Genomic DNA, 72,089 nt, shown 5'->3' on the forward strand with positions numbered 1-72,089 from the left:
TTGGCCACACCCCAGGGCAGAGACAATGACCACAAAATAAATAATTTTTGTTTCCTTCATCCATAGATTCTATTTGCCAAAATTTGGTTGAAAATGAATAAGTGGTTTCAGAGAAGAAGCTGAAAATGTTTAAATTTTCAAAAACGGATGATGCATAACCACGTCATTTTTAAAACTCCATATCAGGAAACTCTGAAGAGATTATCCAAATTTAAAAGAAATGCAAACAAGAAATGAAATGAAAAATAGGTATTTCCCCATGTACTAATATCTGTTTAATTTTCTTTAAGCAATTTATCTATTTATCAATTTTCAAAATACAATGTAATATAGTTCTCTCACCTTCTGCATGCAATTTTGAAAAATAAACTATTCTTGAAACTGGGTTTGAAGAAAGCATTTTTAGATTTCATTGAATCTGCAGCAGGGTTTTGTCTTAAGGAAATGGAAGCAAAGCAGGCAGGTTTTACCTGTACCCAATTAAAAAGTATAGTCCAAAACATATAGTCCGATGACGTGATGAGAAGAGATGCTGCCCAAGGAGCGAACAGGAATAAAGAAAGTAAGTCAAGTTGTCTTTTTAAACATGCCTCTTACATTTTATCGAATTGGGGACAAAAGAAGGAGTATCTTTCATCTTTTTCGTGTGTGTGAGCGGAGTTAGCGGATTGATGGCCTGTGTCTTTAATATTACAGAGACTTAAATGGTTTTGTGCAAGTGTAAATGCAGGTAACTTATAAATAAATCAGAATGAAAAAAACTGCAATATCAACAATATCTCAACTTTCATTTATTTGAATCCAGGACTTTGGGAGAACACAATATAATAAATGTAATTGGCCTAAATTGTAACAAAAGGTCAGCTTTTTTTAACTTAGTTAAGCAAGATTACTTTTGTTGGGTTGATTAATCCATGTGACACAATAAGGATATGGAAATAACGAACAATATTCAATCTCAACGTCCATTAAACAAATATACAAAATAAGAGCAGAGCAAACACGGACCTCCGAAACATCAGAGGTGGGATCAGGTGCCATGGAGGAGTGAGCATCCCCTGCTGACCGGTCACACCCGCCGTGTGCTCATTGTCATAATCAGGAAATAACGGAAAAAAATCCGTAGTCAATTCAGTGTATAAATAATGGACTAACAATTGGTATGAAAAACGTCAGTCAGCATTTCATTCAATGATAAATTGTATTTGCTGACAAGGTCATTGTATCGACCATAGAATTTACGAAATGATGACTTTAAACGAGACTGTTGATATTCTTGTTTCATCAACTTGCTTGTCAATAATTTACCTCGTTTAAGAAATTGTTCATACGTAGAGCATGCTCTTGCGTATCGAATCAACTGAGATATAAATACTCCGTATGCAGGTGATGAAGCGCAGTACAGTTAAGGCAACATTTTCTATAAAATGTCACGGAATCCGATACATATAATGTTTCACAGTTTTATTTTTGAGAAAGACACTCTAGTTAAAATAGCTATTTCTTATCTTGAAGAGTATGTCCATCGCTTTTCACATCGGTATTTTTTGACATCATGTGACCCCCTGAAGTCACGTGGGCTCCGATTTTAGGTCAAGAAATAAAATGTCAAATTTAACTCAAAAGTGCAAGGGCAAGGCAAACAAAAAATTAACTGCAAAATGTTTTATGTTATCACTATGTATCTATACTTTCTCAAAAGAAATGCTCATTCAGTTAGTTTTTCAATAAAATTAAGTTATTCAGCTTAAACAGACAGTAATGTATGAAAAATAGGATATTTTCGTAATTTTATCGTGAATTATAAATTAACTAAAGGATTACAAAGAAATGAGCATCACTTTTTGAAAACTATACAATAAAATAAATAATTTAAAATAAAAACATACTTTTTAGATTTTCGCCTTGCCCTTGCACTTTTTGATTAAAAATTGAAATCTTGGAAGAGTCAATCTAATTTTAGTTTTCAAACGCATCATTGACCCAGCATGGGAGATAACTCTTGAGCACTTAATATAGTTTGTTTACCTCGTATATTTTAAATAAAAATACATGCGGACAGGGCTGGCCTCTTTTTTTACTTAATCAAACGGTATGCATAAAAATCGTTGACCTTTCTTTTCTTTGTATCCGTTCTCCATATATTGTATACATTTAATGTCTTTCAAACCTCCCGCATTTCCTCAAAGATGTGTATATATACATGCACATGTAGTATTACATACAAACAGGTCTAATTGTTGCCGATATTTTTATATAGAACACAAATGGTAAATCAAAATATAGCCTTCATTAATAATTAATTATATATCTATTCCCCTCTCACACTACTGTGCGCATAGGCGTCGGAACCGGGTTGGGGTTGGGGGGGGGGGGGGGGGGTAGGGATTAGACTCCATACTTATTTGCAAATTATATACGTAATGTAAGCATTGGAATTTACCTTTTTCTTTAGGTTAAGCCCCCTCCCCCTTTCATTTAGCCCCCTTTCATTTGCTTCCGACGCCTATCGTACACAAACTTGTGTTAATATATATTCTTTCTGCCTATGTTCCCCTATCGCTTTCAATCAGACCGTTTAATGTTAATTAGGCGATATTAACTAGGTTTTAAGTTTTAGGAACTAATTAGAAAGGATTGGATTATACTCCTGTATTTGTTAAGGAGACAGCCATTTAATTTCGAGGGGGGGGGGGGAAGCGGATTTTAGAAATAAATACTTGCAGATCAGTGCAGTGATCTCCGAGTTTTAAACATTTTTTTTCATGTTAGACTTTTCAATGAAGGGGAAAATTAATCTGTCCTTCATTTCATTAATCGGAAATAAATATTAATCTGTCCTTCATTGACATGAAAATAAAAAAAATCTGATTTGGAAAAACTCGCCCCCCTTTCCCTCAGAATCAAACGGTGGTCCCCTATCTTATTTTTAATCAATTAGGGGGATATCTAGTCTTCTGGGTTTTTTTTAAATTTTATTAAAAAATAATAAACACAAAGCACATGCTGGACTTGTATAAGATCTTTATGGACATTAGTACCCTCCACACAAAAATGTATGCAAGTTAAGATTTTCAAATCTTAATGACCTTTTTCAACACATGAACAGTAAATAAATTAAAAAGTCAAATTATTTTATTTATCTAGAAAATTTATTAAATAAACATTTCTTTTCAAATCCAATGATAGACTGTAGGCCTAGGAATGCTGGACAGGTGCAAATTATTTCCATCACTTCATGTTCTTGGGGATAAAATGAATTCTGAAAATATGAGAAAATCAGGAAATACCATTATTGAAAAAATTTGTGTTATAAAAAATGAAATTGAAAAATGCATTGGAACATTTAACATAGAATGCATATACATGTTTTCAATTCTTCTGTTATTTTTATTATCAAAACTTTGTATGATTTATAGCTATTATTGAGCATACCATTTTCCTTAAATTAACTTCCCGCCTCGGTGAATCCATTAGTCCAAGGGAAAAGCTATGCCTACAACACAATATAATATGAAGTTATTTGCTATGAAGTTACTAAATATACATTGTAGAATAAAATGGCATTACATTTTACAAAAAAATGCTACATTGTATACTGTAGTTAATTTAAATTTGAAATTAGAAGGCCCCGGGGAAGAATAGTACCTTGTACTAATCGGGTAACCTTCTTTAAATAAAGCATTATTATTATTATTATTATTATAATTATTATTATTATTATTATTATTATTATTATTATTATTATTATTATTATTATTATTATTATTATTATTATTATTATGTAATTCATATAAATGGGAAAAAATGTGTTACAAAACTTCTCTGGGAAAGTGAAACTTTTGACATTTACAATTGTTATTGATAGAATATTTTCTTTAAAAAAAAAATTGAGTTTCTCCTTTTCCAAAGTGAAAAAAAAATGTAAAGTACATGCAAACTTTAAAAATGTGAATTGCTTTAGAAGTATACATACCCTGTGGAGAAATGATGCATTTTTCATTTATTCATTCTTTAAGTCTGATACCCTTGACAGCTGCAATGATAAAAATATTATATAAATATTTTAATGTACATGTAATCTAAAAAAAAAAATGAATATTTTTTTTCATTACTTTAGAAATTCTAGAAAATTACAACCATAGATCAGAAGTGGGGCTTCTATGTTTACAACACAATGATACTGATAATTTTTTTTTTATTGTGTATATTTGTCTGTCAAAAGACATCATTACAGCTTGTATAGACCTAGTCACTAGTGAATCATTGACTGAAACAATGAACACATATCATTTAATTTAGTTTAAATTTGTGTTACTGATGACCTCCATTATTACACATATTGTTTCAAAGAAAATGAGGTTATTGACAGGACCTCAGTACATATTTAGTGCAATTAATTTTTAATAATTCTAAAAAGTGTGCAACATAGTAGGGGGGGGGGGGTTACACACAAGGCACTGCATTACAGTTTTTCAATTACTTTGATATGATGTGAAATTAACATGAGCACACTTGGGTTTTTATGTTAACAAAAGCATGTCTACATATTGTAGATCTACACATGTAACTACATATGCGTATACATCTGTACATACCTGGCCTGGAATTTCAGTGCAGTGATCGATCTACGGAGCTGGTGCATATCGTCTCAGTTTTCTGCTATTTTCCGAAATAATGTCCTCATATTCTCGTAAAAGGAAGAAGCAATGCTGTGTCTCTTATTTCATCCCTATTTTCTTTTAAGATTGTGTGGTTATTGCATTTAAATCCACTGCAAATCTCAGCTGATGTCGCCACGGTTTTAGATGTAAACAACATTCCGTGTCACCGAGTGCAAGCGCTTGGCTGAAGCCGAATGCAGACAAACGACACATTAAAAAGAGAATTATTTTAAATACATGGTATTATATATACGAGAAAATCACTAAGTATTTTTTATTTCAACATGAACATATTGCTGTTTATTACAAATTCTTGCAAATATCGGTGAATTGTTATTTTTAGCACCATTTCCTTATATGGATCAATCAGGGCGGAGCAACTGTCATGACGTCAGACCTCATTATGACTTCATTACCATATTATTTTCATGTGTTGCCTTAACTGTACTGCGAGGTATATTGCTGCATAAGTAAGGGAAGTTGACGATAGAAAAGTTAAAGTCATCACGTTTATCATATAGCTTGGTTGTTAGATTACCATTTGTGTCTTTTTCAAGTAAAATATCCAAGTATGAAGCAGAGGTGTTGGACTCTGTGGTATCTTTTATCTCAAGCTCACCAGGATATATCGTGTCGACGTAGGAATGGAAATTATCATTATTAATTGACAATACGTCGTCGATATATCTAAATGTCGAGTTGAAGGCCACAGCAAGTGTTTTTTTCTTTTCACGCAAAAGATTTTGCATAAATTCTGCTTCATATGAATATAAAAATAAGTCTGCTAATAACAATTAAATCCATTAACCAGATATATTAATGTAGCCAGGTGTTGGATGTTGGATCCACCTATCGGTATTTGTGGTTTGTTCATTGTTTGTCTGTCTTCGTTGTCATTCGCTGTCAGTGTCACGTGATCTAGTAGGATAGAGAGAAAGGGGTGTATGAGAGAGAGAGTGAGTTGTATTCACTAACAAAACCTGTTTTTACTACCTGTCCGCCCATACCCATGCACACCGTCAAGGTAGCAGCACGACTTATTTAATGTATAGCATATAGGGTGACGTAGACTGGTTTATTATCCATATAAAATATCAAAAACCCAAGACTACAGTTCTGATCTCTACCGACGGGTTACAATGGCGCCCACGCTTATAATATTATTTTCGAGCCAGTCTACATTTTGACATCGTAAATCAACATACGATCGAGTGCTGAATACCCTATCATCTATACTTTATCTCTACCCCACAAAAGATTGATCTTCACTGCAGTGAACTGAAAATTACAAATCATCTTGTGATTTTGTGTATTGTGAAATTGTATCTTAATCTTTGTGATCCTGCCTTATCAGCTGTGTGATTCAGTTAAATTCTGGGATCCGCCATTTCATTCATTCGGGGCCCGGACTTGTATATTGCGCATGCGCTTCGTACCACCATTGTTTGACTCGACCACCCGACTTATGCCGAGTGATCATCGACTTTCTTCGTTACATGACGTCACGTCACGACTTTAGCTCGAGCTAGTTCGAATCAAACCGAACTCAATCGCGTACGAACTATCCAGATCCGATATTCCGGAAGTGTACCTGTGAACACGAGGATTGACAATTCACTTGGAATAACATTATTTCTAGGTACTGGTAATTAAATTTTTGCATTTATTTGATTATTTATTTATTTATTTACATGTTTATTTGTGTTTCCTGTGTTGTCATTGTGTCTTGTCATTGTTTTGTTCATATCATGTCATTTGTTTACATTGTCCATTCCATGTCTTTTGTTTACATTGTTCATGTGATGTCATTGTAAGCATGTACAGTATTTATGTGACAATTTGATTTATGTTTCATTTTCTGTGTTTGTTCTAGGATTAGGAATATTTTGCTAGGGTATACATTTGCACATTAGGTTAAGAGATAGCTCACAGTTACCTGCATGTTTGTAACAACACAGACTCTTACTAGAAATTCTGTTCCATTCTAATTGCACTGCATTTAACAGAATCTTAACAACCATTTAAGAGAAATGTGAGGAAGTTCAGTTCATCTCAGGAGTGGTAAGTTTGAGTTTGTTGTATCAAATTTGGTGGTTATCTTTGTGTAATAGTCAGAAACAAGTTCAATAGTGTTCTATATCAGGAGAAAAGCAGGGAATTATACTCCATATTATATTGCCCAACCGTCCTGTCCGTTTAGTTTACATGGGTTATTTTATTAGATATTTGACGTAGACAGTCCAGTCCATTTAGTTTACATAGGTTATTTATATTTGAATTAGATAAAAAAGAGATCTCAGAGTTTCCATTTTACACAATTACTTTTCATTTCTTTTTGAAAGAATTTATTGTAAATTTCTGTTGAACATATCAAACGTCACTTATTTGTTTTTTTTCAGTTTGTGTGAGTGTGTGAGAAATATTTGTTTGTAAATGTTTGCATGTATATTGACACCGAGTAGAATTCTGTCGAGTACTCAGACTCGCGGCGCTGTACGACCGTTCGTGATTTTTGCTGTGTTTTGCTTTTGCCTTCTGCAAGTGGAAGTAAGTATGTCGGATAAAGAAAATAAGGTTGAAGGTGCAGAAGGGGGAGAGGAGTTAGGTTCAGAAGAAGCTATGATCAAAAAGTTGATTGCAAGTGGTAAGTATGACATACTGCCAAAGATAAGCACGCCCAAAGTTGTTTCTGGAGCATTTCCTAAAACATATTCTGTTGGAAGAGGTAGAGCTAAACTGTCAGATAATTTCAGTTTGAATCAAACAAAGGATGATCAGGTAGTAGGACATAGTATGGGACATTCTCAGATTATTTCAACAGAAGTAATTCCCAATATCATATAGGCTAATAATTTAAGAGACAGGACAGGCGTTTAGATAATACATTTTCTCTAAAATGTGATATGATGTATTATTTTGGAAATAATTGCTGAAATTATTGCCATGTTTCCAAAAAACTTTTAAAAATTCAATCCGAATTTCCTCTGTTATAAAATATACTGGTTTCATTATTTACAAAAAAAGTAAAGGTTTGCGAACGAAATGCATGTATATTTTTGCTGAGTTAAAGGCAAAATCTTTATGTTATATCATAGAATCTTTATATGTTTTATACATGAACTATATGACCTGTATATAAATATTTATCAGTGCCAACACAATTACAATAATTGTCAAGGGTGTAACATACTAGTATAAGAATCACCAATTGTTCATACAATTTTATACAATACACTGCATCTAGATTTTGCGGCTATACAATGTACATAAACCACACTATAATATAATTTACACAATAATACACAATGAATATGTATTACAATGATTTCTAAATATATGGTATTTCTTAATAAATAAGTGTTATTTTCAATATTTCTGTACATCGACTATCAAAGGTATATGAGACAAATTTGATACTTTTCCTTTCAAGAAAAAAATACATCAACTTCCTTTCAAATATTAACTTATAATTATTGTATTTTTGGTAGCTAAATAAAAATGAAATACATCTTAAATCTCTCCTGTGTAACAAATAATTTACAAAATTTTTCATTAGGGAGTGCTTATAGGTAAATCCCCTTTTCTGTGGCAAGGTTATGTGCACCAAGTCTCAAGCTGTTAATGATTGGTCTCTCTGTTCTTTTTTTTTTTGGGGGGGGGGGATATCAGTTTAATTCACAGCATCTGAAATCATCAAAAACAACAATAACTTGATAACATTTTAATTTGGTGAATTATGAACCTTTTCTCTTTTGAATATTGATCTGATATTGTTTGTTTAAATGCTTCTCAGATATGATTTTAATGAATTTGAGGAAAAATCTTAACTTGCTGAAAAATGAGAAAATCTTTTAATTTCACCACTCACTTGATGTGCGAATTTCTTGCTGAACATCTGTTCACCTCCTGAGAGTCCAATTTTTTTGCTTACAATTATAAAAAAAGGATTAAATATATGCATAGCAGTAAAAATGCTGCATTACATGTTACAGTGTATTATACTTTCAAGTTAAATACTAAAATCTGATTAGTTTAGATGCATCTAACAATCCTTATTGTTATACTTTTAAAATTTTGTTCCTATACAAATCTATACATTTCTAATGTTTTGCTGAGCGGGCATAAAACAATTGATATTAATTAAACCACTGAGTGAGATGTTGGACCGGTCGATGAAATGTTAGACCGCTTACATGTACTGTACATCACACAATTGGTGGAGCTAAATAAATATTGAAATGAAAGGTATCACAAAACATTTACTGACTGTGTTCTCAAGCAAATAAATTTTGTCGATCCTCAAACCAAAATGTCTGGCTTTGGCCTATCTCTCTCAGGCAGACACTTTGGATCTTGGGTCTGATAAGACGCAAGTTGCCCTTGAACTCAGTAATATTTAAAATTGACATCCCTTGTATCAGTTGACAATGGTTTTCCTCGGGGTGTCAATTTAGATTGTAGCCCTCAAAAACATGCACTATTTATAGTTTACTTAGATACAGTTGTGTTCATATTTCTTGTATTTATGTACCTCAGTAGTCCATCTGCAAGCAGATTTTGTTCAATCATCCTGCCTAAGTCTGGCCTTCAGTCTACCTTCATCTACAAGTAGTCTACTCCTGGGTAAATTAAGTACTGTAGGGCTGTTTGCTCGAGCTCCTAAGAATTAAATATGAACAGTTCTTAGACAATTGTTATTAAATGAACAAAAACTTGTTGTAAGATTAAACATTCAATCTTATATGTATTTCATTTATTGATTTATAAAAAAAATGAATGAAGTTTTTTAAATAAATATATTTTATTTCATACACCACGTTGTATAACAGTGTATAATGTCTTATCTAAATTTGTACTATAAAAACTTTTAAACCTAAAAACACAGAAAAAATACAATAATATAAATAATTTCAGGACCATTGTGTTTCATTTTGCTCCATAAATTAGACAACTGTTTGTCTCAATGTTATTGATTTTTCCACACAATATATACTCATTTTTCACTTTGATTTGTACCCCAACGGAACACCTTACTTTTCTAACAACTTGATGATTGCTGTGTCTTTAACAAATAAGGCTAGTTAGTAATGTAACTTGTTGTAATTATATACAAAAAAATGCTATTTTTGTGAATAAATATTTGTCATAAAACTGACGAACACATGGAAATGATAAATTTTAATCCTCAAATGTTGAACAGTCGCGGGAACATCATACGAACTTACGAAGTACATCATGCATCAATATATAATATCCTTGCGAATTCCCATTTATCAGTAAAAACCACGTAATTCAATTTCAAAATTATGAACTAAATTGTCAGATATACATAACTAACTTACATGTACAATCTCACTGCACAGTGACCCGACATGACATCAGGCGATCGAGGCAACGTGGGTCTGCAATCTCGCATGTTTGTGACCTTCGACAGTTCAAGTTTCCTTTGGTTGATCGGGTGTCCCGGGCATAAAGAAATGGGTGACTTAAAATTGTTTAAATCATCCCTGGGCTTCTACAATGCTTCAATAATGTTTACGGCTTGTATATTTTACAAAACAATCCTCTCGGGGTTATCTACGGGAAACGACCTGGACATGTTGAGATTCGCTACGGAACTGCACATTTTATGGCAATTGTCGCAAATCAAAGAAAAAATCACGAACAACTTAATTTCTTTAATAGAAATAGACTCAACAATACATAAACTATTAAATAAAACAATAATTCTTTATTCAGATTGATTAAATATGTATTTTGCATTTTACGACTTCCAAAATCTATGGAGACCCATTGACGATGTAAAATGCTGACAAGAATCCATCCTTAAGGACGCGATTGCACGGCGTCACGTGATCACGTCATATGGTGAGTAAAAAAAGAATGTTTGCTGTAACTATTTCCGGAATAAGGAGCGTCATATGTTTGCGCTTGACAAAAGGGATTTATTTTTCTAAAGTAGAGAAAGTATAAGATATTAAAGATTGTTACGATGCACTGAGAGTGTTGGTGAGCGTTGATCATATTTTTTATCTTCGTGCATGTTTTACGATTTGACACGTCTATCTATTGTTTATCTCTGAACATTGAAATCTATTTCATTAAAAATAAATTTGATTTATATCTTGAGGTTTATATCTTCATTTTAAAATTAGAATTTTATTTAAGATTGTTGTTTATCATAGGATCCACATCTATGTATAGATAATTTCCAATAAGAGATTCAGACGGCGTGATTTACTAGATACACATATGTATAAATATTGATGAACGAAGGCGATTTTGATAAACGTATTACGGCGAAGACCACTTATGCCTAGAAGACATATCTTTTTAAAAAAGAGGATTTTGTTTTCTCCTATAAGATCTTTAGCATTTTCAGCAGTAACATCGACCGCGTAAACATTCAATCATCGTCGCACATATATATTGTAAACGATTGTTGTAAAATGTTTTATGCGTCGTATTGAAACACAACACACTTCTGAAAGAATACCAGGGAAGATGTGAACATAAATAAATAAAAGAAACATGTGAACTCATCATGCTTATGGGAATACATTTGAAAACTGTTTGTTTTTTTAATCACATGGACATGAACATAGATGTTTCACTCCAGCATATATCATAAAGCGACGGAAAGTTATTTCAATCAATGATTATTTTTGAATCAAAACAGTAGATCTATAGTTTTGACGTCAATTGTATCATTATGACGTCACAATGGAGATAGCGCTCATCCATGTACAGCTAGGAGAAAATGAAGTGTACTTACTTGAAAAGAATCGGAAGGAAAACTATTTGTAAATGACTAAATGTGAATATTTAGAATAATCAGAATTACTATAATTTGGCCAGTAAGATTATTTATGGATGAATACATTTATTTAAAAAATATATATATAATGCAGTTACAAGTTTTAGAAAATAACCTCTATTCATTCAATGTGTTTAAATGTCTGAACCCCACCCCCCACCCCGATTCCAGGTCACTAAGAAGAAACATCGCTGAGTGTTCAAAGCATGAAGAATGAGGCCTTTGAGGACTGTGCACTGGTTTATAATATATTATTTATTTATATTGATTATAGTAACAAAATGAATGTTTTGGAAATGAAAAACTGAGTTTGAAAAAAAAATAAAAGTTATTTTCGTGACCACTGTCGGTGATAAGTAAATCATTGTGCTTCACATATACATGTAAAATGAGCATCAGCTGCCAGATTTTCAGAGAAAAAGTATTTATTTATCTATACATATGGCCTTTATTGTCTTTAAACAGATTATGCATATTTAATGTCCAACAACAAACCATCATATGAAAATCAGTGAAATCTTTTAATATTCTAGGAAAGGGGGGGGGGGTACTGAAATGCATGTACCTTCAAAATTAATCTGATTACACCACTTCGTATTTTAACCATAAGTCACTTATAATGACTAGTACAGCATATATAAGTTTTGGGAAAATTCATTGGGTAATTTTTTGTCTAGACGTTAAAAACTGCTTTTGAGGTGAAAATATTACTGCAAATTTACAATTAATACTTCCCCAAAAAACAATGGCATTACTACATTTATCAATAGTTTCCGAAACAATTTTTATTTTCAATAAAAGTAAAGCATATTATTAAATATCTGCAAAAAAATATTTAATTTGCTTCAATTTTGTTGCATGTATGGCATTATAAAACATTCACCTCATAAATATCAAAAGATTAAAAAATGGTGGTTACCATGGCAACCATAACTTCCTTATAAGCCTGATGACCATGCTGGATACTTTGATATAATGGTATTATTGACATTAGGAACGTTATATGTAAAAATGAGAAAAATTAATTGGGCAGAATTTTTCACGGACCCGTGCAATCCTTTCCTTAAATACATGTATTTCATTAATTGCATTGATTAAAATGAAGTATTAAAACCTGCATACCAGACTACTGACCTGAACCTATTCTTAGAGTAAATCCATTCATAAAATGACACAAATGCTAATATTATAAATTAAGTATAGAATATCAAATTCTCTTTGTAAAAATAGAGTTAAACATGCTTAAATGGCAAACATCCTTGTAATGAATTGATGTCTTTTAGTGATGTGATTTTTATTCAACCTGGGTTATAAGAACATGTACATGTATATAAAGAAGCTAACAGATATAACCAATTGTGTTTCTTAAAGTTCCAGCTTTGTTATAACTGAGGATATTAGCTTACCCTTCTATGTTGTGGTAGTGATTCTTTGAAAAACATAAGAACAAAAATGACATCTATGATGGCTAAAGCAAGTGCAAAAAGGGCAGGGGCTGTGTAGAAGACTTCCTGTTGTTCTCGGGCAAATCTGGAGAAAACGGCTCCAATGATTGGTCCAAACACAAAACCAACTGAGAAGGCCACACCCATAAAGGCCTGAAACATGATCAAATTAGCTTGTTATTTCCAGTCCTACTTTTTCAAAAACTTGAATATTCACATCATTCTAATTAGTATACCGTAAATCTGGAAATTTTTGCTGCAGCTAAATTTTTAGCAAATTTTCAAGTTCATTGCATTTTCAAAAATATTTTTCATAAAAATAAATTACCAATAAAAAATGTAAACAAAGCAGTGGTCATTTGCAAAATTTTGAAACGTAAAAATTAATCAACAGCATTTTGACCCGAATTCGCAAAATAAAATCGACGTAAAAATTTCCAGATTTGCAGTACATACATTGTATGTAATAAAATAAAAACATTTTAAAAGAATTACAGTCATTTAGGGTATTTCGGGTCACTTTTTACATTTCTACTGCAATTAATTAAACAAACAAGATTATTAATGGTTCCTGGGCATTATTAAGAAGTTTATTGTTTGATTGAAAAGACTTACGAACCACATTGCGATTATCTTTGTTAAAACGACCGCAGTGGGAGCTTTTTCTAGACCTCCAATTTAAGGAATTGCGGGTCACTTCCGGTTATTTCGAGTCACTTTATAAACGTGTGCAAAACAGAACAAAAATTATATTTAATGTTGTTTTATGACCAAAATTAGTTAGTTTTGCTAATATCCAATTGTTATTTAAGCAGAAATGATTTTTTTTGTGGGGAAAATCGCTCACGGTGAAAGTTGATATCAACACACTATATTGACCGTGTGTAATGTGGGGCGGATCTAGCTTGAAGACCATGAAATTATGACCTTTAGATTGTTAAATTCTCTCGTAACATACAGAGACAAATATTTTATGTCATTATTTATTTGAATAAAATGACTTTTTAACAAAGAAAAAAAAGTAACAATGGAAACACCTGGTTTTAAATAACGGGAAAATGACTAGGAATGTAAACATGGTAAAAGGCTATAAAAAAATTATACAGTTACAAAAAAAAGTAAATTCGTCCTACTTGGAATCATATAAAATATAAACATATAAAAAATCTATAGATCTACAAAATAAACATAATAATAATATAGTACCTTGATACTACAATATAAAACACCCCCTCACTTTCTAGTGGAAATGTGCATCTCTCTCTCTCTCTCTCTCTCTCCCTCTCTGCAAAATCTCTGGATGCAAATTTATGTGCATCCTTTTCTCTCTCTCTCTCTCATAGCAGTCTGGCAAATTCCTGCTCTCTCTCTCTCTCTCTCTCTCTCTCTCTCTCTCTCTCTCTCTCTCTCTCTCTCTCTCTCTCTCTCTTATTGCAAATTCTATAGTAAAATGTGCATCTTAAAATGATATAAAGTATGTCAAACTTAGTATGTAAACTGTTATATTAAAAAAAAAACAAAAGTCCTACTTTAGACATATAAAACAACTTCACATTCTATGAAATGAACTTTGATACAAAGAATCATATGTGATGCATGTACACTTTATGATATGGAGACATCAATGACCGACTTTTCAGGCATATTTTCAATATGCTGCTCTATAACAATCAATGCTGCATGGAAGTTTTTGGGACACACTTTGTACATGTTGTATTGGCAGGGTATAACAACACCTCCTCCTTTTTCCAGCACATGGGGCCACATTTTCTACATAAAAAAAAGCTATAATCATGATAATATTGAAAAAGCACAATGTAAACATTGAAATGTGACGTACCAAAACACGAAGCTGTAGAAACACACGTGACCCGAAATACACTAAACCGAAGGGGGGTAGGAATACACCACTACCTCAATAGATTTTATTGCAACCAGAATTTGTTTAGTTGCATTGGAAAGCGTATAAATTTTCCTTTCCAGCAGTATATAACATGTATTGTTTTATCAGACGTAAACTTCACATCATCGAAGAAAAAAAGATGTCTCCCTTTTTGACATGCAAAATTCTCTGATCGGGAAACATACGCCAATTAATCAACGTATTAATTAAGACATCTATTTTCAATATTTTCCTTTGTAACTGTGTGAATGCATATAACATACCTTGCTGGACATGACTGCAATAGCTTCTTTTTTTTCTTTTACGTTTTGCGCGAACTGTGTCAAGAAAACCCCGATGACTCCCGAAAATCGGGGTGACCCGAAATACCCTAAATGACTGTACTTTGCATTTACATTATTTTGTATTTTAAAAAGAGAATGTGAATTTGAGTGCATTTCTCAGTGAATGATTGCTTTTCTTACCATGCCTTTCCCTCTTTTTTCTGGGGGGAATATGTCAGCTATGACTGCTGTAGATATACTGACGTTTCCCTTACTGAGCCCCCGATGATGCGAGTGATGACAAAGAGCGTAAAGTTGTGTGAGACAGCCCAAAGGGCATAGGATGCTGCCACGCCCACCTGTAGAATGAAAATTCAAGAACATTTAGTACCATTCTTATGAAAGGATCTTCTCAAAAGAATAGTATATTTATTTATGGAGAATTGATTTTGCTAGTTCTAAGGTTCTCACTTCAATGTCCATGTTATGAAATTCATGTGTAAATTATTCTTTCTCAGAGAAATTACAGATTTAGCAGAAAGTCTGCATTTCTGATTTGTATAATAATTATCATTCATTCAATTGCAATAGAACCAAATTCAGTGAGTGAAGTATTACACTATACTGTATAAAATATTTTCCATTCCACAGTCTTCTTTTATCTAATTCAATCATTTTGTGGTTAAAATATAGGTACTGAATAAATATACCAGTAAGAATAAAATGTTACCATGGAGACAACAAGAACTGGTTTTCTGCCATAGACATCTGAGGCTGCACCCATGATGGGTGAGGCTAAAAACTGCAACATTGAGAAAAGGGACCCAATAACACCTACAAAAACATAATGGTCAAATATAATAAATAAATTAATTTCTTTCATGATTTAGCATATTATAGTACAGTGAAACCTGTGAGATATATGTACTGGAATAGACAGTCATATCAGAACACGGAAAATGGTCAAATGGGAATGTTAATAAAGGTCCAAATTCACAGTGAAATAGACTGTACAGGTGTCAAATTAGACAGTTTTCACTGTATTCTTTTAAAACATATACAATCTTAGCTCAATTGCAATATAACCCCCTCCACTATGAAATGCTTATGTATTGCCCTATTGACTGATCATTGATATTGTTGATAGCTGAGATTTTTTAAATGCATCCTGTCAAAAAGATAGATATCAGAAAGATATATAGTCTTTTTAAACACATATTTTCCACTAAAAGACCACTAAGTATATTAAAACATTCCATGCAAAGCATTGTTAACCTGTTATCATTTTGTTTACTGAACATATGAGCTAGTACTTGCATATGACTGAGCCATTCAGCTAAGCTTAGATGCCTAAAGTTCTTTTAGTTAACTTTTTCATTGATCTCTCTCAAAATCAGAAAACTAGCTGGCATAAAATTAGACCATGCACATGCATTTACATGTATGTAGTTAGCATATGTATCTGCATAAATGTTCTGTATTGTATCTTGTTTTATACACAACATATTGAAGGTAAAGCACCATTTAAAACATCAGATGTTCAACTGACCCCCAAACAGTACAGAGTTCCACCTGGGTGTGTCTGGGGCCCCTACCATCTCCCTAAACCCTGTCACCGAATCCTTGATCATTTTATATAAAGTGTCCTATAAAATAAATTAAAATATGACTATAAAATCAAACATTACTGCAAAAGTGAAACATGATCAGAGAGCAAAGTGCACTCAAAGTGGTGCATTCAAAGGCTTACATCAAAACCTTAAATAGTTCTTTTTAAAGGAGTGGGTTTCTCCACCCTTTATGCTTCTTGATCGCTTTGCTCTTATTTTTCATTTTTTGAATGGGAAAAGGGGTGTTTTTGTAATCAAAGCAACAATCTCAGATTAAAACTTATTAAAAATCTCTTCCGTAGAACAATCACTAACATTTCGCATCTTCTGACAAAGATTTACATATCTCCATGATGACAGCTGTACTTCCTTTTCGTTGGTCCCGTAGTAGTCCAGTATGGAGGGGAGGAGTGGGAGGATCAGGGTGAAGCCCAGCAGGTCGATCACGAGGGACAGGAAGACCACGTACAGGGTCCGGTTAGCTCCCTTGTCTTAGTCTGAGGACCCACTCTTACCATTCTGTGTCTTTTCTGCTGCCATGGCTACTGCTTACTGCTTTCTCTACAAAAATTTAACAAAGCTGTTAAATGCTTATAAGCATGATAAGAGAAAAAATTCATTAAAATAGCTTAGAAGAATCCATTAATCCACTATAAAGAGAAAGTTTGATCAATTTGAAATTACTGTATAAGTTGAATTTTTAGCAATTTAGCAGTTTATACCAAAAACAGTATATATACTAGTAACTATAATAATCAATCAAAAACCCTCTGTTCCTAGTACTTGTTTAAAAGCTTGTCTTACTGTTACAATACCAGTATATCCAATTGTCATCTTCTCAAGCAAGAAGTAATTCTAGCATTTTATAATGATCAAAAATCAAAAAACTGTAATCATCGATAAAGAATGCATTGTTAAAGCAATATTCATTTTTTTTGCGATATCAAAACCCAGCTAGCTTGTTAATAATGCCAAAATTAAATCCTCGCTAAAATCTCTGCTTATACGTTATATGTAAAAAATGTGAATAAATAAATAAAAATACAATTTACATAAATCTCTAGATGCTTGATAAATCAGAAATACTGTAAAGTTATGTAATCTCTTTCTCTCTTTTTTCTTTTTCTCTCTTTTTAAATACATTAAACATACATGTACAAGTAACCTCATAAAATCCAACGCCTTTTCACAACAAACTTATGACTTGCCTTTCCTGATGATGAAAACCTTAAGTGGACTTAGGTATACGTCACTAATAGCAGATAGAAGACTTTCTTTCCACTCAATTTGTTTTACATTTCCTTAAACAAGCAAACAGATGGTGATCAGAGATTGAAACTTTAAAAGCAAATCAGTTGATGGTTGCGCAGACATGTATTTTATGAATGCCCTAAAGCTGATTTGTAACGCATGAGTTCACCATATAGAAATGTCTTAAATAGCATAAATATTGACAAAAACCTAAATATCAATATTTTCATATTCTGATTATGATCATGATGATTGATCTGAGTGCATGAAATTGATTTTTTGATATTTAAACACTGACATGTTTTTTTTTAACCGTATAATCCCTATTACCCACCCTGGACGCTTAGAAAATTGCAAAAAGGGGGCAGTTATTTTGGTATTCTCTATATAATATTTATTAATGTCATATTTTAACCTCAAAAAGTCTTTCAAAAAAAATAAATTCAAAGAACCACTAAAATAAAGTCTAACTTTACTTTAAGTGAAGATTAAACGCACCTAAATTAAGCTAAATAATTCATTTTCCACCGAGAAATTGGATTACAGACAAGTTACATTATCACTCTCTTCAAATTTTGGAAGACTTTTGATACCATTCCAGATGATTTTAATCACTGCATGTACAGGGGGCCTTATTTTCTGACAATTGAAAAAGACCTAAGGGGGCGTTTATAGGGACAGGGGCAGTTTAAATAGGGATTATATGGTATTGATCCTGGAGGTGCTTTTGTATTTAGTAGGGATGGCAATTTGTAACCGGTTAACCGATTACTCGGTCGGAACGATGGCAATCGTTTAGACAATCTGTAATCGGTTAGTCGGAAAAAATAAAAATTTATATACATTTGAACATAATTTTGTCAGAATTAATTCATTTTTGAAGAAAAAAAATATTTGCATAAACGTTGGTAACTCGCCGTTTTCACATATCCAATCTGGATGTAATTATCGTTCTCCGGATTGAGATTGTAGAGTAATTGGTCATATTGTTTCTGAAGTGTTAATTACTGTTTAAACACAATGTCGTTACCCTGACTGTCCTGTATTTCTTTAATGATGATTAAATCACCGTTGAGAACTGCGAATTAAGTATGTTTGTTTTTGCAGTTTTCTGTAGAATAAATTACTAAAGAAACTTTGTAAATTAAGTGATGTATTTCACATTTAAAACTTTTTAATTATGGTGGATTAAATCTCAATTTAGAAGGGGAAACTTGTTTATTTATGTATAACAAGAGCACCATGCACAGATTGGAGCATGCTTCCCCTCACTAGGAGCATATCTATGAATCAAGGCAGCATGGATCCTGACATGATATGGATCCTGATGTACATTTCCTCACTTTTGTTTTGCATAAAGGAAAAACCCAACTCACACATACAAACAAGCGCACAAATATACTGGCCACATCCCCATCCAACTCAAATAATGAGAAAAATCTATGACTGTATTATTTATCTTAAAGCTATCTAAATATTGAAAAGGGAAAGAAATTATTACAGTGTTTATAAATTTGAAAGAGCTAAAGCCACGAACCATCGAAATACGCCTTAACTTAAAAATCAATGAGAATTTCAATAAATATAGTGTAGACTTGTAGCTTTTCATAACTGTTTTCCTTTTTCTAGATATCTATAATACTTTTTCAAGAAGAGATTTGATAGTATGGCATTGTTTTGAATGAAATTTACATGAGGAAAGTCATTATTTGTAACGTAACGTCATAAAATCGTAAAAAGTCCTTTGCTAAAGAACATTCTACAGTAACTGCTCACCCGAGCGTTACAATAGTTCTTTATCTAAACATGTAATTTTATAACTTAAAGTATTTATAATACTCTAGACATATGTCACTGTATTATATGACATAATTATTATCTGATATACATGTAATAAATTCTGAAAAGTTTTCAAATTTTGTGACTGGATAAAAATAAAGTGAAGCCCGGCGCAGTAATCGTTAAATTTTCTTCTAAACAAGAATCTGGGCCTATTATAAAGAAATAGAATTATCAAAGTGGGTACGTATGTTTTTGTCTATGTGACGACCCCCTAGTATTCGTGCATTTTGACAATGAAATATGTCCCTTGGGGGTGGGGGTGGCGGGGGGGGGGTGACGTAAGACATGCGTTTTAATCTTAAATTATATTATTGTGTCACTATATTGCCACAGTTTTTTTTTTATATTTGAAGTGAAACCAATCTAACTACCAGTCATAGTGGAGGGGCATCCTAAGTAACAAAATTATATGTCGCAATTCGCGTTCACTGTACTGAGATATATAGGTGATATGTATATAACACATTATATCTGTAATTTATCAAAACTAGATGATAAAATTATTCTCCTCTCTAACAAAACTTCTACAAAACACCCGCAAAGATGACAATACATGTTCAATATGGCCTTTTAAAACTTTCTCTTATAGATAAGAGACGGGACCCACAGGGGCAGAATATTTTGAAATGAAATAATTTTCCCCGCTGATAACTTTTCATTAAAACCTCCGATGGCATTTGATAACAAAGGCCTTAAAATCCAGTCTTCCTAAAGACGACATACAGCTTATAAATCCCCGATATTATTCTCAGAGTTAAATGTAAACTTTGAAACAATCCCGGGGATGAGAAATAATTGACTTCGTAGGCGGTAGTCTTTATTCCACTGATCTAAGTAAACATTCTTAAAAATTAAGTTTTATTGAAGTTAAGTGACGTTTAAAAAAATCTTAGCATGTAAACGTTTTCAAGAGAATATATTAGTTAAAGTAGTTCAAGTACCCAGGTTTTATCATCTTGTTTTCACGAGATCGAAAGTTCATGTTTTGCCAGTTTTAAAACGGACAAACATTTTTATAAGAGGAAAGGAGAAGTATGTCAAAAGGCGCGTGCATAACTGTAGAAGGGGTCTGGACAGTACTCCATATTATTCCCCTTCCTTAATTTCTTAAAAACTAAACTACAATTACTTTTGTCACAGTACTGAAACATACACTAGACGTTTTAAAAAACAGTATACATGCATGATGTCTGTTAAAATTAAGATGTAAGGTTTTAGTAAATGAAATAAAGTTTAATGTGGGGTAGATATATTTCCCAAAATAAGAATTTGAATGCCCCATGAATCGAAGAATTGGGATATAAAGGATTTGTCCTGTCCGTTTGTCCGTTGTCCGCAAAACTTTTAACCTTGGCCTTAACTTTTGAGTGGGTGAGACTATAGCTTTCATATTTCATAGGTATATTTCTAGTAATTCTTCAAATGTGACTTGATCTTTTAATGGAAGTAAACAAGAGATGTTTGTAATACACTTATGCCCCCTCCCCCAAATAATTGGAAATTTTCTAAGTCTAAGGGGCATAACTCTTTCATAAATTGCTTGATAGCTAACCTAGATACATGTATTCTTATGATAATATGTTTACCAAATTTCACCCCAGTATATCACACCCTATAACCGGCAACTGTGACAACCGATGCAACTGTGACAACAGACGGCAAAGTAATCAATCGCTATGACAGAGACCTCATTGATATCATAATTTTGACTATTTATATTTATAACATTCATTTACTTTCTTTTTGTGGCTTACCGTTTTGATCTAACCTTAAACTATTTTTCTGTTAAATATAAAACTTTGATTCCTTATTGAAACAAAATAAGAACAAAATAAAGCTAAATTTCAATCGCTGTGCAGGAAAAATTAGTCAAATTGAGCTTATATGATAAAAACTACTATTCTTTGCTCACATTTCTTGTTGGATATAATAAATTAAGACTTTTTGAGGCATAACTTCAAAATATAGATAATTTTTGTTGCTCAATAAAAGCGCCACAAGCGTTTAATTTTGTTTGGTGAAATCATTTTGGCTATCGTGTACAACAGACGAGGCAAACAATGACAGCAGATTTAAAACGAAATACGTCAATCAGAAACAGTGGATACAAACTTGAATAAAGTATAAATTTGCTGTATCCTGGTAAGCATCAAATCTCTAAAATTCTAAAGAACTTTTGGACAATTTGAAATCACAAGACTTTACAAAAATCAACAACATAAAAACTTACGACTTTTCAACTTTATACACAACAATTCCCCACGACAAATTGAAATCCAGGCTTTTTGATATCATTGACAGCTGCTTCTTCAACAAAAATGGAACTCGTAAGTTTACTTACCTCGTCATTGGTCATTTGCAAAATTACTAAATATACTTTATTCAACTTTGTATCCACTGTTTCTGATTGACGTATTTCGTTTTAAATCTGCTGTCATTGTTTGCCTCGTCTGTTGTACACGATAGCCAAAATGATTTCACCACACAAAATTAAACGCATGTCGCGCTTTTATTAAGCAACAAAAATTATCTATATTTTGAAGTTATGCCTCAAAAAGTCTTAATTTATTATATCCAACAAGAAATGTGAGCAAAGAGTAGCAGTTTTTATCATATAAGCTCAATTTGTCCAATTTATCCTGCACAGCGATTGAAATTTAGCTTTATTTTGTTCTTATTTTGTTTCAATAAGGAATCAAAGTTTTATATTTAACAGAAAAATAGGTTTAGGTTAGACCAAAACGGTAAACCACATAAAGAAAGTAAATGAATGAAATAAATAGTCAAAATTATGATATCAATGAGGTCTCTGTCATAGCGATTGATTACTTTGCCGTCTGTTATTTATGTTAGACTGATTTGAATATTTGTTGTTTCTTCTGGAACTTGAAAGTCTGAAAGTACGTTGTCACAGTTGCATCGGTTGTCACAGTTGCCGGTAATAGGGTGTGTATATATTTGCAACCTCTTCGAAGAAAATGAAAGAAACTGCAAATTTTCCTAATTATAAGTGGCATAACTCTGTCCAAAATGGCCTAGTCGTACCCAAAACAGAACTTAAACCAGATATTCTTATGATAAATCTGAATACCAAATTTCATTTCAGTATGTGCAATCTCCTCTAAGAAATGAACAGAAACTGTTAGTGGACCGTCAGACAGACAAACCACCAGACAGCATCAAAGCAAAATGCCCTCTCTTCTTCGAAGTGTGCATCAATACTGAACATGTACATAATTAAGCACGGGCAATTGGTATGGAGTTGATGACATAATAATAAATTAGAAATACACGTTTGTACCGTATACTCCATTTATTGATGAATTCTTGGCGGTATTCATAAATTACCGCATCCTCGTCTGCGCCAAAACCGCTAAAATATGAAGCCCGCTCCTTTAAGTATACATACAGTATTTGAGCTTTTGATCTTCACCTTCGACTTTGACCCATTTTACTTACAAAATAGAAGCAGACACAAATCACAGCTTTAAATAAAATGAAATATGCTATTTATTCTGAAACTATAAATAAAATTCTTAAATCTTTCTCTTCATTGGTCACCAACAATTCATTTTGAATTTTGTAACTCTTTTCTTTATGTTTGCCATTAATTTTATGAATGAATATACAAGGTATTTTAAATATTCAACAGAAATAAGAAAAGAAACAATTAGTCATTAAATTTATTTTTTTAAATATCACTCTTATTATTCATCATTATTCAACATTTCCTCCTTTTTAAACTAATTTATGAGGAAAATAATTAAAATGAAGAAGCTTAGACTAGATTTTAACATAATATGTAATTTCATAGGTAGGTACAGTTAATTAATAATTTTTAGTTAATCATTAATTTTTTTTACATTATTGAAAAGAAAATTTCCCTGAACATAAAATAAATATATATAAATATGTATATATCTACACATTTAATTTTCTTTTGATTTCTTTCTTTATAGAAGTCACCTCAACAAAATCAAAATCAAAACTTTTTGGTATATATAAACATATTTTTAGCATTGGTAAATCCCTTGTGTGAGGAAAGTTGAATCAAAACTACTACATTATATTGTTAAATATATCAATTCATGGAAGCAAAAAATAAGATTGAAAATAAACCAAACGCCCCAAAGCCCTATATAGAATTAAAAATACGCCTTAAAACATTTCATGTACAAATTTTTAGTACTTAAATGTATAAAAAAAAAAACAAAGATTTGAAAAAAAGAAATATCATAACATTTTAAAAAAAATTAATGGTTTTGATACTATTAGTGTTAAACTTAAAAAAATTAATAAATTTAAACAAGGTTTTAAAATTTACACTCAACAAAATCCCTTGTGTGAGGAAAGTTGAATCAAAACTACTATATTCTATTGTTAAATATATCAATTCATGGAAGCAAAAAATAAGATTGAAAATAAACCAAACGCCCCAAAGCCCTATATAGAATTAAAAATACGCCTTAAAACATTTCATGTACAAATTTTTAGTACTTAAATGTATAAAAAAAAAACAAAGATTTGAAAAAAAGAAATATCATAACATTTTAAAAAAAATTAATGGTTTTGATACTATTAGTGTTAAACTTAAAAAAATTAATAAATTTAAACAAGGTTTTAAAATTTACACTCAACAATCATGACAAATTAGAAAAATCTTTCCATTTTTAGTAACATATTTATAAACAAACACACTTGACACCTCTTTCCATATATTCTTAGCACCTTTCATAGAAACAGGAAATATCATAAATACATTAAAAGTTGTAATGTTCAACACTACAGCATATGTCCTTGTAACTCATTAATGTCAGCTGTCGAATCACTTCAAGATTTCTAGGAAAATTAAGGGGAATATTTTTTTTTCATTTTAAGGATTTTAAAACTTCCAATGATTCTCCATTGCTAAATGCATGTTATAGCTCAGACAAGAATTTACTGGACTTGCATATCTTTTTCTGCCCTTGACCTTGAACTTGCAAGAAGAGCCTGAGGTGAAATTGAGACAAACACTTATGTCCAAAGCAATCTTTCTACAGATGGAGCTTGTCATGATTATTCTTAATATGATTACATAGAAAAGAAATGTCTGAGTTTTTTTTCTGTCAGTATCCTTGAACTTTCTTTGAAGAATGACTTTGAAACAAAATTATACCAAACAATTCTGTGAATAAATCCTCAAGAGCAGACAACTGTATATTCTTACAAAAAGATACATTGGAAGACGAAAACTTTATCACATACAAGTTTACAGAACATTAATATTTCACAATTGCACAAAAAATTACTCTGAAACATAAATATATTTTATCCTGCAAACAATGTTCGTTTAATCATACGCATATATGTATTCAATATACAATATGAAGATATTGTAAATAAATCAATCAGCACATTAAATGATTAGCAAACAAAACCCCTAACCCCAAAACATTTCACTGATTCTTTGTGTAAGTGCTGTATAAATTAAGTAACTATTATACATGTACATGTACAATGTAAGTACCTGGTATATCCTGCAAGAAAATAGAATGGCACATGTAAACAAGATTTCTTATTTTTGTCATGGACTAGATATATTATCGTCATCGTAGTAATCAGCAGTAATGCTATGTTTTACAAATACCCCAAAACAAGGTGAATAATCAGCAGCCTCCTGGCTCCATACCAACATGGAAAACGAATCACTTTAAAAAATACATGTGCATTTTAAAGTTCACAACTTACTTTATCATGTAACCAGTAGTAATGGGAATAACTGATATGAACAGAAAATGATTAATAAAACTTAACAGACTTTTCATCAGTAATTCAGGAATAAAAGATGTTGGAAATAATCAGTTCTATATGAACATTGGTATGATATACTCACAAAAGCACCATGATTAATGCTATCTGTAAGTTAAAAAAAATGTTTATTTAAGTCAGGAATGCAGCAATGCTACTTTAACAACAAAGATAAAGACCAATGGTAATGCTTGAGATCTCTCTTTGCTGTGGACCAATCACGGATGCTGTAACAAATAAAATTGAGGGTAGTGACCAATCAGAGAGCTTGTTAGGCTGTGTGGGATGAACCTTTGATCTTTCTGAGCATGATGTAAGGAATGATAAGTAGAACTGCCCCTGATATGAAACAGACTTTGTCTCCACAGCTCCAGTACACTAAAATGAAACCAAACAGTCAAAAACCATTTTAATAAACTTCCAATTTAACTTTCGAAAACTTGATAGAAATTGTGTCCAGAGATAAGAAATTAATTATTTTCTTTTTGGTAACTTGGTTATTCATACTGGCTTTTGCTTAAGAACGAATGCCACACCGACATTTTTGAACAATATGGTTTCAGCATTGAGAGACCGCCATTAGCTCTTGATTTTTTTTATATGAATTTTTTTGTATTTTTTCAAAGAATTTAGAAAATTTCAAAAATTTATTAACATCCAAATTAGATGCTTTCTTGTAAAAATTTTGCTGTAAATGAATGCATCACATTAAAACCTTATAAAATTTGGAATGAAAAGCCGTATATAGAATATTTATGAAAATAAAACACAGAATTTGTGAATATTTTTGAACTTGTTAAAATCTTCTTAAAACCAGTCACACCTGGCGAGAACATGTTCATTTATCATATTTATAAAAGACACTGAAATGAAAAAGACAAATTTTACAGAAATTATTTTTTGTAATTTGATCTATCCCAATCAAAATTAAACGATCCCAACCATAATTGAACAATTATTGAAAATAAATAAAATTTTCCCAAGAAAACTTATAAGTCTGATTAGGTGTTATAATATAAGATTTAAAGATAATCGAACCTGACAATGAAATAGCTTTCTTCATTGTAAATACATGAAGAGGCAACAAATGTGTTCATTTTGTGTTTTTGATCAAGATGAGTTTAATTTTAATCGGGTACGGTTCAAATATTTAAAAAAAACAATAATTTCTCTAAAATTTTTCAATTTCTTTTCAATAAATTTCTTTTAAAAATATGATTGACAAACATGTTGTCCTTAGTTGCTACAAGTTTTATGGTGTTTTCAACCACAGGTTTAAAAAATATTCACAAATAATGTGTTTTATTTTCATAAATAATTTTTATAAAAATAATTAAGTCTACCCAACCTTTTTATACATATTTTATAAGATATTCATATGATGCATTCATTTACTGTTACAGCAAACTTTTAACTCCCAAACAACTTATATGGATATCAATATTTTTTTCATTTTATGTGAAAAAATCCAAAAACTTTATATAAAATAATTAAGAGCTAATATCGGCCTTTCAATCCTAAACCATGGTTAACAAGAGGCCCATGGGTCTTAAAGGTCACCTGAGCATTATGCAACAACCTTCAAATGATTGAATTTGGTTCATGTTTTAAGCTAGATGCTATGATTACAAGTTTGAAAGAGGCACATGATTGCTGATCATAATTTAAAACACTTAGCTATTGCTTAGTTTGGTTACTTAATACCCATAGGCAGGGTTGGGGAACAACAACTTCATTTCAACTTATCAGTAATATTCAGCAATAATCAGTAGTGCCCCTACTACACATGAACCCCGACCCCAGGTTCAAGCATTGCGCAGTTTTTGAAAAGGCACCCTTGCTTATCAAAAATGTTTGATTAATACCAAGGAGCAGATTTCAAACAATTAATTCATTTTCAGTATATAAGTAGAGCCCCCCCCCCCTCGTACCCCTGGGTTTGTGACATACAATGAAAGATGAAAACGGATAGCAACAGGTCACCTGAGTGACTCTCATCAAGACCTAACAGCATCATAATGAATTGTGATGAAAATATCTTTAAAACTGAGCTTTGAACAGAGATAAATGGAAAGTGTGACAAAAGGACAGAAGACAGACATAACAAACACTAAATATGCCCCAGCCATAATCACAGTGGGACATAAAAACCATTCTATCCTATTATTCTACAGTTTTGCTTTATATTTAAGGACAAAACTAATCCCATAGCTGGAAATATTTAATCAAAATTTTAAGTGTTATTAATTTCAAGTCTGTATTAGAAAATTACATCGGAAACAACAAGAGTCCAAAATATGGATACAGGAAATGACATTGATGACTTGAGTTATATTGGGTGATAAGGAAATTCAACATTTTGATGAAATTTGATTCAGTAAGAAAGTTTCCATATTCCTAAGCAGAGTTAACTAAGATATGTCTACGATATTATATTCACCTGTCATATTAAAATTGTAGATGTCTGAGCTTGACCCCCAATACCTCCTTGTCTACCCAAACTTTGCTCCTCAGGTTAAATCTGAGACTTGAATCATACTAGCCTACAGATCAGCAGAAAGGATTGTGACTTCATACTAGCCTAAACATTTAGCAGAAAGGAATATCCGCCTACACATTTAGCAGGAAGGAATATCCGCCACCAAAAATGGACACAATTAGAAGCTCACAAATGTAAGTTTTAATGACAAGAATTTATTAAACTAAAAATAATTCCTTAATCATCTGAATCAGTGTAATTTGTTGACAGTAAAATTGGTTTTAACTTTTTACACCACTGAATTTAAAATATATACCATTGACAATTGACAATTGACAATATCTATGTGGTTTTTGGAGACCAGGTATTCCAACAATCTATTGGAATTCCCATGGGTAAAAAATTGCGCTCCATTATTAGCTCAACTTATTTTTATATTCATATGAAGCAGAATTTATACAAAATCTGTTACGTGAAAATGGTGTGAAGAAAACACTTGCTGTGGCCTTCAACTCGACATTTAGATATATCGAACGACGTTTTGTCAATTAATAATGATAATTTCCATACCTACGTCTACACGATATATCCTGATGAGCTTGAGATAAAAGATACCACAGAATCCGATACTTCTGCTTCATACTTGGATATTTTACTTGAAAAAGACACCAATGGTTATCTAACAACCAAGCTATATGATAAACGCGATGACTTTAACTTTTCTGGTGTGACAACTTAACTTTACTTATGCAGCAATATACCTTCATCACCTGCATACGGAGTATTTATATCTCATTCTGTTTTCGATACGCAAGAGCATGCTCTTTTTATGAACAATTTCTTAAACGAGGTAAATTATTGACAAGCAAGTTGATGAATCAAGAATATCAAAAGTCTCGTTTAAAGTCATCATTTCGTAAATTCTATGCAGTTTTTTCGATACAATGACCTTGAGAGTCAGCAAATACAATTTATCGTTGAATGAAATGCTGAATGACGTTTTTCATACCAATTGTTAGTCCATTATTTATACACTGAATTGACCACGGATTTTTCCGTTATTTCCTGATTATGACAACGAGCACACGGCGGGTGGGACCGGTCGGCAGGGGATGCTCACTCCTCCATGGCACCTGATCCCACCTCTGATGTTTCGGGGGTCCGTGTTTGCTCTGCTCTAATTTTGTATATTTGTTTAATGGACGTTGAGATTGAATACTGTTCGTTATTTCCATATCCTACCTTAGACAATTTCAGTTATAAATTTCACTATTTAAAATAAATGAATGATTTAGTTGAGGAAGTTTTTTTATTTTAGGATTTACATGTATGAAGGTAAAAAAAAATATTTTTTAATCAAGATATAAATAAAAATACACTGTCAACATTACTTTTTGATAAAACATAATAGTTTATTAAGCTTATCAATTACTGTATATCTGGAAAATTTTACGTCATTTTTTCAGTGAATTCGTGTCAAAATGGTGTTGATTAATTTTTACATTTCAAAATTTTGCGATGTATCACTGCTTCGTTTATATTTTCTTATCGCTATTTATTTTTAAGAAAAATATTTTGTGACTGCGATGAACTCACAAATTTGCTAAAAATTTATCTACAGCAAAAACTTCCAGATTTTCGATATGATAATTATATTATAGATTTACAAAAGTGAAACATTAATTATACAAGATTATAAATTCCACTTTAATCATTCTCAGTACTAAAGCCATACAATGCATATCAGAGTCAGTGTTTGTGGGACTGTGTCGTAAACTGGGGACCTCACAACTGGTGACCATGAGGAGAGATGTGGTGGACATCATGGAGAAGGTGAGAAATCAAGTGACGACAAGTGATGAGGACAGATTGATAGTGAGTGGAAGTCGCAGTGAAGGATTCAGACTGCAAGGATCTGATATGGACATTATGAAGTGGTCAAATAATCAATGTGTGGTCTGGGAATTATATCAGTCTCAGTATTACAACACACACAGACAAACACTGATCCTCTGTGACTGTTCTGATAGTCCACCAGGATTTACTTTGTTATATTTACTGTCACCAAGCATGGACAGATACATCCAGAGAGTGTGTGTTAGAATGAATAACAGATATTATGTATCTAGTTCTAAATACAGACAGTTCTCTTTATCTGAATCATCACTAACTACACCTTATAACCCTACTCCACATGGACCCTGTGCCAGTAGAACACTTGGACCAATAGAATTTGATAATGCTCCCTGTTTTGTCAGTGACTTTTGGCCTCCATCTGCCTCCTCATGGATAGACAGATGTCACTTATGGCCCCAGCCTCATGTTGTTGATGATATAGTGAAAAATGGATGTCACTTTGTAGCAATTGGACATAAGCTAGGACATCATGAAGATCACGAATGGAGAATTTCTTTCTCCCAAGCTGAACAAAAACTTGTGTTTGTGATGAATCACTGTCAATTCTTAACTTACGGCTTACTTAAATTGATCTTAACAGAAATAATTAACAATGGAGTAGGTGATGATGATAAATTACTGTGTTCCTATCACATGAAGACGGCAATTTTCTGGGTGATTCAACAAAATACAATACCTCACTGGTGTCCACAAAATCTTCTGGGGGGTTTCTGGGTCTGTTTTAAACTCATCCTCAAATGGGTGTATGAGGGGGTCTGTCCTAACTTTTTTATTCCAGAAAACAACATGTTTCTGAGTAAAATTTGTGGCATCAAACAACATCAATTAATTATAAGACTGTCAGAGTTGTATGAAAAGGGTTTAGCATTCCTGCTACACAGTCCCTCTATTAGGTCTTATATTATAAATGTTTTACATAACCCCAGAAACTCCATCTGTACAGATGATCATACTCTGATTTCTGAGGCTGAATTTGATAGAAATCTATTTGGTGAAATACTACCTCATAACATATCAGCCAAATTGGACATACAAAGCTGCAGTAGATATCTACATACAATAGAACAGATGATAGGTTCACCCCTCCTGACACAATATCAAGTCCTCAAGTTACAGAACATTACTGCCAGGGTCCTTCAGTACACTGCTTTTAAATTACACATGGAAACCTACACACCTGACAACAAACTGAGTTATAGAGCTGACAAAATGTCCTGTCACATGCTGAAATTAGCAGCCAAGTTTGGTTGTATCACAGACATGCTGTACATAGCCATGTATTACTACAAGACACATAGATACATGGAAGCTTTATCTTTTGTAGAGATGACAAAGGTCAAGTTAGCACAGCCTTATGTGATGCATGACTTTATTATAGATACAGAGATGTATACAGCGGCTGTAGGGGGACAGTCCTGGTCTACAAAGATGAGACAGGCTGTAGCAAGGTATGTCAGACTTTACAATAGCATCCATTACATCAATGAACTGATACCAGAACTACAGTCTGCTCTACAGAACCACTGGACATTTTTATTTGTACCATCCTTGGTACTGTTATACATGCTAGAGATCTTGTGCTACAGACATGTAGACACAATGCGAGTACAAACAGCTCTAGATGATCTACAGACCCTAGTTCACTATGATCAGGGACAGTTTATACCTTTACATCTCAGAGACATAGCGTGGCAGATTCTGGGGATCTGTCAACAGGTGACAGGGAACCTCCAGGCTGCTCTGTACTCATACCAACAATCTCTTAGACAAAAACCATACAACAAAGTACACACAGCTACAGAAATGAGAATACAGAGTTTACCAATGAATTCCCTTAATTAATTAAATGTCAGATGATATTTGTAGGAGTTCACGGATAGAGATTCTCATTTACATAACCATCTTCTGATTTCATATTTTCTTTTCTGTCTGTTTTATTACATGTATTATAAAGCTAATAACTAGTCTAGTATAATAAAATGAAAGAGGCACCATTACTTATCATAATTATACACTTAGCAAGCATACTCTACTAAGTTACTTAATACCCAGAGTTAGATCAGAGTAACAAAGAGAAAATGCATTTCAACTTTATAACCATTTAATTATGCAGCCCATCCCACAGGAACCACTGAACTTGGGGCCACATATTTAAAAATCATTTTTATCACAAATTTCATTTGACTAATACCACAGAGCAGATTTCATACATGTAACCATTAATTTATTTTCAGACTATACCCCTGACCCAGGGGGCATGGAATTAACCATTTTAATTGATGCACCTTTCTTCGTCATAAATATTTAATACTAAGATCATTTGCATATTACCCAGGAGCAATGGAAAAGATTTTCGAAGAAGTAATGGAAAAGAGCTACAGCTCACCATGTCTTCCTTTATATAGTACCTAATTTAAATGTCTCCGCCCATTTGTATGTAATAGAGAAACCACACTCTGTTTGAAAGAAAATGTTCCGGAATTTTTTTGCGGTAGGTGTTGAAAATTGGCTTGTATTTCTTGATACTCAAAGTCATTAATAATGATTGTACAAAATTTTAATTAGAAATACTATATTATACACCATGAAAATAAAAATAATACCATATCCTCATGTATATTGTGTAAAATAAGGGGGCCCTAAAAAAGGGAATGAGCTACTATACTTAAGTGGAAAACTTTTTACATGAAGAAAATATTACTTGAATCCAAGGCATCACGAAAAGAAAGTCAAAGTAAGTTTGTTTAATTAATGATTTATTAATTAGGATCAATTAATTAAATTGATTAATTTAACAAGAGGCCCATGGGCCTTATAGGTCATCTGAGCATTATGCAACAACTTTCCAGTGATTGAATTTGATTCATGTTATAAGCCAGATGCTATGGCATTTACAATTTTGAAAGAGGCTCCATTGATCATCAATGATCAAAACTATACACTTATCAGTTGCTTAGTTTGGTTACTTAATACCCATCGGCAGAGTAGGGGAAAAATGCATTTCAACGAATCAGTAATAATCAGCAATAATCAGTAGTGCCCTTACCACACATGAACCCCTGACACTTAGGCCTAGATCCACATATTGCACAATTTTTGAAAAGGCATCCTTCCTTTTTAAGAATATTTGATTAATACCAAGGAGCAGATTTCAAACAAAATTCATTTTCATTTTCATGGTATATAAGAACAGCTCAATGGCCCTGAGTTATAGGTCAAAATTTACCCCATATTGACCCATATGTCAAGAGAGACATTAAACAACATACAATCAATCAATCATTATATAAGTATAGCCCCCTTTATGGTATCCCTGACCCCCTGGCCTTGACATTTATAATTCTGGAAGATTAGAGCCCTTGCTCATCATAGTAATATAGAGAGTTATATATATAGTTAGTATTATAGGTATCTGCATAATACCCAGGAGCAGAGAAGAAAATTTTCAAAGAATTCATGTATTTTCACTATACAATCAATAGAGCCATGCCATAACCCTGACCTGTGGACCATAAAATCAACAATTTTGGTAGAGGCACTCTTTATCATTATAACTATGCACTTAGATAGTTTAATTATGCCCTGTTCACACTGAGAGTTTAATTCGAATTACCCGGTAAACATAAAGTTACTGCAAATTAGCTTCGTTAAGTGTTCTCATGGAGAATTAAATGCAAATTAATTTAATTTGAATAAGTTAACAGTTCATTAAATTACTTTGCATTAGCTCCGTGTGAATGCTAAGTGAAGCTAATTCGGATTGAATTCTAAAGCATGTGTAATGGTAAAAATTAGTCAAATACCAATTGTCAATGGTCAGTTATAGGTACTTGTATTTTCGAGTGAAAAACTTAGGAAAGTTTTGTTAATCAAGAAAATGTATATACAGACACTTTGCCATTATTTTAAATGGATCTGCTTCTGCAGAAGGTGATGTGTTTTGCATAATTGCCGTGCTGACGCCGGTCAGCAGACGTAAAATTTTAATTCACATTACTTTATTTTGCATAAGCTGTCCTGTTGACGAAATTTTATTCATATGAGTTTGATTCGCATTTGTTTACTTTGCATTAATTTACTATGAATTAAACTCTCCGTGTGAACAGGGCATTAATACCTAGGAGCATAGAGGATTTTCAAAGAATTCATGTATTTTCACTAAATAATCAATATAGCCCCACCCTAACACCAGAATCCCTGACCCTGGGGCCATAAAATTCATAATTTTTGTACATGCAGTCACTCTTGATCATCACATTGATGCACTCAGTTTATCTAATACTTAGGAGCAGAGAAGAAGATTTTCAAAGAATTCATGTATTTTCACTATACAATCAATAGAGCCCCACCCTAACACCAGAACCTCTGAACCTTGGGCCCTTAAATTCACAATTTTGATAGAGGAACTTGCTCGTCATAACTATGTTCTTAATTAGTCTATTTAATACCCAGGAGCAGAGAAGAAGATTTTCAAAGAATTCATGTATTTTCACAATATAATCAGATAGAGCCCACATTAACACCAGAACCCATGACCCTTGGGCCATAAAATTCACAATTATGGTAGAGGCACCTTTGGTCATCATAACTATGCACTTAGTTTATCTAATACCTAGGAGCAGAGAAGAAGATTTTCAAAGAATACCTGAGTTACTCAGGTGACCTAAAAAGTTGGCGTTGCATTCCAACTTTTATGTACTCAATAATTTAATTTTAAATGAAGCATAAGATTAACGGTTGCATTTCATTTCATTTCATTTCATTAATTTTTGGTAATTATCAACTTCTCATTTCCGACATTTTTTTTAGTTTTCATTTTCGACATTTTTTTGTTTTCATTTCCGACATTTTTCAAATACATATGTAGTACCTATAGTAACAGATTTGATAACTTTACTTATGAAAAATTTGAAAGAATAATAATAAATCATAATGAATAATTGAAATCCAACTTTGTAAATCTCAATGTAAAAATCAGTAACTTGGACACAAGAATGGTGCTGTCACTGACATTTAATTAAGTGCACATCAAATGTGTGGGAAAAGTTTTATGCATTACCTAGACTTAGTGCTACATGCATGCATATATGTATAGATGTTTTTGTTTTTATTCATATTTTGGTATAAATACTTTTAAAATTTCATTTTTTCTTTTACTTAAAAAGATGATGAATTGCTGCACAGGTAAATTCTGGAAATGAAAAAAAAAATTATGTCGGAATTTAATGAAAAAAAAAGTAGGAAATGATAACAAAAAAATGTCAGAAATGCTAGGCATATTTCCAGAAATGAAATGCAGCAAGATTAACAGCAAAGACTTTAAAGCCGCTTGGTCCGATTCTAATCGCTAAAAATATATATTCGTTTTTCTTCTTGAAAAATAATTGTCCATAAATTGTTTGAACTTTTGTCAAATTATATCCCCAAAGCTATTTCTTTTAAAAGATATCGAAATTCAAAAGTTAAAAAAATACTTTTTGTTAGGTCAGACAAAAAATAATCCTATGTTGATCATTGTTGATATCGCGTGAAATCACCTTCGAAAAAATAAATTTATCGCTTGCATGTTTATATCATGAAGAACGAACCCGAGTATTTTTTTGTCACAACAAAGTACATTTATTACATGTACATGGGCAATAGTTTAGCTCCTTTATAAAAATCATTTTAAATATCTGATTTTTCATTTATTCTTAAAATATGCATTTTTAATATAAAAGTTACTATGTATCATATTTAATAAATATCTTAATTTTGAAAAGATGTATTATGACTAAGGCTTCTACTATATAGAGGAAAAAAATACTCGGGTTTGAATTATCTTCATTATTAGATATATCCGATAAACTTATTATTTTCAAAATCGACTTTACAACAGATCTTAACTTCCGTCAGGAACTACTGTTTGTCAATAATGTTTTTGATCTGCATGTTCCATGTAAGCATTGTTGTTATAAACTATTGAATTAATCTTATAATTTATTTTTATATATTATCTATGTAATGAGGTACTTTTATTGTGTAAGATAATATGCGCCTGTTTCGGGTTAAGCGGCTTTAATTAGATGAAAATCAATTAACTTAAGCTTAACCAATATTGTGATCATATGACCATACCTATACTGGATAAGACAGGACCAAAAGCTCTGGCTAGAGCCCCTAGAGATCTGAACACTCCCATCACCACCCCTTTCTGATCCGTGCCTCCAAATCCTGAGATCAGTGTTGTCAGACATGGAACAACTGTGGCTGAAGCTATATAAAAATGCCGTAATTTCAAATAATGTCTCAATTTCCTAGTCCAAATTTAGCAATATTTGATATAGTTGGGAAGAATTTTCTACATAGCTCCTAATACATCATGTATTATAAAGCCAGTATGTCGCTTTCATTTGTGTGAGCAAGTATATACCTGTTTGTACAGGATTTTCTGATATATTCAATGAATATAAAGCAGAAAAAATTGAAAATTTAGAAGTTACGCACCAAAGGCAAAAAATGTCAGTCCTATGTACATCAGGCTAGCACTGTAGGCAAAGGCCATACACACAAAGTTTGGGATAAGCATCGTCATTCCCTGAAATTGCAAATATAAGTCTTAATTGCATAGTAAAATTAAGAAATGCTTCAAATTTAAAATACATGTATATTTTTAGCATTATATCTGGCTAGAATATGCAACCAGTGCAGTCTTGACCCAAAATTACTGCAGAAATAGAGGCAGTTTCCCCTTGGAAATGTAGTACATGTACTCAGTATTTTCTCCCCAAAATTAAATTATATAAAATTGCTTATTTTCGAAGATAAAAAAGCTGCTTTTAAAATATGGATGGATAAAATTTATAAATCGGGCCTAAATTCTTACCAGAGTTGCTATCTTCACTTCTTTCCCTGCAGGTATCTTTCTAACATAACCACCTGTATTTTTATGCAAAAAACGTATCAACTAATTGCTTTCAATAAATTCTGACGATTCCATGATTTTATTTTACTACTTGCTTCAAGGTTTGTGAGGAACATAAAAACAATTAACACAGCAGAAACTCTGTAAAAAATTTGTACAGCCAAATGACTTACCCTGCACTAAAGCCATGATGGTCCCCAAAAAGAAAAACATCTTCCCTTGTTGCATACTGATGAAAAACAAGAAAGCTTAATATACTGAAAGGAAAAAGAAACGCAGGGTAGCATAATTGTCGATAAAAATTTGACCACATGACCGAAAATTACGAAAATTGGTCAGATGAGAAGTTTAGTTACTATGCATCAAAATCAGTACTCAGAATTACTCAACCGTAAAATTTATGACGTCACGTAGTGAAAACGCTAAAATGCACAAAACACGTGCAATTTGATAACGACGTGTTTGTTCACAAATCTTGTTGCATTATTTGATGCAGATGAGGCATGTACATTGTTTTTCAATATTAAGAGACATTATGAATTTATTGCAATCTTGGCACAGTTTACGGAAGTTCAATGGTGTCTTGTTTTCGAATTGCCGAATTAATGAAAAAGGCAACAACGGTTTTCTAGGCAGTCTCTTGTAAATTTCCCCCCATAAAACTTTTTAGCCGTTGTCAGAGATGGTCTGGAGTTGATTTCAATCAACCGTGACGATGACGTTAACGCAAATCAGAACCATGTTACGAGCGGGTTATTCATCCTGCCATCTCTTAAATCGCTACATTTCTACACAAAAATAGCCATTTATAGTGCACACGATTATAATCATTACATTCATAAGAAATTTGAAAGAAAACAATTCCGCAATTTGGTTTTTTGAGCCAGTCAACTTACTGTTGTATTCCTCTCACTGGCGCATGCGCGCGACGTTTGACTTATTTTTTTGTGTGGTTACCCATGCTAAATATAGCCAAAGTTTAAAAGATAAACACTCTGATGAAATTCCATGCAAAGAAGAAATAAGACTCTGACAGATGCACGAGATGAACATTGAAGATAATAAGAGTTTTCAATTTTCCCTTTGGGGGGTATCGTCCTTTGAGCTTCAATAACTCGTGAATAATTACACTAAATTATACGAGAATTTGGTTATATCTTTTTGAAAGATGATTTTAAAAGTTAGGTAGGAAAACTAAAAAGCATTATAAGAAAAACAAATTTAATTCACCTCAAAAGTTTACCCTGCGTTTCTTTTTCCCTTCAGTATATTAGAACAACTGATTTAAAACATTGTCCTGGTAACAAAAAATACAGAAAATCCATTTTTTAAATTCTAGCTGAATTTATGATGAAAGAAAGAAGATGATCAATAAGAAACAAACATAAAAGAAAGAGTCTATGATGATGATGATGATGCAGTGAGGAGGAGATGAAAATCTGATGAAGACTTTTTGATAAGATACCTGTCGTAGTTGAGCCTGTTGTGAGTAAGGAAAGCGAATGTGAACTCGAGTCCTGAGTACATCAGAAGATACACAAAAAATACACAGCACCTATCTTCTCCATCGCAGACACATCTGTCAAAAGAGAAACATACAAAAATCATGATATTACACATCTTGAGTTCAGCAGATTATTTGGAGAAATACTTTTCCTATGACACATTTTGATATATTTCAAAGACATGGGGTAGGAGTGGTTATCATATTTCACACTTTTCAGTCATTAAAAAAAGAGTTGTACAGTAAGATGACCTTTTATTTACCCCCTTCCTGATTCCCAGATACCTCTTTTGTTTCCTGTCTATCGTATGTGGTTACCTGGTTTCCTTGAGATTCCTGCTGATTTTCTTCTACTGCAGTCTGATTTCCTTCTGTTACCTCTGTACTTCCCTTTCCTTCTTCCGTTGTTTCCTCTTTCACTTCCTCATTTTTTGCTGCTTTTTCCTCAGTTTCCTCTTTTGTTTCTTGAGTTTCTTCTGTAACCTCATGACTTTCATCTGTCACTTCCTGACTTTCCTATGCCACTTCCTGACTTTCCTCTGTCATCTCCTGCTTTTCCTGTTTCCTCCTGCTTTTCTTCCACAACTTCCTGGTTTTCTTCTGCTTTTTCTTCAGGTTCTTCTTTCACCTCCTGGACCTCCTCTGTCACCTCCTGAGTTTCCTCTATCACTTCCTGCGTTTCCTCTGTCACTTCCTCTTTTTCCTCTGTCTCTCTCTTCTTCCACCTCTTGATTTTCCTCTGTCACTTCCTGTGTTTCCTCTTCTGCTGTTTCCTGGTTTCCATCCTTTTCATTTGTTTCTTCTACTTCCTGGTTGGCATCCTCAATTTGTTCGTCATCAGAGTAGAAACAGGTACTAAATTCTACAATAGTTATTTATATTTAACAATGAATTTACATTGCAGAGAATTGTTGTACCTCATCAATTTTCTTTCAGAAAACTAAATTTGTATGTAAAGTTACTAAAAAAAATTAACTTGGACCCCCTCCCCCTCTTTCGCTGTGCATCTTAAGAAAATTGACCTAAGCTTGTCATATCCCATATAACACACACATGCAAGCCAGAAAAAAGTTCTGAACTTTAGATTTTTAAAGTATTTCTTTTTTACTAGCTTGTCACAAAATGTCCGTAAAAAATTAGTTTTCATTTTTATCAACCTATCCCCCCCCCTCCCCAATCAAAATAATATCTAAACAAAAACAGCAAGGCGCTATTTTCTACAGGAAAAATTTCTTTTAATAATATGTTTATGTTATTTTTTATTTAATAATTTTCATTTGATAAATAACATGTTTTTAAGCATCTTGGCACTTTAAAAATTATTTTTTTTTAATTTGTCAAAAACAAAAACTAAAAGAACATAATCTTTAACGTTGAGAAATAAACTAAATTCTTAAGGGGCAATATCCCTCTGCTCCAAATTTCGCGACTTTTTTTTAAACAATTAAGATGTATGGTTTTAGTAAATGTAAATGAAACAAAGATTAACTATTTATTGTGGTGTAGATACATTTCCCTAAATAAGAATTTGTATGCCCAATGAATATAAGATTTGGAGTATATAGGATTTGCCCTGGCCATAACTTTTGAGTGGGTTAGACTATAGCTTTCTTATTTCAAAGGTATAAACTTTGTGACCTTAACTTTCAATGGAAATGAACAAGAGATATTTGTAATACAGTTATGCTCCCTCCCCCAAATAATTGGATTTTTTCCATATTTAATGGGCATGACTCTTTCGTAAATGGCTTGATAGGTAACCTAGATACATGTATTCTTATGATAAATCTGCATACCAAATTTCATTTTAACTAAGTATATGCAATCTCCTTAAAAAAATGAAGGAAACTTCAAATTTTTCCAAGTATAAGGGGCATAACTCTGTCTAAAATGGCCTAATCGTACCCAAAACAGAACTTCAACTAGATATTCTAATGATAAATCTGTATACCAAATTTCATTTCAGTATGTGCAATCTCTTGAAAGAAAATGAACAGAAACTGTTGGTGGACCGTCAGACACAGACAGACCATCAGACATCAGCAAAGCAACATGCCCTCTCTTCTTCGAAGGGGCATCAATACTGAACATATCCATAATTTGGCGCATTCAAAATTTATCACGAGCAATGGGTATGGAGTTGTTGGTGTAATCATGAATTAGAAATACACGTTTGTACTGTATACTCTATTTATTGATGAATTCTTGGTGGTATTCATGAATTTGCGCATCCTCGTCTGCGCCAAAACCGCTAAAATATGAAGCCCGCTTTTTTTAAGTACACATACAGTATTTGAGCTTTTGATCTTCAGTTTGACCCACTTTCACTTACAAAAGAGAAGCAGACACAAATCACAGCTTTCAATAAAATGAAATATGGTATTTATTCTGAAAATATAGATAAAATTCTAATATCTTTCTCTTCATTGTTCACCAACAATTCATTTTGATTTTTATAACTCTTTTCTTTATGTTTGCCTTTAATTTTATGAATGAATACAAGGTAACAATATTCAACAGAAATAGAATAAAGAAACAACATAATTTTAATTAGTCATTGAGTGAATTTTTTAAAATATCAATCTTATTATTTATCATTCAACATTTCCTCCTTTTTAAACCAATTTATGAGGAAAATAATTATAATGAAGAAGCTTAGACTAGATTTAAACTTAATATGTAATTCCATAGGTAGGTACAATTAATTTTTATTTTTTTTTTTCATTATTGAAAAGAAAATTTACATGACCAGAAAATAAAATTTCTTTTAATAATATGTTTATGTTATTTTTTATTTAATTATTTTCATTTAATAAACAACATGTTTTTAAGCATCTTGGCACTTTAAAAATTATTTTTTTTTAAATTTGTCAAAAACTAAAAGAACATAATCTTTAATGTTGAGAAATAAACTAAATTCTTAAGGGGCAATATCCCTCTGCTCCAAATTTCGCGACTTTTTTTAAATCCAGACATTGATTTTCAGCAACAACTATAGCATTAAATTCAAATGGAAAATAGTTTGAAGTATGAAGCGTTGCTTACTTTTTCAGAAATGAATAATATGTCAAATTATGATGTGAAGAAAATTTGATATGGTAAATAGAAAGATAATTTTTTTTAATCTTACAATTAAATTAGAAATATGAGGTATATATAAAAATAATTTTTACTTTCATACCTATCTAATTCCCATTAGAAAACATACTGAAGCGCTGCTTTTTAAACAACAATTACAAATTGTTTTCTGTGCATTTAAAATAATACGCATCCATAAACAAGAGTTGTCTTTCTATTATTGCCCTTGAAAATATTTTTTAATGAAACAAAATATTAATTAAGTGTTTATAAACAAAACTGCATCTGAAATTTCTTTACAATTAAAAGAATTATTCTTTAAGAGGTAGAGATTTCTCAATTTACACTGTTTTAAGGAACTGAGTATAAATGTTTTAAGTAAATCATTATAAATCATTAATTTACATACAAGCAATAGCAACTATAAATCAACATTTGTACCTAAGATTAAGGTTGATAGAGTTGACTATGAAATTGTTGGCATGAATGAAACTTGTAATCTCTGACATGACAATTCACTGATTTTCATGGATATCTGATTTACCAGTTAAACAAGACAAAATAATGTTAAAAAAATCTTTTCCGATGAAAAGTCGTCCAGATACTGAAGCATCCAGATATCTGGCGTCCGGATATCTGAAGGTCCATTGTATACCCCTGACCCAAGTGGCATGAAATTAACCATTTTGCTTGATGCACCTTTCTTCATCATAAATTCTTCATTATAAATATATATACTAAGATCATTGGCATATTACCCAGGAGCAATGGAAAAGATTTTCGAAGGAGTAATGGAAAAGAGCTACAGCTCACCATGTCTTCCTTAATATACAATGTAGTACCTAATTTAAATGTCTCGTCTTATATTTGTCTGTAATAGAGAAACCGCACTCTGTTCGAAAGAAAATGTTACAGAATTTGTTTTTGCGGTAGGTGTTGAAAATTTGCTTGTGTTTCTTGATACTCAAAGTCGTTAATAATGATTGTACAAAATTTTAATAAGAAATACTATATTATACACCATGAAAATAAAATTAATACCATATCCTCATGTATATTGTGTTAAATAAGGGGACTCTAATAAGGGAACAATGTACTATACTTAATTGGAATACTTTTTAAAGGTCATACAAAACAATGTCCTAAACATTTTAGGTTGTGTACGGAAAAGAGTTCATTTGAGCAACATTTATCAGCTTGAGATATTATTTTGGATTTTTAACATAAGTTGGAGGTAGCAGAGTTGATCAAAGATACTTGATTGTGAAGATGAACTTCAACTAGCGCGGCTTATCTCCCTTTGCTTATGACGTCAATAAAACCCAGTCGCTACATTCATTACTAATATTTGTATAGCCGATCATGTCTTATGCAGCGTAATTTTTAAAAAATAACATTGTCCTGACTAAAACTTCGCTTGAATATATGATTTTCAAACTAGATAGTGTTTGACAATGTCTTTTAACATCCTGTTGCATGTTTGCAAGATTTTAGCACGTTTTTTTTTTACTCGTGTAGTATATTGTCATTCTTCTACATTCTAATATAATGAGAGAGAGGGAGAAAAAAAACGATGTTCAAAGTTCTGTGCTCGAGTTATATATAAATAAAAAGGCTGTCAAATAGCATTACAGTTGAATAAAGTTTTAGCACAAAAATTAATTTGTTAATTTTCAAATAATTTTTTTAAAAGAACGATCAGAACATGAACTCTATCGATTACATGTACCGGGGGGGGGGGGGTATATATGTACTCGATCAGTAGCACGCGCATATAAGTAAAGCTAGATTCGATTGACAGCGGTGTGTGAAAGTGAAACTTAACCTAAGGATAAATCATTTCATTAATTTTATTTACGCAAATGGAATGATTATATGATATCGCTTCTTCGCCTTCTCCTCTCTCAGTTATTCCTTACTCTTTCTTGGGCTTTCCCTTTCTCATTCGCTCTTTCTCGTTCCGTATTTTTTTTTACCAAAGTTGGTACATTTACACATAACATTGTACTATGCGCTTATTAAAGAATCATAATAATTTTAAAAAGTCAGCCTCGGACTTAAAACGCAATTCTATCTATGTAATCCTACGTTTCTGTGTGTATGTACAAATCAAATTTTCTAAATTTGTATCAGTTTATTTCAACAAAGATTGAATTCTGCTTTTAAAAAAAAAATTTAACTGTAAAAATATTTGATTTTTAAAATTGTTTAGGTTCAGTCTCGCAAACAATGGGCATTGGGGGCATGGGTTTCTTTTTAACTCATCATCTTATCATCAACGCTCTCAGTATGTATGAGCATTTTCAAACTGCAGATACTCAATCAAACTGTTATAGAAGTATCAGTACAGTAACATTTCAGTACATGTATATTCACGTGCATAGTTGTAATGCTGGTAAGTTTTTAAAAATCACGTTTCTTGTGACAGCACAATTACGATGATGGCGTCATAAACCTCCTATATAATTATTTTCATGAGCTCTTGTGTTTCAGATTTCAGAAGTATGCATTCAAATACGCCGACTTTTTATAGATCAATGTTTATGATAAACTTCAATATCCCCGTGTTTATTTAGGGAAAGGGGGGTACATAATGTATCATATACGTATAAATAAAACAAGGAGATTGTTGTTTCTAAGGTTTTAATTAAAATAATTAATCTTGGTTGGAGTGAAAAATCTTGGTTTCATCAGGATCATCTTACTATGAATATAGCTCTCGTTTTCAGTTGCTGTGCCTAATTAACGATAAGTTTCAATAGAGTAAAATTTTCTTTAAAATCATATAGCGCATTTAAAAACATGATCACATTTATATCCACAAAGATGACTAAAATTAACTCAATAAAATACAGTAAAATCTAACGTGTTGTTTACATCAATGGGTCGTTGTGACGTCATGCAAACACAAAATCAAGAACGATAAGCGGGTAACAAATTTATCGAGCGGACAAGTTTAGGCCTTTTTCTGTTAAGCAAAAGCAATTTTTTTTACCAAACGTAATTTAACATTCTTTCATACCAATCTTTATGTTTAAAAAGTAAAATCCTAGTGTTATGAACTGTTTCGTATGAACTTTAACTGAAGAAAATATTACTTGAATCCAAGGCATCACAGAAAGTCAAAGTAAGTTTGTTTAATTAGTGATTTATTAATAATTTAGGATCAATTTATTTAATTAAATTAATTAATTTAACAAGAGGCCCATGGGCCTTATTGGTCATCTGAGCATTATGCAACAACTTTCCAGTGAATACAATTTGATTCATGTTATAAGCCAGATGGTATGGCATTTACAATTTTGAAAGAGGCACCATTGATCATCATAACTATACACCTAGCAGTTGCTTAGTTTGGTTACTTAATACCCATAGGTTGGGTAGGGGAAAAATGCAATTTCAACTAATCAGTAATTCAGCAATAATCAGTAGTGCCCTTACCACACATGAACCCTTGACCCTTAGGCCTATAGATCCAGCCATTGTACAATTTTTGAAAAGGCATCATTGCTTTTCAAGAATATAAGATTAATACCAAGGAGCAGATTTCAAACAAATCATTCATTTTCAGTAGGTCCCGTGTCATGGTAGGCGCTGGCACAATAAAAAACCCTCACTGCTCAATGGCCCTGAGTGCCGAGTATAGGTCAAAATTTGAAGCCCTTCACCAGCATATGGTGACGTATCCATAAGAGTAAAATATTCTCAAGAGAGACGTTAAACAAAATACAATCAATCAATCAGTATACAAGTACAGCCCCCTTTATGGTACCCCTGACCCTCTGGCCTTCAAATTCATAATTCTGGAAGATTAGAGCCCTTGCTCATCATATGATATAGATAGTGATATATTTTGTTAGCATTGTAGGTATCTGCTTAATACCCAGGAGCAGAGAAGAAAATTTCAAAGAATTCATGTATTTTCACTATACAATCAATAGAGCCCCGCCATAACACCAGAAGAAAAATTTCAAAGAATTCATGTATTTTCACTATACAATCAATAGAGCCCCGCCATAACACCAGAACCCCTGACCCTTGGGTCATAAAATCCACAATTTTGGTAGAGGCACTCTTCATCATTATAACTATGCACTAAGATAGTTTATTTATGCCCTGTTCACACTGAGAGTTTAATTCGAATTACCAGGTAAACATAAAGTTACTGCAAATTAGCTTCGTTAAGTGTTCACATGGAGAATTAAATGCAAATCAATTTAATTTGAATTAGTTAACTGTTCATTAAATTACTTCGCATTTTCTCCGTGTGAATGCTAAGCGAAGCTACTGTAGACGTACTTTTTTCCACGGGGTCATAATTCCGTGGAATCTCAATTTCTGTTTAATCCGCGGGTAGAAAATATCGCGGATTTTCTAGATTCTCGCTATATATGCTTTACATTTATTTTAAGTACGCTTGGACAAATTTCCCCGGAAAATTTGTGACCGCGTACATAGCGTAAATTAATACCACGCGGAAAAAAGTACTTCTACAGTAATTCGGATTGAATTCTAAAGCATGTGTAATGGTAAAAATTAGTTAAATACCAATTGTCAATGGTCAGCTATAGGTACTTGTATTTTTGAGTGAAAAACTTAAGAAAATTTTGTTAATCATGAAAATGTATATAGAGACACTTTGCCATTATGTCAAATGGATATGCTTCTGCAGAAGGTGATATGTTTTGCATAATTGCTGTGCTGATGCCGGGCAGCAGACGTAAAATTTTAATTCCCATTACTTTATTTTGCATTAGCTGTCCTGTTGACGCAATTTAATTCATATGAGTTTGATTCGCATTAGTTAACTTTGCATTAATTTACTATGAATTAAACTCTCCGTGTGAACACAGGGCATTAATACCTAGGAGCAGAGAAGATTTTTAAAGAATTCATGTATTTTCACTAAATAATCAATATAGGCTCACCCTAACACCAGAATCCCTGACCCTGGGGCCATAAAATTCACAATTTTTGTACATGCAGGCACTCTTGATCATCATATTGATGCACTTAGTTTATTTAATACCTAGGAGCAGAGAAGAAGATTTTCAAAGAATTCATGTATTTTCACTATACAATCAATTGAGCCCCACCCTTACACCAGAACATCTGACCCTGGGGCCCTAAAATTCACAACTTTGATAGAGGCACTTGCTCATCATAACTATGTTCTTAGTTAGATTATTTAATACCAAGGAGCAGAGAAGAAGATTTTCAAAGAATTCATGTATTTTCACTATATGATCAGATAGAGCCCCACATTAACACCAGAACCCCTGACCCTTGGGCCATAAAGTTCACAATTTTGGTAGAGGCACTCTTGGTCATCATAACTATGCACTTAGTTCATCTAATACCTAGGAGCAGAGAAGAAGATTTTCAAAGAACACCTGAGTTACTCAGGTGACCTAAAAAGTTGGCGTTGCATTTCACCTTTAATGTCCTCAATAATTTAATTTTAGATGAAGCATAAGATTAACGGCTGCATTTCATTTCATTAATTTTTGGTAATTATCCACTTTTCATTTGCGGGTTTTTTTACTTTTCATTTTAAATATTTTTTAGTTTTCATTTCCGACATTTTTTAAATACATATTTAGTACCTATAGTAGCAGATTTGATAACTTTACTTATGAAAAATTTGAAAGATTAAAGAATAATTGAAATTCAACTTTGTAAAATCTCAATGACTTGTAAAAATCATTGACTTGGACACAAGAATGGTGCTGTCACTAACATTTAATGAAGTGCACATCAAATGTGTGCGCGGGTATGTTAAGGAAGCATATAAGTCATTTTTCGGGAAATTTAGACTTTTTAAAGAAAACTAAGTCTTATAATTTAACAAAACCTCTGATTAACGTAAACTATTATTATCTAATGCATAAAGATAAAAGAATGTTTACAGCAATGACGTGCACCCCCACCACGGCATCACGTGACTTCTATTAATAGCGAAATTTTCCTTAATAAAAAACCTAACAGAACAACAATACCCCGGAGTTTGATATTTTCTTTGAGTAAATAATGTTGTTGAAAAACATCTATTTTGTATCAAAAGTGCTGCTAGAATCCAACTGTCCCGTTAGTAAAATTATTATTTCACACATTCGTACGAAACCTTACCCGGTGTTTTGAATTTTTTACATATGAACCCTGATTTTTCATAAAACTATGCTTAACTCGGGATTCTAGCAGCTCTTTCCAACTATTTTAGGAGGCAAACTTTCCATATGTACAAATCTTAAGTTTTGAAATATACAGCTTATTGTTGTTCTGTTGCAATTTTTTGTCTCAAATTACAGAGGAAAGGTCGACCGGGATACGAATATAGCTGGCTGTCTCTGAAAGAGAATAAAATAAATGAAAATAACTTAGCATACCTGTTTTATTAACTGAACTCCATATGAATATCACAAATTATTAACAATTTGCTGTTAAACTCCATTTTTCGTATCTTTGTACATGCCGTAATAGCCAAATTCTCTTTACACGGCATGATCAATTCCCAAGTTACTTGATGTACGCATATTACGTCATCGGTGGTAGATTTTAATCCAAATGAAAGCAGTACAAAATAAAGGTATTTTATTTTTGTTAATGTGTAGATGTTTCTATTCATTTTCTAGAGTTAAATTACATCTCTAAATACCAATATTATGACACGTGTTCTAAAATTGACGTCATCTCGCCTACTATGAAGTCATAATGTACGACTGATTTAGTCAAGGTAGAATATTTTGTATGCTTCCTTATCCCCCCTGCGTGGGAAAAGTTTTATGCATTACCTATACTTAGTGCTACATGTATGCATATATGTATAGTAGTTTTTGTTTTTATTCAAATTTTTTTCATATTTTGGTATAAATACTTTTAAAAATTCATTTTTTCTTTTACTTAAAAAAATTTTGAATTGCTGCACAGGTAAATTCTGGAAATGAAAAAAAAATTATGTCGGAAATTTAATGAAAAAAAAATGTCGGAAATGATAAAAAAAATGTCAGAAATGCTATGCATATTTCCAGAAATGAAATGCAGCGAGATTAATAGCAAAGACTTTAATTAGATGAAAAACAATTAACTTACGCTTAACCAATATTGTGATCATATGACCATACCTATACTGGATAAGACAGGACCGATAGCTCTGGCTAGAGCCCCTAGAGATCTGAACACTCCCATCACCACCCCCTTCTGATCCGTGCCTCCAAATCCTGAGATCAGTGTTGTCAGACAAGGAACAACTGTGGCTGAAGCTATATAAAAATGCCATAATTTCAAATAATGTCTCAATTTCTTAGTCCAAATTTAGCAATATTTGATATAGTTGGGAAGAATTTTCTACATAGCTCCTAATACATCATGTATTATAAAGCCAGTATGTCGCTTTCATTTGTGTGAGCAAGTATATACCTGTTTGTACAGGATTTTCTGATATATTCAATGAATATAAAGCAGAAAAAATTGAAAATTTAGAAGTTACGCACCAAAGGCAAAAAATGTCAGTCCTATGTACATCAGGCTAGCACTGTAGGCAAAGGCCATACACACAAAGTTTGGGATAAGCATCGTCATTCCCTGAAATTGCAAATATAAGTCTTAATTGCATAGTAAAATTAAGAAATGCTTCAAATTTAAAATACATGTATATTTTTAGCATTATATCTGGCTAGAATATGCAACCAGTGCAGTCTTGACCCAAAATTACTGCAGAAATAGAGGCAGTTTCCCCTTGGAAATGTAGTACATGTACTCAGTATTTTCTCCCCAAAATTAAATTATATAAAATTGCTTATTTTCGAAGATAAAAAAGCTGCTTTTAAAATATGGATGGATAAAATTTATAAATCGGGCCTAAATTCTTACCAGAGTTGCTATCTTCACTTCTTTCCCTGCAGGTATCTTTCTAACATAACCACCTGTATTTTATGCAAAAAACGTATCAACTAATTGCTTTCAATAAATTCTGACGATTCCATGATTTTATTTTACTACTTGCTTCAAGGTTTGTGAGGAACATAAAAACAATTAACACAGCAGAAACTCTTCAAAAAATTTGTACATCCAAATGACTTACCCTGCACTAAAGCCATGATGGTCCCCAAAAAGAAAAACATCTTCCCTTGTTGCATACTAATGAAAAAAAAGAAAGCTTAATATACTGAAAGGAAAAAGAAACGCAGGATAGCATAATTGTCGATAAAAATTTGACCACATGACCGAAAATTACGAAAATTGGTCAGATGAGAAGTTTAGTTACTATGCATCAAAATCAGTACTCAGAATTACTCAACCGTAAAATTTATGACGTCACGTAGTGAAAACGCTAAAATGCCCAAAACACGTGCAATTTGATAACGACGTGTTTGTTCACAAATCTTGTTGCATTATTTGATGCAGATGAGGCATGTACATTGTTTTTCAATATTAAGAGACATTATGAATTTATTGCAATCTTGGCACAGTTTACGGAAGTTCAATGGTGTCTTGTTTTCGAATTGCCGAATTAATGAAAAAGGCAACAACGGTTTACTAGGCAGTCTCTTGTAAATTTCCCCCCATAAAACTTTTTAGCCGTTGTCAGAGATGGTCTGGAGTTGATTTCAATCAACCGTGACGATGACGTTAACGCAAATCAGAACCATGTTACGAGCGGGTTATTCATCCTGCCATCTCTTAAATCGCTACATTTCTACACAAAAATAGCCATTTATAGTGCACACGATTATAATCATTACATTCATAAGAAATTTGAAAGAAAACAATTCCGCAATTTGGTTTTTTGAGCCAGTCAACTTACTGTTGTATTCCTCTCACTGGCGCATGCGCGCGACGTTTGACTTATTTTTTTGTGTGGTTACCCATGCTAAATATAGCCAAAGTTTAAAAGATAAACACTCTGATGAAATTCCATGCAAAGAAGAAATAAGACTCTTGACAGATGCACGAGATGGAACATTGAAGATAATAAGAGTTTTCAATTTTCCCTTTTGGGGGGTATCGTTATTTGAGCTTCAATAACTCATGAATAATTACACAAAATTATACGAGAATTTGGTTATATCTTTTTGAAAGATGATTTTAAAAGTTAGATAGGAAAACTAAAAAGTATTCTAAGAAAAACAAATTTAATTCACCTCAAAAGTTTACCCTGCGTTTCTTTTTCCCTTCAGTATATTAGAACAACTGATTTAAAACATTGTCCTGGTAACAAAAAATACAGAAAATCCATTTTTTAAATTCTAGCTGAATTTATGATGAAAGAAAGAAGATGATCAATAAGAAACAAACATAAAAGAAAGAGTCTATGATGATGATGATGATGCAGTGAGGAGGAGATGAAAATCTGATGAAGACTTTTTGATAAGATACCTGTCGTAGTTGAGCCTGTTGTGAGTAAGGAAAGCGAATGTGAACTCGAGTCCTGAGTACATCAGAAGATACACAAAAAATACACAGCACCTATCTTCTCCATCGCAGACACATCTGTCAAAAGAGAAACATACAAAAATCATGATATTACACATCTTGAGTTCAGCAGATTATTTGGAGAAATACTTTTCCTATGACACATTTTGATATATTTCAAAGACATGGGGTAGGAGTGGTTATCATATTTCACACTTTTCAGTCATTAAAAAAAGAGTTGTACAGTAAGATGACCTTTTATTTACCCCCTTCCTGATTCCCAGATACCTCTTTTGTTTCCTGTCTATCGTATGTGGTTACCTGGTTTCCTTGAGATTCCTGCTGATTTTCTTCTACTGCAGTCTGATTTCCTTCTGTTACCTCTGTACTTCCCTTTCCTTCTTCCGTTGTTTCCTCTTTCACTTCCTCATTTTTTGCTGCTTTTTCCTCAGTTTCCTCTTTTGTTTCTTGAGTTTCTTCTGTAACCTCATGACTTTCATCTGTCACTTCCTGACTTTCCTATGCCACTTCCTGACTTTCCTCTGTCATCTCCTGCTTTTCCTGTTTCCTCCTGCTTTTCTTCCACAACTTCCTGGTTTTCTTCTGCTTTTTCTTCAGGTTCTTCTTTCACCTCCTGGACCTCCTCTGTCACCTCCTGAGTTTCCTCTATCACTTTCTGCGTTTCCTCTGTCACTTCCTCTTTTTCCTCTTGTCTCTCTTCTTCCACCTCTTGATTTTCCTCTGTCACTTCCTGTGTTTCCTCTTCTGCTGTTTCCTGGTTTCCATCCTTTTCATTTGTTTCTTCTACTTCCTGGTTGGCATCCTCAATTTGTTCGTCATCAGAGTAGAAACAGGTACTAAATTCTACAATAGTTATTTATATTTAACAATGAATTTACATTGCAGAGAATTGTTGTACCTCATCAATTTTCTTTCAGAAAACTAAATTTGTATGTAAAGTTACTAAAAAAAATTAACTTGGACCCCCTCCCCCTCTTTCGCTGTGCATCTTAAGAAAATTGACCTAAGCTTGTCATATCCCATATAACACACACATGCAAGCCAGAAAAAAGTTCTGAACTTTAGATTTTTAAAGTATTTCTTTTTTACTAGCTTGTCACAAAATGTCCGTAAAAAATTAGTTTTCATTTTTATCAACCTATCCCCCCCCCTCCCCATTCAAAATAATATCTAAACAAAAACAGCAAGGCGCTATTTTCTACAGGAAAAATTTCTTTTAATAATATGTTTATGTTATTTTTTATTTAATAATTTTCATTTAATAAATAACATGTTTTTAAGCATCTTGGCACTTTAAAAATTATTTTTTTTTAATTTGTCAAAAACAAAAACTAAAAGAACATAATCTTTAACGTTGAGAAATAAACTAAATTCTTAAGGGGCAATATCCCTCTGCTCCAAATTTCGCGACTTTTTTTTAAACAATTAAGATGTATGGTTTTAGTAAATGTAAATGAAACAAAGATTAACTATTTATTGTGGTGTAGATACATTTCCCTAAATAAGAATTTGTATGCCCAATGAATATAAGATTTGGAGTATATAGGATTTGCCCTGGCCATAACTTTTGAGTGGGTTAGACTATAGCTTTCTTATTTCAAAGGTATAAACTTTGTGACTTTAACTTTCAATGGAAATGAACAAGAGATATTTGTAATACAGTTATGCTCCCTCCCCCAAATAATTGGATTTTTTCCATATTTAATGGGCATGACTCTTTCGTAAATGGCTTGATAGGTAACCTAGATACATGTATTCTTATGATAAATCTGCATACCAAATTTCATTTTAACTAAGTATATGCAATCTCCTTAAAAAAATGAAGGAAACTTCAAATTTTTCCAAGTATAAGGGGCATAACTCTGTCTAAAATGGCCTAATCGTACCCAAAACAGAACTTCAACTAGATATTCTAATGATAAATCTGTATACCAAATTTCATTTCAGTATGTGCAATCTCTTGAAAGAAAATGAACAGAAACTGTTGGTGGACCGTCAGACACAGACAGACCATCAGACATCAGCAAAGCAACATGCCCTCTCTTCTTCGAAGGGGCATCAATACTGAACATATCCATAATTTGGCGCATTCAAAATTTATCACGAGCAATGGGTATGGAGTTGTTGGTGTAATCATGAATTAGAAATACACGTTTGTACTGTATACTCTATTTATTGATGAATTCTTGGTGGTATTCATGAATTTGCGCATCCTCGTCTGCGCCAAAACCGCTAAAATATGAAGCCCGCTTTTTTTAAGTACACATACAGTATTTGAGCTTTTGATCTTCACCTTCGAGTTTGATCCACTTTTACTTACAAAAGAGAAGCAGACACAAATCAAAGCTTTCAATAAAATGAAATATGGTATTTATTCTGAAAATATAGATAAAATTCTAATATCTTTCTCTTCATTGTTCACCAACAATTCATTTTGATTTTTATAACTCTTTTCTTTATGTTTGCCTTTAATTTTATGAATGAATACAAGGTAATAATATTCAACAGAAATAGAATAAAGAAACAACATAATTTTAATTAGTCATTGAGTGAATTTTTTAAAATATCAATCTTATTATTTATCATTCAACATTTCCTCCTTTTTAAACCAATTTATGAGGAAAATAATTATAATGAAGAAGCTTAGACTAGATTTAAACTTAATATGTAATTCCATAGGTAGGTACAATTAATTTTTATTTTTTTTTTCATTATTGAAAAGAAAATTTACATGACCAGAAAATAAAATTTCTTTTAATAATATGTTTATGTTATTTTTTATTTAATTATTTTCATTTAATAAACAACATGTTTTTAAGCATCTTGGCACTTTAAAAATTATTTTTTTTTAAATTTGTCAAAAACTAAAAGAACATAATCTTTAATGTTGAGAAATAAACTAAATTCTTAAGGGGCAATATCCCTCTGCTCCAAATTTCGCGACTTTTTTTTAATCCAGACATTGATTTTCAGCAACAACTATAGCATTAAATTCAAATGGAAAATAGTTTGAAGTATGAAGCGTTGCTTACTTTTTCAGAAATGAATAATATGTCAAATTATGATGTGAAGAAAATTTGATATGGTAAATAGAAAGATAATTTTTTTTAATCTTACAATTAAATTAGAAATATGAGGTATATATAAAAATAATTTTTACTTTCATACCTATCTAATTCCCATTAGAAAACATACTGAAGCGCTGCTTTTTAAACAACAATTACAAATTGTTTTCTGTGCATTTAAAATAATACGCATCCATAAACAAGAGTTATCTTTCTATTATTGCCCTTGAAAATATTTTTTAATGAAACAAAATATTAATTAAGTGTTTATAAACAAAACTGCATCTGAAATTTCTTTACAATTAAAAGAATTATTCTTTAAGAGGTAGAGATTTCTCAATTTACACTGTTTTAAGGAACTGAGTATAAATGTTTTAAGTAAATCATTATAAATCATTAATTTACATACAAGCAATAGCAACTATAAATCAACATTTGTACCTAAGATTAAGGTTGATAGAGTTGACTATGAAATTGTTGGCATGAATGAAACTTGTAATCTCTGACATGACAATTCACTGATTTTCATGACAAAATGTCTAAGGAATTTATCTTTCTTATAAGAACAGTTATCTCTCTTATCAGAGGGATGATACACCTTAAAAACAAAATAATTTGATTTACGAATTCGATCTAAAGATGTAGATCAACATGCACAAACAACAATCGTCTATTTAAATTTCTACTAAATAACCATCACTAACTCGTATCTAAGATCGAGATGTCGCCGGTTAAATAAAATTGGCTTCAAAATTCAACAAATGAACAAGCACGGTTTAATACAACAATGTCGTTGCTATGGAAAACAAGTAAAAAGATTTAAAATCCACTTACCATTTTTTTTATTTTTTCCCCTTTCCGATGATATCTTAACGACTGCTAAGGCCCAAACTGTTTGTTTACAATAACCACAAACAAGGTGTAGAAGGGAATAAGATTGCGATTTAATACGACTTCTGTATCATATCTTAGATTTCGCACCAATAGCTTTCTTTTAAAGTTCACAGTAAATACAACGCAAAGGGGAAATTTTAAGTTGTAAGCAATTGACATCAGAAAGATTTAAAAAATCAAAATCCGATTTTCTTTTTATTTCTTTCCCTGAGGGAGTTGTTGGGAAGGGGAGTGTGTGAGTATGGAGGGGGGGGTGTATGGTGAACTTAGAGCACTTTCCTAACTCTGACAATGTGTCTTGATTTTCCAATAACGCCCTTAGTTACCCACAGCAGTTTTAGCCTGATGGGTTACTTAAAATACCACATCTACCTAAATATGTATGGATTAAAAATGTATAAAAAGGAAAATTTCAGCTCGTTTAAATAGTCCTTGAAGCAGCATACATCTTAACTTATCGTTAAATTATTCATTCGAGTACTCGTATCCTTGCTTGTCCGTCTAGAGAATGCTTCATTATAACTTGCAGGGGGCGTTATCTGTGCGTGAAAGGACTTTATAGGTTATTCCCTATTAAAGGATTTTGATTGTGGGGGATATTGGAAAATAGGAGTCTGAAGTGTGAGAACTGTATCCAAAAAGTTAACCGTTGCGCGCCGAAGGAAAAAAAATTCCTTAAAGTGTAAAATCTTAAATAAAGAAAGTTTTCCCATCGATGTCTCGAAGGAATAAAAAATAATCATCAATAGGATTGAAAGTTAAAAAAAATAAATACTATTTTCATATTGATTGGGATCAATAATGGACCGTGTCTCTAACAAATCAAGTACAAATACAGCCGAACTTTGATATCTAGAACATCGATATTTCGAATACTATGGATAAACTGCTGTGTTTCGATATTTCGAAAATCGAAATCTCGAATATATGTACCTTGGATAAGTCGAAATGGAGTGAAAGTGCGTTCTCTATCAATTTTAACAACAGTGTCTCGAAACCTTAGATATTTTCAATCTTTTCGAATTCGAGATCACGAATTTTGTCAGTGAGTTTTCTGTTAATTTTATTTTAACAGTGTGGCAGCCTACCGCCGCACCTCTTATTTAGAACATACAACGAGACATATGTTACACGTATCTTTCATTGAAAAGACTACAGCATTTACAGCATGTACCTGTCCATATATGTATGAGGTCTCCGTATAAATATTTCCAAAAATAGCTTAAACATGTCTGACATCGTAACCACCATCAATATTTTTTAAGGGGGGGGGGGTTGTCAACATCAACATTTTTGTTGTCAGATTCAGGGATCAGTTACAAGCAAAAAGAGAGGACACTTTTCAAATGCTATCATCTTCAGATGTAGGCATTGTTATTCTTATTTTTTTAGAGGGATATATAAAATGTGGGGGTGGGGATATATATGGTTGAAAAGTTTTTTCAACTCGATGTGAACCTGTTTGTGAATGTTCGTGTACTTTTTATTTTCCTTTTTTCTGACTTTAACAAGGCTTCTCTTTAAGACCACAAATCACTGGTAAATCTCACTCTAGAACATAACCTACTTATTCAGCCAATCAAATGTATCCATTTCTCTCGAAGAATTGATTCTTCATGGTGAAGAATTCTTCTATTTCTGAAAAATACAACGATGTCTGATTGGTTCACTTGACAGTTAAATGGGTGTGTCTTCATTTGCCTTTGTTCAGCACTCAAAAAGAAACTATTCAAAACCCACGTGCTGTTTATAATCATGATATTTAAACTTTCTAGGCCTTGCTACATTTTTTTCCCACTGTAATCTTTTGTCGCCTTTTTTAATATTAGTTTTTTTCACATTTCGGTACATAAAATACAACCATCGTCATGTGTATCAGAGACGAACCTTGTCTTTGAAGACAGATTTAATTACAATTTTCATCAAATGTTTATTTGATATTAGACAGCCATACCCACTCCTGCTGACTAGGGCCTTGTCATCAAAATGTAGATAATACGATTCTTGTTACATGGTTATTCATAGGCGTCGGAACCGGGGTAGGAGAGAGGGGTTTAGCCCCCCACTTTTCTTGCAAATATATACATAATATAGGCATTGAAAATTATTGTTTACATTTTTTTGGTGGTTTAGCCCCCCCCCCCCCTTTGAATTTGCTTCTGATGCCTATGAATTCATTAGTTCAGTAACTTTAATATCTTCACTATACCATTTCCCCAGTAAATCAATGTATTTCATATAATCCGTGGCTAACCTGAATACGTTGGGAGTCCATTCTGAAACCGCGTGTGTTCGATATTAATTGTGTGCTCGATATGTACAACATGCGGTCAAGTTGAGCCTTATATACGATACAGCCGTGGGAGGAGTTTATTTCTAATCCATGCATTTGATTAGCTGAGGTTCTGTTCTAAGTCAGTAAGATCATATGAAGAGAAATCTTCGTCACGAAGAATGGGCTCCGCTTCGCTCCGCCCATTCTTCGTGACGAAGATTTCTCTTCATATGATCTTACTATTACGAAGAATTTCTTTCATGTGTAAATGAAGCTATATTAAAGCAATCGTTTGATGGAATCTTCAGACACATTATATATGTAATTTATCAAAACTAGTTGATAAAAATAATTATCATCTCTGACAAAACTCATACAAAACACCCGAAAAGATGACAATACTGTTCAATGTGGCCTTTTAAACTTTCTCTTTAAAGATAAGAGTCGGGACCCACAGGGGCAGAATATTTTGAAATGAAATAATTTTCCCCGCTGATAACTTTTCATAAAACCTTCGATAGAATTTAATAACAAAAGCCTTATAATTCAGCCCTCCTAAAGAAGACTTACTTCCAATAAATCCCTGATATTATTCTCAGAATTAAAAGTAAACTTTGAAACAATCCCGGGGATGATAAATAATTGACTTTGCAGGCGGGAGTCTTTATTCTACTGATCTGTGTAAACATTCTTAAAAATTAAGTTTTATTGAAGTTAAGTGACGTTTTAAAAAAATCTTAACATCTAAACGTACCTAAGAGAATACATTAGTTGAAGTAGCTCAAGAAGGCAGGTTTTATAGTCTTGTTGTCTACAGATCGAAAGTTCATGTTTTGCCAGTTTTAAAACGGAATAACATTTTTATAAGAGGAAAACAGAAGTATGTCAAAAGGCACGTACATAACTGAAGAAGGGGTCTGGACAGTACCCCATATAATTTATTTAACTTTTTAAAAACTTATCTACAACAACTATTGTCACAGTACTGAAACATACACTAGACGTAAACAACACTATGCATAATGTCTCTAAAATTAAATTAAGATGTATGTTTTTAGTAAATGTAAATAAATTAAAGTTTAACTGTTTATTGTGGGGTAGATGCACTTCCCTAAATAAGAATTTGTATGCCCAATGAATCTAAGATATTTGGAGTAAATAGGATTTGCCATGTCCGTTCGTCTGTTGTCCACAAAACTGTAACCTTGGCCATAACTTTTGAGTGGGTTAGACTATAGCTTCCTTATTTCAAAGGTATAAACTTTGTGACTTGAACTTTCAATGGAAATGATAAGAGATGTTTGTAATACAGTTATACTCCTTCCCCCAAATAATTGGATTTTTTCAATATCTAATGGGCATGACTCTTTCATAAATGGCTTGATAGGTAACCTAGATACATGTATTTTTATGATAAATCTGCATACCAAATTTCATTTTAACTAAGTTTATGCAACCTCCTCAAAGAAAATGAAGGAAACTTCAAATTTTTCTAAGTATAAGGGGCATAACTCTGTCTAAAATGGCCTTATCGTATCCAAAACAGAACTGTCACTAAATATTCTTATGATAAATCTGTATACCAAATTTCATTTCAGTATGTGCAATCTCTTTGAAGAAAATGAACAGAGACTGTTGGTGGACAGACCAACCGACAGACCACCAGACAGCAGACCACCATGACAGCAGATCACCAGACAGCAGACCATCATGACAGCAGACCACCATTGCAGCAGACCATCATGACAGCAGACCACCATGACAGCAGACCATCATGACAGGAGACCATCATGACAGCAGACCACCATGACAGCAGACCACCATGACAGCAGACCATCATGACAGCAGACCACCATGACAGCAGACCATCATGACAGCAGACCATCATGACAGCAGACCACCATGACAGCAGACCATCATGACAGCAGACCACCATGACAGCAGACCATCATGACAGCAGACCACCAGACAGCAGACCACCATGACAGCAGACCATCATGACAGCAGACCACCATGACAGCAGACCACCATGACAGCAGACCACCATAACAGCAGACCACCATGACAGCAGACCACCATGACAGCAGACCACCATGACAGCAGACCATCATGACAGCAGACCATCATGACAGCAGACCATCATGACAGCAGACCATCATGACAGCAGCAAAGCAAAATGCCCTCTCTTCTTCGAAGGGGGCATCAATACTGAACATGTACATAATTTAGCACGGGCAATGGGTATGGAGTTGTTGGCTTAATCATGAATTAGAAAAACGTCCTTGTACCGTATACTCTTTTACTGATGAATTCTTGGCGGTATTCATGAATTAGCGCATCCTCGTCTGCGCCAAAACCCCTAAAATATGAAGCCTCCTTTTTTAAGTACACATACAGTATTTGAGCTTTTGATGACCTTCGAGTTTGACCCACTTTCACTTACAAAAGAGAAGCAGACACAAATCACAGCTTTCAATAAAATGAAATATGCTATTTATTCTGAAACTATAGATAAAATTCTTAAATCTTTCTCTTCATTGTTCACCAACAATTCATTTTCAAATTGATTTTTGTAACTCTTGTCTTTATGTTTGCCTTTAATTTTTTGAATGAATACAAGGTATTAATATTTAACAGAAATAAGAAAGGAAACAACATAATTTCAATTAGTCATTAAATTTATTTTTTTAAATATCAATCTTATTATTAATCATTATTCAATATTTCCTCCTTTTTAAACTAATTGATGAGGAAAATAATTATAATGAAGAAGCTTAGACTAGATTTAAACCTAATATGTAATTCCATAGGTAGGTACAATTAATTATTAATTTTTTTTTACATTATTGAAAAGAAAATTTCCCTGAACAGAAAATAAATATATATAAATACGTATATATCAACACATATAAATTTTCTTTTGATTTCTTTCTTTACTGAAGTCATCTCAACAAAATCAAAATCAAAACTTTTTGGTGTATATAAACATATTTTTAGCATTGGTAAATCCCATATGTGAGGAAAGTTGAATCAAAACTTCTATATTCTATTGTTAAATATATCAATTCAAGGAAGCAAAAATAAGATTGAAAATAAACCAAACACCCCAAAGCCCAATATAAGATTAAAAATACGCCTTAAAACATTGCATGTACAAATTTTAAGTACTTAAATGTATCAAAAAATACAAAGATTTGAAAAAAAGTAATATCATAACATTTTAGAAAAATTAATGGTTTTGATACTATAAGGCAATTAATGTTAAACTAACCATCCTTAAAAAATTAATAAATTTAAACAAGGTTTTAAAATTTACACTCAACAATCATGACAAATTAGAAAAATATATAAAAGTCTTTTCAATTTTAGTAACATATTCATTAACAAGCACACTTGCCACCTCATTCCATATATTCTTAGCACCTTTAATAGAAACAGGAAATATCAACAATACATTAAAAGTTGTAATGTTCAACACTACAGCATATGTCATTGTAACGCACTAATGTCAGCAGTCGAATCACTTCAAGATTTCTAGGAAAATTTAGGGGAATAATTTTTTTTCATTTTAAAAATTTTAAACTTCCAATGATTCTCCATTGCTAAATGCATGTTATAGCTCAGACAAGAAGTTACTGGACATGTATATCTTTTTCTGCCCTTGACCTTGAACTTGCCAGAAGAACCTGAGGTCAAGGTTGAGACAAACACTCATGTCCAAAGCAATCTTTCTACAGATGGAGCTTGTCATGATTCTTCTTAATATAATAACACTGAAAAGAAATGTCTGAGATTTAATCTCTCAGTAACCTTGAACTTTCTTTGTAGAATGACCTTGAAACAAGGTTATACCAAACAATTCCCTAAATAAACCCCCAAGAGCAGGCAACTGTACCTCTTACAAAAAGATACAATGGAAGACAAAAACTACATCACATACAAGTTTACAGAACAGCATTATTTTAAAATTGCACAAAAATTAATCTGAAACATAAATATATTTTATCCTGCAAACATTACTCACTTAAACATATGCATACAATATATATACAATACACAATGTAAACAAACCAACCAGAACAAGAACATAAAATCCCCAACCTTCAAACATTTAACTGATTCTTTGTGTAAGTACTGTATAAATTAAGTAAGTTAACCTAATATACATGTACAATGTAGTACCTGGTATATCCTGCAAGAAAATAGAATGGCACATGTAAACAAGAATTTTTATTTTTGTCATGGACTAGATATATTATTGTCATCATAGTCTCAACAGTAATGATATCACAGTGTCTAACCCACATACTAAACAAACCGGAAGTTCTTGCGTTTCTTCATTGATAACAAGATGCAGTCATCGGGTTATGAAAATAAACCGGCAATTAATCGAAGACATGATAAGTTTTCAAATGTGTTGTGTGTTAAAACACATAGATATATGATGAAAGGTTTACCAGGGAACACAATTTGGCAAACATGCAGCTTTGTTTTTAAGCACTATGCAAAACGCAATGAAGTGTAGCTGGATAAAGACTTGAAAAGATATATTATGCCGTTGACATTCATCCTTTATTGTATCAAAAAATGAGGAATAAAAATATTGAGGTTTTCAAACGTAATTTATTCCTGATAACGAGTATAATTTCCTAAATTTTACTGATTTAAATAAAATGCGACTGTATCCGTTGTTCAATATTTACTGTATGTGTCGTTGTGCGGGACGTTATTTTCATTGTACGAGTCGTTCGTAAATTATGTGCGTTCTTAATTGAAAAGTTATAGTATAAATTTATTCTGTTTCTTTCCTTCTCATTTACATGACTCCAAATTGAAATATCATCAATGTTTTAATTAGCAACTAAAATACATGTACATGTAATTCATAGAATACTAGTACTGGACTGAGGCTGTCAATTGTACACTCTGACATAATACTATTTTTTTTATATAAACAAGGTCCCTAAAGAAAAGTGAATAAAAATTATTTACATGATTTAACTTCCTATTTACAGAGACTAAAGTAAAATCGTTTTTCAATATTTTCCAATAAAAGACTGATAAAATCTTGTCGTTAAGAAATGATTAAACGTTACAAGAACTTATCCTCCGATAAAAATTTGTATTCATAAATTTTTTCCAATTTATTATTACTGTTATATGTATTTAAGAATACCATTCTTTAACTGTATATTTTTTGTTATGCATTTATCAATCCTATTTTGTCAACTGTGAACAGAATCATAATTTATAAACGTTTCTTTTTTTCTATGTTCAAACAATATTTTAACTGAACCTTCCTATATGTCAGGCTTGATAGCTATGTGGCTCTGTGCATGACATTTGGAACCGGGAGCGGGGGGGGGGGGGAGAACGGAGGGCTTTACCCCCAAATTATTTGACGATATATATTGCCATATGATAATATGGAAAGCAGATGTCTGTACCCTATCTATAAAAACGTTTGATATTTGGTAGTCGATAGTGCCCCAAAATGAAAATTTACTGGTAATGCTGTGCTCCGATCCCCCCCAACTAGAATTGCCTGCTTTGTGTTACTGATTTTCAAAATGATTAAAACCCAAATGTGGGGGAAATAGGCAACAATCTGATCACTTCTTAACAAGCCTTACCTTTAACAAAGGTATCTATTCAACATCCCTTAAAATATGAAATATTTTCTTTAATATATAATATTATGTCATAACTTGAATACTTTATTGACATAAATAAACAAATAACGTCTATAATACAATTGAACTCGAATATCAATTTTTATTACCTGTTTTCACTAATTGGGCATATATGTATCTTGGAACTGTCTGGACGTCCATCCGTCTTTCTGTCTGTCTTTAGCAATTCATCCGGTTCCTCGCAATATCTCAAGAATCCTTTGAACTTTTGAAATGAAATTTAAGATTCAAAAATAAATAGGAGTTTTCCTTAGGCTACGGGCGCAGTTTTACAAGAGAACTTACGACTAAGATCATTTGAATTTCTTGGTCTTAGTCGTTTTGTAAAACTGTCCCTGTCATATAAATGAGGCATGAGTTCCAAAAATGATTGCATAACAAAGTTTTCAATTTAGTGGCGTAGTAAAGTTAGAGCGTCTGCTCTAGAGTCGCGATGTAAGGAGTCAATCATTATATCGAAGGTTCGAATCCCACCGTGGGATGTGGAGACCGGTCATTCGGATGAGACCGGATAAACCGAGGTCCCATGTCGCAGTAAGTGCTTGCACGAAAAAGATCCCTTCCTGCTGAATGGCCCTAAGTGTCGAGTAAAGGGCAAAACTTGCAGCTCTCCACCGGAGATTTCGAGAGAGGGACGTTAAAAAAATTCAATCAATCTATCAATTTTATGACCTAATCAACGGACAAAGTTCAATCAGCGTTAAACCTTGTTGCCAATGCATGCAATTTTTCCAACATTTATTTCGTAAAGCCATATATATTTATATTTAGCACTTTACTAGAACAAATAACAGTAGTTTTGCATGCTTATAAATCATTCATGGTGTTTTAACATGCCTTTTGAGGCCATGTCTTCTTTTATAGCATGGCTGTAGGAACCGGAAATGTGGGTTGTGCCCCCAAGAATTATGCGATAAATGGAATACTTTAGCAAACACAGCTACATGCACTATACTATATGCTTGTACTCTCTCAATATAAAAATCGTATGATGACCTTTTTTGCTTGTCAAGTAAATTTTCAGAGCTGATAATACCCTCCTGAATATAGGCTGAACTTCCTATGAGCCTCTATAGTTCTGTATAAGCAGAAAAGCAATGTTGCATCATTCTACTAAATTGATGTCTCCTCACCTGTCTCTAATATACAAACATTCATCCTTAAGAAATTTTTAAAAGGAAATAATCATTTTCGTTTTGTTTGATAAAAACATTGTAAATGTAACAATTTAAATATAATTATGGCACGCCAAATTCACAAAAATGAGATAATCATAGTTTCACAATCGATAAACTAGGTTTATCGGTTGTTAACTATAGTTTACGAACTGTAAACTATAGATAACAACGTTAATCTATATTTCACATCTGTAAACCATATTTAATACGATAATCTATATTTCACAACCGTAAACTACACTTAACACCGAAAACTATCATTTGCGATTGCAAAACATAGATTATTCGGGATTCCGTCTTCCCGTCATTCTGAACCTTCGTCTGTCTGTCTTTGGGGTACCCATCTCTTATCCGCGACCCTTCTCATACCACTGAATGAAATTTGATAGGAATTTCACAGAATTTGAATTACATATTGCCATTGTGCATCTCTTATTTTACTTTTTGATCCGACACATATTTTGAGTTACTCAAAGCAAAATATGGACATTGTAATTTTATTCATATGGGAAGGGGGGGTATCATTTAGTGAGCTCATTGTTCACAGTATACCTCTAGTTTTTTTTTTTTTTTTTTTTTTTTTTTTTTTTGTAGGAAGCGGAACCGGTTTTTGTTATTTTCATTTATTTGTGTGTGTATTTTGTGTCTGTTTCGCTATTTGTTTTAATCTTTTATTGACAACTATTAATAATGTTGTTAAATCTCAAATTTTAGACTAAAAAAATTGGTTTAATGAAACTCTTTCAAAATAAGTATGAATGTATGTATGAACTATTGTTCTCAGAGAACCATCAAGACGTGTGGAGTCTCTTGTTTATTCCCTTACATGCCAGTACAACTTGCGTTTTTTAAGGAACGAACAATACAATTCGAACAATCTCGATTGAAACGACGCATACAGTGATTATAATGACAAGGGTGTTTTAAATTGTGTATTTTCAAACCTTAACAATTAAATGAAAAAAACTTCGAAGCATACATGACATTGTTTTGTATCATAATTTTAATTATGTGCCATTTCGGGATAAAATTATATCTCTTGTGGACTAGAAACAACGTACAAACGATACATGCAAGTGCAAATATGTGATTAAACGATTGCTTTTTTGAAATTTCTACCTACATATTTATTCAATTTTAATACCAACAATTGAGACTTATTCAGCGGGATATGCCGAATGATAATAACATTAATTCAGTATGTTTGTTTGTCAATAATGATGCTCAACTTGCATTTTAACGGGTGGTTGTTCTCCTCAAGGCTTGTTTACACGCTTCGATACGCAAGAACTTCCGGTTTTTTTAGTATGTCGGTTAGATACCGTGGATATGTTCTACAAAAAACCCCAAAATAAGGTGAATATAATCAACTGCCTCTTGGCTCTATGCCAACACTGAAAATGCATCAACTTTTCTTTCACTTTAAAAAATACATGTGTATTTCAGGTTCACAACTTACATTATCATGTAACCGATTAATAAAACTAAACAGACTTTTCATCAGTAATTCAGGAATAAAAGATGCTGTAAATAAAAGTTTGATTAAGAGTTCTAAATGTACATTTGTATGATATACTCACAAAAGCACCATGATATATGCTGTCTGTAAGTTTTATGATAAAACGTTTACTTAAGGTAAAAATGCTGTAATGCTACTTTAACAATAAAAATATGGACCAATGGTAATGCTTGAGATCTCTCTTTGCTGTGGACCAATCACGGATGCTGTAACAAATAAGATTGAGTGAAGTGACCAATCAGAGAGCTTATTAGGCTGTGTGGGAGGAACCTTTGATCTTTCTGAGCATGATGTAAGGAATGATAAGTAGAATTGCCCCTGATATGTAACAGACTTTGTCTCCACAGCTCCAATACACTAAAATGAAACCAAACAGTTAAAAACCATTTCTTATAAAATTATAATAAACTTCCAATTTAACTTTCGAAAACTTGAAAGAAATTGTGTCCAGAGAAAAGAAATTTATTATTTTTTTTTTTTTGGTAACTTGGTTATTCATACTGGCTTTTGCTTAAGGAGGAATGTCACACCGACATTTTATTTTATAGATCTTTGAATCAACCTTTTTAAACAATGGTTTCAGCATTGAAAGACCGCCATTAGCTCTTGATTATTTTATATGAATTTTTTTGTATTTTTTTCAAAGAATTTAGAAAATTCAAAAAATTATTAACATCCAAATAAGATGCTTTCTTGTAAAGATTTTGCTGTAAATGAATGCATCACATGAAAACCGGATAAAATATGGAATGAAAAGCCATATATAGAACATCAATGAAAATAAAACACAGAATTTGTGAATATTTTTAAACTTGTTGTTATAATCTTCTTAAAACCAGTCACAATTGGGGAGAACATGTTCATTTATCATATTATAAAAGAAATTGAAATGAAAAAAAAAATTAGAGAAATTATTTTTGTAATTTTGACCTATCCCAATCAAAATTAAACCGATCTCAACCATAATTGCACAATTATTGAAAATAAATAAATTTCCCCCAAAACACTAATCTGATTAGGTGTTATAAGGTTTACATGACATTGTAAAACATTATTGAACTTGACAATAAAATAGATTTCTTCGTAGTAAATACATGAAGAGGCAAAAAATTTGTTCATTTTGTGTTAATTTTCATCAGGATCAGTTTAATATTAATCAGGTAAGGTCCAAATATTAAAAAAAAAAAATAATTTCTCTAAAATTTTTTCAATTTCGTTTCAATAAATTTCTTTTTAAAATATGATTGACAAACATGTTGTCCTTATTTGAGACTAGTTTTATGGTGTTTTCAACCATACAGGTTTGAAAAATATTCACAAATAATGTGTTCTATTTTAATAAATAATTTTTATAAAAAAAATATTAAAAACTCTTTCCAGACTTTCGTTACATATTTTATAAGATATTTATATGATGCATTCATTTACAGCAAACATTTAACTCCCAAATAACTTATTTGGATATAAATATTTTTTTTTTTTTGCATTTTATGTGAAAAAATCCAAAAACTTTATATAAAATAATTTTTAAAAAAGCTAACATCGGCCTTTCAATGCTTAAACATTGTTAACAAGAGGTCAATGGGTCTTAAAGGTCACCTGAGCATTATGCAACAACCTTCAAATGATTGAATTTGGTTCATGTTTTAACGAGGTTAGGGGGTGGCAGCCATTTTTAGACTATTTCAATCTCCTTTAAAAGAAGAACTCCATATAAGGATATACAAAATTATGAAATTCTAAAACTAAAATATATAAATCTTTTCTTTGTCAATGATAGTTGACAGCTAAATATACCGTGCGTAAAAAAATAATTTAAATTTGGTGGTTAATTTGTAATAAATTTGTTGACCCTCCAGCCTCCTTAAGCTAGATGATATGATTACAAGTTTGAAAGAGGCACATGATTGCTGATCATAATTTAAAACACTTAGCTATTGCTTAGTTTGGTTACTTAATACCCATAGGCAGGGTAGGGGAACAACAACTTCATTTCAACTTATCAGTAATATTCAGCAATAATCAGTAGTGCCCCTACTACACATGAACCCCGACCCTAGGTTCAAGCATTGCACAGTTTTTGAAAAGGCACCCTTGCTTATCAAAAATGTTTGATTAATACCAAGGAGTAGATTTCAAACAATACTTGATATCGCGATTACTTAACTTAGCGGAACTCTTTCGCGAAGGAGGTAGGAATCGTCTGTTGGGTGGGGGCAATGTGCTATTCAATACAATGCAAGATCGATCATTGTAGCATTTATAAGGACAGATAAGTAAAAAATCCTGGTAGAATACCTCGCTAAACAATCCCTGAACCAGCCTAATATATTTTTGAGAGGAGCCGATTCTAAATTGTCACATTTTTAACGATATTTTTAATTAAGCGGACTCTTCTCGTTAAATTTTCATTGAAAATCGTCACATTTTTAAGCAGATAAAATATTCTTAGCTTGCCTTATTTGACGATCTACTATTTGAAGTTCAATATCTGGCAAAACATCGTGATTTCGGCATCAAATTGTTCTAATCATTCGATTGTCACTACTGTAAACAATGTCATTTGCCCCCAGAAATGTACACTTTTCTCGACTCCCCCGCAAAAGAGCGGTAGTAAGTTAGATAACTACGAGGTACTCATCGGTAGTCGCGATATTACGTATTAACTCATTTTTAGTATATAAGTAGAGCCCCCTCCTTGTACCTCTGGGGTTGTGACATACAATGACGGATGAAAACAGATAGCAACAGGTCACCTGAGTGACTCTCATCAATACCTAACAGCATCCTAATGAAGTTTGATGAAAATATCTTTAAACTGAGCTTTGAACTGAGATAAATGCAAAGTATGACAAAAGAACAGAAGATGAACATAACAAACACTAAATATGCCCCTGCCATAATCACAGTGGGACATAAAAACCATATTTAAGGACAAAACTAATCCCATAGCCCAGGAAATATTTCAAGCCAAAGTTCAAGTGTTACTAATTTCAAGTCTGTATCAGAAAAATGTCATAGGAAGCAACAGGTGTCCAAAATATACATACAGGAAATGACATTGATGACTTGGGTTATATTGGGCAAGAAGGAAATTCTACATTTTGATGAAATTTGATTCAGTAAGAAAGTTCCAATATTCCTATGCAGAGTTAACTGAGATACATCTACAATATTATATTCACTTGTCAGATGTCTGAGCTTGACCCCCAATACCTATTGAAGTTCCTTGTCTACCCAAAGTTTGCACCTCAGGTTACATCTGAGACTTCATACTAGCCTAAACATTTAGCAGGAAGGAATATCCGCCACCAAAAATGGACACAATTAGAAGCTCACAAACGTAAGTTTTAATGACAAGAATTTATAAAACTAAAAACAATTCCTTAATCACCTGAATTTGTGTTATTTGTTGACAGTAAAATTGGTTTTAACTAATTTCACACTACTGAATTTAAAATATATATATCCTAGTCTGGCCTAGACACTTTCAGTATTTCACTATTTAAAATAAATTAATGATTTAGTTGCATTGAAAAATGACTGATTCAGTTGAGGAATTATTTTTATTTAATCATTTACATGTATGAATGTAATTTTTTTTTTTAATTAAGAGATAACATACACTGTCAACATTTCTTTTTAATAAAACATGATAGTTTATTAAGCTTATCAATTACTGTATATCTGGAAAATTTTACGTCATTTTTTTGCGAATTTGGGTCAAAATGTTGATGATTAATTTTTACATTTCAAAATTTTGCGAATTACCACTGCTTTATTTACATTTTCTTATTGGTGTTCATTTTTAAGAAAAATATTTTTGAAAATGCAATGAACTCAAAAATTTTCTAAAAATTTATCTACGGCAAAAACTTCCAGATTTACGATATGATAATTATATTATAGATTTACAAAAGTGAAACATTAATTATACAAGAATATAAATTCCACTTTAATCATTCTCAGTACTAAAGCCATACAACACATATCAGAGTCAGTGTTTGTGGGACTGTGTCGTAAAGTGGGGACACCACAACAGGTGGCCATGAGGAGAGATGTGTTGGACATCATGGATACCGTGATAAATCAAATAAAAACAAGTTATGATGACAGAGAGATGGTGAGTGGAAGTATCGGAGAAGGATTCAGACTGAAAGGATCTGATGTGGACATTATGAGGTGGTCAAATAATCACTGTGTTGTCTGGGACTTATCTCAGTCTCAGTATTACAACACATACAGACAAACACTGATGCTCTGTGACTGTTCTGATAGTCCACCAGGATTTACTTTGTTATATTTACTGTCATTAACCTGGGACAGAAGAATCCAGAGAGGGTGTGTTAGAATGAATAACAGATATTATGTATCTAGTTCTGTATACAGACAGTACTCTTTATATGTATCATTACAAACTGCACCTTATAACTTAACGCCACATGGACCCTGTGCCACTGGAACATTTGGAAGACAAGAATATGATAACAGTCCAGTCCAATACGAAAATTCGTAATTTGACGAAAAAACGTAAGATTACGAGAAAGCGTAATATTACAAGTTATCGTAATATAAAACTTATATTACGATTTTTCATAATGTAGTTAAATTACGAATATGCGTAATTTAGCAGGTGTAAGAGACTATATTACGATTTTTCGTAATCCAAGACAAGTTCAAGCATTGCAAGAAATTGAGTGGCGGGTAGCAAAGTATGGCGTTTATTACGAGATGTCACGGGCGATAACTTGTACGACGCTTACTGAGATTTGAAATTCTGTGTATTTTAATAAGAATTGCACTAACAGTTGAATTATGAAAGGAGGGTGTGATTTTTAGGGTAGACTTCGGAAGAAAAGTAGGGAGTTCGGGTGATATAGACCAATGCTACATGCTTGAGCAAATATTGAAATTTACTGGAAAATTGGTCTTATCCGTGGGAAAATTCCTATAAAAGAATAATAAAAGAAATTGTCCACTCACCCATCGCTGGCGATACTGTCTTCTTGAATTTCCATGCTTTCTGATAGGTAACTGACCAATCTGACCGCATGCTATTATTAGCCGAGGAATCTGATATATTACTGACGTCATACTTTGATACCCACCACTCAATTTCTTGCAATGCTTGATTTGACTTGGATTACGAAAACTCGTAATATAGTTTCTTACAATCTACTATATTACGCGTATTCGTAATTTAACTACATTACAAAAAATCGTAATATAAGTTTTATATTACGAAAACTCGTAATATTACGAATTTTCGTATTGGACTGGACTGGATAATGCTGACTGTTTTGTTAGTGACTTTTGGCCTCCCTCTGCCTCCTCATGGAGAGACAGATGTCACTCATGGCCCCAGCCTCATGTTGTTGATGATATAGTGAAAAATGGATGTCACTTTGTAGCAATTGGACATAAGCTAGGAAATCATGAAGATCATGAATGGAGAATTTCTTTCTCCCAAGCTGAACAAAAACTTGTGTTTGTAATGAATCACTGTCAATTCTTAACTTACGGCTTACTTAAATTCATCTTAACAGAAATAATTAACAATGGAGTAGGTGATGATGATAAATTACTGTGTTCCTATCACATGAAGACGGCAGTTTTCTGGGTGATTCAACAAAATACAATACCTCACTGGTGTCCACAAAATCTCCTGGGGGGTTTCTGGGTCTGTTTTAAACTCATCCTCAAATGGGTTTATGAGGGGGTCTGTCCTAACTTTTTTATTCCAGAAAACAACATGTTTCTGAGTAAAAGTTTTGGCATCAAACAACATCAATTAATTATAAGACTGTCTGAGTTGTATGAGAAGGGTTTGGCATTCCTGCTACACAGTCCCTCCATTAGGTCTTATATTATAGATGTCTTACATAACCCCAGAAACTCCATCTGTACAGATGTTCATACTCTGATTTCTGAGGCTGAGTTTGATAGATATCTATTTCGTGAAATACTACTTGATTGCATACCAGCCAAATTGGACATACAAAGCTGCATTAGATATCTACATACAATAGAACAGATGATAGGTTCACCCCTCCTGACACAGTATCAAGTCCTCAAGCTACAGATCAGCACTGCCAGGGTCCTTCAGTACACTGCTTTTATATTACACATGGAAACTTACACACCTGAAAACAAACTGAGTTATAGAGCTGACAAAATGTCCTCTCACATGCTGAAATTAGCATCCAGGTTTGGTTGTATCACAGACATGCTGTACATAGCCATGTATTACTACAAGACACGTAGACACATGGAAGCTTTATTTTTTGTAGAGATGATAAAGGTCAAGTTAGCACAGCCTTATGTGATGTATATACATTATTTAGATAGAAAGATGTATACTGAGGCTGTAGGGGGGCAGTCCTGGTCTACAAAGATGAGACAGGCTGTAGCAGGGAATGTCGGACTTTACAATAGCATCCATTACATTAATGAACTGATACCAGAACTACAGTCTGCTCTACAGAACCACTGGACATTATTATTTGTACCATCCTTGGTACTGTTATACATGCTAGAGATCTTTTGCTACAGACATGTAGACACAA

At 32.4% G+C, this 72,089-nt stretch overlaps 3 protein-coding genes, 2 long non-coding RNA genes and 1 pseudogene across 7 annotated transcripts in view; 2 read left to right on the forward strand and 4 right to left on the reverse strand.

Annotated features, from left to right (window-relative positions):
- Nucleotides 1-3,117: 3,117 nt before the first annotated feature.
- On the reverse strand, nt 3,118-4,931 carry LOC134271218 (uncharacterized). The gene is made up of 4 exons (XR_009992983.1): nt 4,599-4,931; nt 3,977-4,036; nt 3,436-3,496; nt 3,118-3,262 (listed from the first exon to the last, which is right to left on the reverse strand). It is a non-coding gene; the product is annotated as an uncharacterized LOC134271218 (long non-coding RNA).
- Nucleotides 4,932-8,217: 3,286 nt separating this feature from the next.
- Nucleotides 8,218-10,266, reverse strand: LOC134271227 (uncharacterized). Of its 2 annotated transcripts, XR_009992985.1 has the most exons (4): nt 10,007-10,266; nt 9,196-9,266; nt 8,533-8,590; nt 8,218-8,348 (listed from the first exon to the last, which is right to left on the reverse strand). It is a non-coding gene; the product is annotated as an uncharacterized LOC134271227 (long non-coding RNA). The 2 variants fall into 2 exon arrangements; XR_009992988.1 differs by lacking the exon at nt 10,007-10,266 and having other exon boundaries at nt 9,196-9,311.
- Nucleotides 10,267-12,607: 2,341 nt separating this feature from the next.
- On the reverse strand, nt 12,608-17,536 carry LOC134271267 (major facilitator superfamily domain-containing protein 10-like; annotated as a pseudogene).
- Nucleotides 17,537-28,232: 10,696 nt separating this feature from the next.
- On the forward strand, nt 28,233-32,402 carry LOC134271200 (uncharacterized). Its single transcript, XM_062753448.1, has 2 exons — nt 28,233-28,258; nt 29,786-32,402. Exons 1-2 carry the CDS (start codon nt 28,233-28,235, stop codon nt 31,821-31,823), a joined length of 2,064 nt encoding a protein of 687 aa, XP_062609432.1. The 3' UTR covers nt 31,824-32,402.
- Nucleotides 32,403-65,509: 33,107 nt separating this feature from the next.
- Nucleotides 65,510-72,089, reverse strand: part of LOC134271278 (major facilitator superfamily domain-containing protein 10-like) — a 45,517-nt gene continuing 38,937 nt past the window's right edge. For both annotated transcript variants that reach the window (XM_062753519.1, XM_062753514.1), the window contains exon 12: nt 65,510-65,880. In XM_062753519.1, coding sequence (XP_062609503.1) covers nt 65,774-65,880 — 107 coding nt within the window. In that variant the 3' untranslated portion in view covers nt 65,510-65,773. The remainder of the gene's footprint in view (nt 65,881-72,089) is intronic.
- LOC134271237 (uncharacterized) overlaps nt 69,458-72,089 on the forward strand; it is a gene marked incomplete at its 5' end in the record, with an annotated part of 3,714 nt that continues 1,082 nt past the window's right edge. The window contains 2 exons of the mRNA XM_062753472.1: nt 69,458-70,007; nt 70,797-72,089. The exon at nt 70,797-72,089 is cut by the window's right edge and continues 1,082 nt beyond it. Of these exons, the coding sequence (XP_062609456.1) occupies nt 69,458-70,007; nt 70,797-72,089 (1,843 nt within the window). The remainder of the gene's footprint in view (nt 70,008-70,796) is intronic.

This window comes from Saccostrea cucullata, unplaced genomic scaffold (assembly GCF_032062105.1).
Source record: "Saccostrea cucullata isolate Sc308-1 unplaced genomic scaffold, CSIRO_AGI_Scuc_v1 ctg1136, whole genome shotgun sequence".
NCBI classification, from domain to species: Eukaryota; Metazoa; Mollusca; class Bivalvia; order Ostreida; family Ostreidae; genus Saccostrea; species Saccostrea cuccullata.

Bases quoted from the DNA above. Each gene is read 5' to 3' on its own strand.
- LOC134271200 (XM_062753448.1), top strand. From the start codon at position 28,233: ATGGACACAATTAGAAGCTCACAAAT. The intron at 28,259-29,785 runs GTAAGTTTTAAT...AATCATTCTCAG, and splicing joins ACAATTAGAAGCTCACAAAT to TACTAAAGCCATACAATGCA.